The sequence below is a fragment of the Neovison vison genome, chromosome X, assembly GCF_020171115.1.
Source record: "Neovison vison isolate M4711 chromosome X, ASM_NN_V1, whole genome shotgun sequence".
Taxonomy (NCBI): Eukaryota; Metazoa; Chordata; class Mammalia; order Carnivora; family Mustelidae; genus Neogale; species Neogale vison.
The window spans coordinates 121,252,317-121,324,405 of NC_058105.1; positions in this window are offsets into that span (position 1 = coordinate 121,252,317).

Genomic DNA, 72,089 nt, shown 5'->3' on the forward strand with positions numbered 1-72,089 from the left:
GGAATGAAAGGAAGATAAAGAGGGCTGGGTATGGGGATACATTTTTTAGTAGGCTGGTCAGGAAAAACTCCCCTGTGAAAGTAACATGTCAACAAACTCCCAAAGGAGCTGAGGGAGAAGGCAGGGGATTATCTTGGGGGGGGTTGTGTTCCAGGCAGAACAATAGCAAGGCTTCCCTTTCAAGGCCTTGAGTTGGGAAGATGCCTGGTTTGTTTAAGGAATGGGAAGGAGACCAACCTGGCTGAGTTGATTCCAGGGGGAGAGCTATAGTAGAGATTGTCAGAGAGGCAATGTAAGATTCAACCTAAAACACTTTGTATGCCATCACAAAGACTTGGGCTTTTTTCTTTTTAAGATTTTATTTATTTATTTGAGAGAGAGACAGTGAGAGAGAGCATGAGCAAGGAGAAGGTCACAGGGAGAAGCAGACTCCCCATGGAGCTGGGAGCCCAATGCGGGACTCGATCCCGGAACTCCAGGATCATGACCTGAGCCGAAGGCAGTCGTCCAACCAACTGAGCCACCCAGGCATCCCAAGACTTAGGCTTTTATTATGAGAGTGGTAGGACGCCAGTGGAAGGATTCTAATGAGGGAATAACATGACTTGACTTCTATTTTAACAAGACGAATCTAGCTTCTGTGTTGAGAATATATTATGGTAATACAGCAGGAAGGCAACAATCTGAACAGAGAATATAGTGAGAACAATGGTGAAATAAGTAGTGGGACTCTGTATTTGTTGACAGAGGGCAACTGGTTCTGCCATCAATGGTCAGGGAAGCTCCTCTCTCTACAGTCAGTCTGGAAATGTGCGAGATGAGAGAGAAGTCAAAGATGACTTCCCAGATTTTAGTCTGAGCACCTGGAAAAATGAATTCCCTATTATTGAAACAAGAAAAACTTGAGGAGGTGTAGGTTTCCAGGAGAAATCATGAAATACTATAGAAATATAATATAATATACATAATATCATATACATGATTACAGAAATCATGCAAATATTATACATGGTTGTATGTATAATATTTATAGCCATGGAAATAATCTAGGAGATTAAATGAGGATTTTATGTAGAAAAAGAACAAATCCAAGGACCGAGATCTGGGGAAGCAAAATATTCAGCAGTCAAGGAGACAAGAAGAAACCAGTAAAAGAGACAATGAGTGGACGTTGAGATTGGAGGAAAACCAGAAGTATGTGGTTGTCCTAGAAACCAAGTAAAAGAAAGCTTCAAGGAGAAAGTTGTGATTAACCTTCTGGCAACTTCCATCTGGGGCCTCACAATACTATGGATGTATGGAAACATACAACAAGTAGTTAGATCTCTGTTCTGTGTAAATTTGTATTTGTTAAGACTTTGCTATGTGTATTTGCGACAACGTGGATGGAACTAGAGGGTATTATGCTTAGCGAAATAAGTCAATCAGAGAAAGACATGTGCTTTCCCTGATATGAGGAAGTAGAGATGCAACGTGGGTGGGGGGGCTTGGGGGTAGAAAAAGAATAAATGAAACAAGAGGGGATCAGGAGGGAGACAAACCATAAGAGACTCTTAATCTCACTAAACAAACTGAGGGTTGCAGCGGGGAGGGGAGTCAGGAGAGGGTGGTGGGGTTATGGACATTGGGGAAGGTATGTGCTATGGTGAATGCTGTGAAGTGTGTAAACCTGGCGATTCACAGACCTGTACCTTGGGGCTAATAATACATTATATGTTTATTATAAAAAAATAAAAAATGTAAATTTAAAAAAAGCCACAAGCAAAACTCTACTAAACTTATATTATTAAATATATTTAATAGAATTTGCTAGAAATCTTCTTAGAGTCATTAGTTTATTTAAGTGGCCAACTAACTATCTCTTAGTTGTACACACCATTTGTTCTGAGGTATTTTGTTTTTCCCAGATACGTGTCTAAGAAAATCTGTTTGTGCATATATATGTTACATAAGTGCGTGTGTGTGTCTGTGTAATTTATTTTGAATTAGCTTTTTAAATTATGTTTCTTTAATAAAAATAGCTTTTGTAGTGAAAAAAAGACTTTGCTATGTGTATATATTGCATAAAATAGGTCAATTACTCATTTCCTATAGAGATACTATAAAAAAGTAAAATAAATTACTATGGTAATAGGGTTATTTCATAGATTATTATTATCGCTCTGCCATGGTAAAAGATTTTGATCATTTGTCTTCAACAGGTGGTTCTACAACAAACTTTGTGTTGTTCTCCTAATTATATCTTGAAGCAAAATACAAGGAAAAAATAGAAATGGAATGTATTAATTGGATACACAGGCTATTGTATGGTAACTAAAACACTCAGTGGCTTAACCAAGGTATATTTCTCTCTCATTAAAAATCCAACATGGTTGGCCAAAGAGGGTCTTGTCATCTGACTTAGGGACACATCATGGGGGATAGCCCACCATCTTGTAGTTGCATCTGGCCTCCAAGGGTACAGAAGCCAGAGAAGAGAAGACTGAACAATTGAGCGGTTGCCTTTAAGGACATGATTTGGGAAAGGCTTAGATAGCTTCCACCAACAACCCAGTGGACAGAACCCAGTTTTGAGGTCTCAGCTTTGAGGAAGCCAGGGAAATGAGTCTTCCTGTCTGCCCAGGAAGAGGAAAATACAACAGTTTGTTGAGCAGATAGATAGCCTTGTCTCTGCTACAGGAATGGAGAGTAAGGAAAAGAAAGACATCGATAAAATAAGTTTCTTTATAAGATTTCTAATTGCTTTGGTTTAGAACTGAGTCTTGTTTCTTTCTTTCTAGTGAATTCCCTTTCCTCTTTTCGAGAACTTGAGGAAAACTTTTACTTTCTTTTCCAACCGTGTGACTTGAAGAGACTTAAGAATTCTGACATCATTTACACACACCTGAGTTCCTTGAGCAGAAGTATTTTTATATGAAATATATTGGCTTATGTAAATTATTTATGGTTTCTCTTTCGTATCTTTGGACACAATCAGATACAGCCCAGGAAACTGCAACGTAATGAGATAGACTGAGAAAGGCAGATGCTCAGAATAAATGAGATCTGTCATCTGGGGCACAAAAGGTGCTGGGAAGGTAGGCAGGGGCTGAGAGGCAGAGTGTGAAAGCCTGTATGTGCTGATAATGGGCAAAATACATAAATGGCACCCAGCCAAGCATGAGGCACTTAGCAGTCCGGCATGGAGTGCATTTTAACAGGAAGGCTGGCGAAGATTCCACAAACAGCCCAAGCTCAGATTGTAAGCCGATAGAACAAAGGTCAACAAGCAAGCCAACAGCCCAGCTATAAGACCACTCAAAGATAGTTCTCTGGTCTCCAGAAAAGGCAAGGTCCCAGCCCCAGGAAGACCTTTGAAATAAGGTGAGGGGGAGGGGAAACAAAATGGTTTGAATTAGAAAAGCAGGTTATCGCCACAGGACATAACTTAAAAGTTCACAGCATTGGCTACACATTAAAATTATCTGGGGAACTTACCAGCAGACACCCTGGACCAGTTAAGTCAGTCCTCAGTGGATGGGACCTTGTCCATCACCAGAGATTGTTCTAGCTCCCCAGGTGTTTCCATTGTTAAATGGAGGCTGGGAACAAATGAGCAGCAGGTGGGAAGTTATACATCTGAAACTTTGTAGCTCATGTCAGGACTGGTTAAGAGACCAGAGGTCTGGGGTGCCTGGGTGGCTCAGTGGGTTAAAGCCTCTACCTTCGGCTCAGGTCATGATCTCAGGGTCCTGGGATCCAGCCCCGAATCGGGCTCTCTGCTCAGCAGGGAGCCTGCTTCCCCTCTGTCTCTACCTGCTGCTCTGCCTACTTGTGATCTCTCTCTCTCTGCCAAATAAATAAATAAAATCTTTTAAAAAAAGAGAGAGAGAGAGAGAGAGAGAGACCAGAGGTCTGGAAATCCACAGAATAAAAAATGTCTCTTGGACTGCTTACTTAGCTGGGCAAATATACATGTATGTAAAACAGACAATATTCACAGAAACTGGAATCTTATTTGGCAGCTGTTCTATGGTCTGATAATGCCTACAGAATCATTTTAATGGGGAAAATACATTAGGAAGTTATAATGGTTTCTTTCCACTTTTGACTTGAATTTTAAAATATCTCAACTACCGAAAATACTTGAAGATCTTGTTATTCAAAAGGGGGGCTAGATAGCTAAGGGTTTCTAAAAGAGGGGATCTTGTTGGTAATTGAGGCACTCAGCATAAGTAAGCCTGGAACTATGACGCTTCAGCCGCGCTCATTTCTTAATAATGACATCCAGGCATCCTCCCCACTGCAGTCACAGCCACTGTTCCCCCGTTTTACCCAAGGCATCAGTCTTAGCGCCTGCAACAGTCCAAGAAGACAAGGGGAAACAGTAGTACCCTCTTAATGTTTCCATCTCCTCCTTTCCCTTGCTAATGCCACGACGGTTACCACAAACACTTTGCCAGGAAAGTACAACACCGTCCAAAACACTCTTGGGTTTTTGCGGGCTCTACATGTGAGACTGTAAATAAAAATAGTGAGAATTTTACAAATGTGGCCTCAGGAAATGAAATGGCTCTTGGGTCTTGCACTGTCATATGGGTGTCCTGTCACTCGCTTTCACTGGTATCCTGAAAGAAATTAATCTATGTATAGAAGTCAAGGCTATTCTATCCATGACAAATTTTCAATGGTGGCCATCTAGTAGTTGTCTCTTAAGCCTGGGCACAATCTCAAATGAATGATGATTAAGATTTCTATGGTAACTGCTTCCTTTCTTTCTTCATTCACGTGTTTATTTATTCCATCAACAAATATTTTTCAACTGTCACTGCATGTCAGACACACAAAGATGAATAGGACACCAGTGTCTTGTGATAGATCCCGTTACTTCAAAACCAACAAATGCATAAGAGCCCTATTTGTATATATACACTTGCTTCCTACTTTTTAAAAATTAATGTATGGAAATCTGAACTTATGAAAGATAAATGAGGATATGATGTTTCTGGCTTCCAAAAAATTTTGTGAAATAATTCACCTCCCAGTTCTTTCAAATTGTGAATCCCTTATGGCATTTAAGAACTATTATTGATTGATCACTTGATTAAGGGATTACAAGGAGTCTAAAGCAGCAGTTCTCAACTCTGGTTGCACATTCGAATCACTTAGGAAGCTTTTAAAACATCCTAATGCCAAGGTCCCATTTCAAACCAATTGAATAACAATCTCTGGAAAGTTGGAATTGAGCATCTATGTTTTTTTTCGTTTTTTAAAGATTTTATTTATTTATTTGACAGACAGAGATCACAAGTAGATAGAGAGGCAGGCAGAGAGAGAGGAAGGGATGCAGGCTCCCTGCTGAGCAGAGAGCCTGATGTAGGGCTCGATCCCAGGACCTTAGGATCATGACCTGAGCTGAAGGCAGAGGCTTTAACCCACTGAGCCACCCAGGCGCCCAGAGCATCTGCATTTTTAAAGCATTCCAGGATTAATCTAAATGTGCATTCAGAGTTGAGAATCACTGCACTGGAGCAAGAGAAGGCCAAATCCTACTGGCCACTTGTTTCTGTTAATAAAGTTTTATCAAAACACAGCCATTTCCATGTATGTCTCCATCTGATTTCACACAACAAAGGCAGAGTTGAGTAGTGTGATGAGCCCACATTGCTGAAAATGTTTACTATCTGAGATAGCTCCTTACAGAAAAAGCTTGTGGTCCCCTGGGCTGAAGAAAGGAGAGACATATAGGGGTGCCTGGGTGGAGGCATTCGTTAAGCATCTGCCTTCAGCTCAAGTCATGATCCCAGGGTCCTGAGCAGGCTCCCTGCTCAGCGGGGATCCTGCTTCTCCCTCTTCCACTCCCCCTGCTTATGTTCCCTCTTTTGCTATCTCTCTCTCTGTCAAAAAAATAAATAAAATCTTTTTAAAAAAGGGGGGGGGAGAGACATGGAAAACACAAAATGTCCAGCAACCAAGTAACTGCAGCTTTCCTACCCCCCTCTTCCGAATATAGATAAAGCAGCTATTGAAATCATTCTGAAAGTTGGTGAAAGGAAGTTATTCTATTGAATAAAATTTGATTCACATGTGACTTATCAGAAGCACACTCTTCCAGGGCACACCAGCTTCAAAGCCACCGTCCCCTTTTTAGCTCCGTAGTGCCAGCCTGGGCCTCTGCCAAGGATATGGTTGCTTCCCAGACACTTTGTTAGGCTCTGCCAACAGGGGCCACTAGAGGAGCATTTCGAGCCTGGAAGAGGAAGCAGGGAATCCCTCCTTCCTGTTTGCTTTCCTTTCTGTCAGCATCATCCCAGCAATGCTTCTTTATCCCGGAGGTGGCTGTTCATCCCAGTAGCACCTGTTGGTTCTGCCTTGAAATTTTCCTGACACTCTCAGAACCAGCCCCATCGTGCACCCTGGGAGCGAACACTCACTGTAGAAGTACTTTTCCTAGAGATCTAGGTCCCAGCTCCATGTGCCCCTTCTTGGAGCTCAGAGACAGCAACACCAGACAGGTATTGCAATCTCCCCAAAGGCCTGAGTCCCACTTCTGGGGGCCCCCTCCTTCAAGCATCTAAGCTTTGGTAATGTCAACCTCTTCTCTTCCTCCTTCTTCTTGTCCCCGTCTTCCACCTCCTTTCTCCCCTTCCACTTCCTTCCCTTTTTTTGCTGAGTCATAGAGGTTGTACTTCCCACTGTTGCCACCTCCATATGTGTTTCCTTTTTGCCTTTTTAGTTTTCCAATGCCTGGGAATATTATTTATATGAAATTCTCTCTGTTAATATTACTGGTGCTGTTTCTATCGCCTGTATGAGAAAGAGCTATTGTCTATTAAGGACTTAGGAATCATAAATTATCATTGTACCCTATATTCCATAAAGATTGATGGATTCATACTGTTGTGTGGGAAATAGAATGCTAAATTTGAAGATATTATGCACTCTCTAATATAATCTACCTACATATCATTAATAATGTCTTATTTATGCACTACATTAAAAGAATGAGCTTTGTCACTGTATATAATATGGATCATGACTTCTGAGGAAATGCTTCCTCTACTCTTGCTGGGAATTAACGAATAAGAATTCACTGCATGTTTATAATAGTATACACTGTGAAGATGCGATTTGGTGACTCTAGGGGACATTCCACCCTAGCTCGGTCATGCCCAAAAGATGAGGCTCAGACAGAGCATGGGTAAATCAGATAACTTCTATCCATTCACTGAGCCCAGGATATAACAGGTCATTTCATCCTTGGAAGTAAGCTGAAAATTGGAGTTTGTTAAGATGGAGTTAGAGCCAGAAAAGGGCCAGGTGAACCAGAGACAACCTCATCTAGGGATTCTGTTTGGTGCATGATTTGTTCTCTAACATTCATCTTCCCTTTTTTTTTTTTAAAGATTTGTTTATTTATTTGAGAGAGAGAGAACCCACATGCATACCTGTTCATAGGGGGAGGGGCAGAATGAAAGAGAGTCTGGAGGACAATGAGACTCCCCTCTGAGCATAGAACCTGGTGCAGGGCTCAGTCTCATGACCCTGAGATCAGGACCTGAGCCAAAACCCAGAGTCAGATGCTTAACCCATTGTGCCTTCTAGGTGCTGCTCTAACACTAATCTTCTAAGCTGACTTACATGGGCTAGTTTGTTTTCATTTCTTAGTTAAGTTTCCTTTTAGAAAATAGCTACTTTACTACCACTGGCTACAAAAAAAAAAAAAAAGGGAACAACTAAATACGAGATTTGTAGAATAGAAAAGAGTACAGCAAATGAAAGCCCACAGCCCAAATCTGGCTTGCTACCTGTTTATGTAAATAAAACTTTATTGGCCATGTGATGTGATGAGCACTGGATGTTATACGCAACTGAACAATTATTGAACGCTACCTCTGAAAATGACAGTGTACTATATGTTGGCTAATGGAATCTAAATTAAAAATAAATAAAGTTTATTGGAGGACAGCCACACCCATTCATTTACATAATGTCTATTGCTGCTTTCACTAACATAGCAGAATTGAATGTCTGCATGCTCCACAAAGCCAAAAATCTTGGCTCCCTGGCCTCTTACAGAAGAAGTTTGCTGACCTCGATGGAGAAGAGAAGCAGGTGTTAGTCATTACAGTGTGGCATGGTGCCCATTAGGTCATCAGCCACTGGGCCCAAGGAACATTCTGGTTCTCAAGCTTTCCCTGGCAGCCATGTGCCCTGATTAGAATGCCCTATAGCTCCTCAGCACCTATCTACTACCCCCTACTCAGCTTCTGATCCTGTGTTCCTTCCTCTGTGTCCTTCAGACTCCCCTGGCTAAGTGTGGTTGGGGTCAGCACTATCTCCTCTACTGTCCATTTGTCTCCACCTGGATCCTAGGTTCTTTTAGAAATGGGAAGGAAAGGACTAGGATCCATCCATCCCTGAAAATGTACTAGGTGAGGGCCTTCCCCAGAGCAGCTAATTAATGATAGTTTCATTGATCACCACTATCCAGAGGGACCGACAAGAGCTGTCCCAGGCACCCATGCTCTTGTTGGCTTTAGAAAAGAGCCCTTTAGCTGTCATCCCCTGCTACTGTGTGCAACCTCTGTGTCAGAAACAGACTTTACGTCACCATCCCCAACACAGGTTTGGTCATTTTTAGGTAAAACACTGGACTATACAAAAATGAACACTAGTAAAGAAGGTCATTCATCTTTGTAACCATCATACCCCTACGTAACTCCTGGTTATATGAAGCATAAAGGTATATATGCTAAGGGAAATAAAATGACTGATAGATGATTATAGATAAATAAAAATAGATGAAATTATTAAGGTGCTAAAACTGCCAAAAGACTGCTTTCATTCTCCCAAATGATTCTTGTTTTATTAAAATTTTCTCCTTAGTAACACAGTATAATCTATCTTAAGTGCTATGATTCTAGATGGTTTTCATGCTGAGAGTTAAAATCAAGCACAACATTAAAAAAATGGACTTAGTAAAACTTCATTTTCTCAGAGATTCAGGAAAACAAACAACACAGGGGAAAGAAGGAAAAAATACAATTTAGGCAGTAGAGTCTCGAAATGTCAAGCAATGACCTTACTAAATGATAAACAAGAGTGATTCGTCCGAGTGCTTAGCCCTGCGACCCAAGCAGCCCCGGCACCATGCCACTCCAGTGATGCTTTGCATGTTGTCTTTCATTTTTTCCCTTCCGTAACCTGCTAAGATTTGTTTTCTTCAAAAGCTTATCAACCATCTCTTGAGTCCAACTACCTGGAGTGAACTGATTGCCAGACGTTCAAAGCCTTAAGGCTCTTGTGAGAGCAAATCAAGGCAGGGGCCTTGACAATTCTTTTTTCTACAGGCTCAACTAAATACCAGAGTGACAGAAAAATGAGAGAAGGGGAGCTGAAGGTACTGGTAGTAATTTTTTAAATAAGATGTTCTTTGTCTTAAAACTTGTATTTAGCCAGCAATTCAAATAATATTCCAAACCGGTTGTGTGTGTGCACACAGATACATTTATATAAACATCTCTCAGATGTGCAAAAGGGAGCTATGGGGCCAAGCTTATTGACAGTAGTGTTTGGTATCCTGTATACAATGATATAAGGAAATCCAAGATGACTCCAAAATTTCTCTCTAAATGCCTGAAATTCCGAAATTAATAATCTAGTCCCTTTTTGTCATGAGAAGTCCATCAGGAGGTCACTTCTCTGAAGTCAGGCACTGTACAATGCCTCGTTCACCAGTGTATTTGCAGTCAATGGCATGGTGCCTGGCACGAAAAGACTCAACTGTTTATTGTATTAAGTGAATGGAAAGCACTGCTCTCTGTGCACAAATGGCGTGGCGATGTCAACCCACAAGGATCTTAGCCCTTTGTGATGAGTGAGTTTTCCAGATTACCTTTATTCCTATGAGAGCCAGGTCATCATTAAAAGCCAGGAAAGCTAATGAGTGCAGAGCTGCCAAGGAGACCTACACACCTGTCCTCCTCCTTGCATTGAGAAAAATGATAACATTATCTCCTTCTGGAGATTTTTCAGAGTAAGTATAGGTGACGAAGCCCAAAGATGATGAACTGGCCCAAGAGACATACTGGTGACAGTCCCAAAGATGGGAAAAGGCAGCAAGCCGCTAAAGACACCCACAAATGGTGACAGATACTTAAAATGAGAAGCTCCAAATAGTTCCTTCTAGTCTCGCAGCTCAGTGAGCTAGAAGACCATGAGACCAGGATGGGAAGGCGGCATCCCAAGGTTCTGCACACATTTTGCTCACTATTAGAGAACTACCCACTTTTATAATCAGCATTCCTTCAGGGGATGGCTTTGTCACACAAAATGGTCTTCAATCTCAGGGACTAAGGCAAGGCTTCCGATACATTTAATCTAGCTAAAACGCAGGCACCATTTTTCACAAAGGAGATATGAAAGATAAATATATCTGTGTCATTTTACCTTTGGAGGCTCTGGCTTCGGCACAGAAAGTTAGCACAAGTTCTCAGCTTCTGGTCCTCAACCTTGACTGCACATTGGAATCACCCAGGTCCTACCCCTGGGGTTTCTGTGTGTGGGGGGGGTTGATGGGGTTGTGAAGGAAAGGGAGCAGCCCATGCGTTTTAGCAATGGCAAGGTTGGCTACAGAGCCAATTACCTACCACAGAATCACAGAAGGTATCTAAAATAGATTTGTGTCAGATGGCATGTTCTGAATTTTATCATGTACAATTTCTTGGAAGAAGCAATACTTTTCATATTTCCTTTTTCCTCTGACTTTTGCAAGTATGATCCTGTTCCTGAATGTATGCTTTCTTCCCTTAATTAAAAAGAAAAAAAGAAGAAGAAGAAATCTCCCACAGCAATTGGGTTCCCTTTCATTAATCTATGTTTTGGGAAAGTGAGCCTTTTCCTTTCCATTGTGTCAAGGGTAATTGACAGCTGCCAATATATCAACCAGAGAAGAGTCCACCATATCACTCCTCTCCGAGTCTGTCTCATCCAAATTTTGACATGCTTCATGGGCCATTGGCTGAGATGGTGACCTCTCACCCAGATCACTCTTTGGGAGAGACACTGAATAAGGGGGGCACGGTCTCGCTATTTGGGGATTTCCGAGGGAAGACCAACAGTGAAGTGCTGGTAAACAAATGACGAATGTCATCACAAAAAAATATTCCTTGTTAATGCTATCAACAATCATTCTTCCCAAGGACATACAAAAGCAAGAGACTGGTCCCAACCCAACCTCAACAGGCAAAACTATGGGTGCTGCAGAGGGGTGAGGACAGAAGGGAGTGTCAGGCCAGCCCAGACTTCTTCCAACCATCTGCCAAGAGGTGACCTTTGCTGGCAAACGGGGCACTTGTCCTGCTGCCAAGTGTAGACACACTCAGAGGAGGTCTCTGCTGCATGAACCCATTCTTCGTGACCATCCAAACAGCTTTCCTTTTGCATGTGTGGGGTGAGAGAAAGAAGCTTTCCTATATTGTTATAAGGTTGCTCTTTTCCCTGCTGTAGTTTTCACTTCTGTGAGTATGAGTTCTAGGGCTCACTTTGTGATCTGTTCATCTTGGTGCCTTTCCTGTGAGCCTAGGGAGGAGCTTTTAGGCTGGGAAGACTGGGTCTAAAACAGAAAAATAAACAAGAGAATTGGCCCTGCCTTTTGTGAGATGAAGCGTGTCTTCCAGAACGAACAGCACTGAGGTAGTGGCAAAGGGTTACCTGCCACGTCCTATGTGCTATTTCTGGTGGATGACGTCACAGCTTCTCAACCCATGTGCCTCACTTCCTCCACGACACACTATGATTTTAAAGAAAACTGCTAGGGTGGGTCTAAACTTAACTTACTGAACATGCTGAACCTGCATTAGCTTCCCGGGCTTCTGGAAACCCAGGTGATGGAGTCACATCTCTTTGTGTAGCCATCAAGAAAGGGATGGCTTCCTGCCATGTGCACGAAGGTCATCACCCATAACCTGGCAAGGTGACTTATGTTGATCTTGCTCGCATGTGAGATAAAGACCTTTTTGTTTTGTTTTGTTTTGTTTTTTAAGTTGGAGGGTTTTATTTACTTGGCATTCGGGGTCTGTCGCTTCAGAAAATGAGTCATGAAGAGTAAGGAAGGTGGGGGGTCTTTAAGCTGCGGCAAGCATCTGCGCAGGGTCAAATCTGTCATACCTGAGCAGGGGGAATTTTCTAGATCATGAATCAGAGCAAGGTGCTGGTGTACGCTAGGTTCCAGGGCAGAGTGGCGGCGCCCCGCGTGGCAGCCTGTCAGTACCGCTGAGCATCACCGCCGGCATTCACGCAGGAGAGTCCCCAGGACAGCGAGAGGATGCGAAAAATGAGAAGAAAGTGGCACAAATAAGAAATACACAGAAGAGAGACTCTAATTAAAGTAGAGTAACTGAAGAGGGGACTTGCGTTGCATTCGGATATTTTTAGAAGGACCAAGCTAGCATTTCAACCCTGAGAACACCCACTGCTCTCAGCAACATATTAAAAATCTCGAGGTGCTTTCTCAAGATTGGACATTGGCCAATTCTTGCCTGCTCCTGCTTAGAATAGGAACAGGATGTGCTGTGGCTGCTGTTTGAAATCTTGTGGGGGTTTTTTCTTTTTCTTTTTTTTTACCCCCATCCTTTCCTTAGTGCCCAAGTTGGGATTTATGACATCACAGATACTGTCTAGGTAGGCTTCCGTTTTGTTATTTTTTCCCCATTTGTTCTCATTTTTGTTTCTAGGCCACCAAAAACAGAATTCAGCCCACTAATGTGATGAAAAATACGTAAGTATGTTGTCTGGGAAGAATCCAAATATGATTATACTAGTTCTTCATGGAGAACATTTGATGGAGGAATAGAAGCTGTAATTAAGTGTTCTTCCCACTTATAGCAATTTAATTAAAAAAACTAAAGTTATCGATTTTTAAAAACTATTAAAAGGCGTCCATGCTGCTGATTCCGGGCTGTTGCTGGCAGACCATTCACTCATGGAGTATAATTTTCCATTTCCTCCAGTACAATGAAAGCCTTTATTAAATGCTTTCTTGCTGTGGACAGATTGGTTTATAGTTGAAGCAAGCAGGGATTTATAATCCCTTGCTGCTGTTTGCTTACCCTTCAATTCAGATCCTGCCAACACCACAGAGATTAATCTTTTTAGCTTTGAAAGGACGTTGGATTCGGGTTGATTTCTATTTCACAGGCTGAAGTAGGCTCAACACAAGAGATTGTGCCAACCAAGTGGAGTTTGGAAGGGCTGAACAATTTTGGTCAGCTCAAGATTAGATGTACATCAAGCCAGATGAGCATGGAAGAGGGGAGGTCTGAGTGTCCTTACAGCATGGCAGTTGGCTTTCTCCAGAGCATGTGACCCAAGAGAAAAGTCAGGGAGGAAACAGCAATGCCATTTATGACCTAGTCTCAGAAAGCATGCGTCACTTCTGCCATGTACCCTTTGTAAGAAAGAGGTCACTAGGTTAGCCCATACTCAGGGGGATGGGTAGTAAATTTCCCTCTCTGGAAGAGAGATTACCAAAGAATTTGTAGACATATTTTAAGACCAACACACCTCGCTTTTCCTTCTGTCTGCCATCCTCCTTCTATAAATATTTCAGTATCTCACTCCTCCACTTTATTTTGGCCTCAGCTTAAATGTTACCTCTATACAGAGGTCCTTCTTGATACCCCTCTTCCATCAAAAGTGCTATCTGAGTCCTGTCATCACTTTACATTATTCTATCTATTCATCTATCCATAATTGGCTTCCTCCACTCAAAAGGAAGCTCTTTGGGGACAGGAGGTTTTGTGTCTTATTCATTACTGTATCTCCAGTGTCCAGAATACAGCTAATAACTCAATAAATACTCATTGTTTTTTAAGAGAGAGAGAAAAATATGCAAGCATGGGGGAGGGGCAGAGGGAGGGAGAGAGAAAGAGAGAGAGAATCTTAAGCAGGCTCCACGCACAGCAAGGAGCCCATCACAGGGCTCAATCTCATGACCCTTAGATCATGACCTGAGCCAAAACCAAGTGTCAGATGCTTAACTGACTGAGCCATCTAGGCATCCCAAATACTATTGAGCAGATAGACTCATTCATTTGCTCATTCAGCAAACATTTACTGAAGATCAATTATTTGCAAAAAGACACCACGTCATAAGGAAAGGGGTTTATACTGGAAGATAGGATGAAAAGATTGTTAAAATAAGTTCTCAAGCTTCTACATGTTTGAGTAATGTTTTCCAAAATGAGTTGCCAGAGTATTAATATGTATTGCCAAAAAAAACAACAATAATAAGTGTTCTATAGTTAATGACAAACACTGGTTTAAGCAAAGTTAAACATTTTTTTATTACTGCACAATTTCTCAAAGCTTAAAGTATGCTAATGTGCCATGCAAATCCCAAAAGAGGAAGTATAATATACTGGCCTTCCAAAAAATATCTGATTATGAAGTTTTCTCTCATCAAACATACATGCAAGAGTTAGCCTTGAAAGGATGAGATGATTTTTGAGACAAAAGAGGTGACTGAACTAGAAATACAAATTTGGAGCCAGTGAAGACACCATGACCTAGAAGAAGGGGAATTAGCAAGTTTGCCTGAATCTTCTATATATTCTGCAGAACAAAAGAGACAAGTTCGTCTACTCAGAGTGAGGGAGACAGAAGTGATACTGAGGCTTTGAAAGGTGGAGAAGATGTCTGCAAAAGCAAGAAAGGAAACACAAATAAGAGAATAGCCGAGCCATTGCAAGGGTCAGGCCAAGGCCACAGAAGATAGATTCAAAGTGGTCTCAGCCAATACATTTCCAAGACCTTCTCTACACCAATGATCACTGCATGCGAGTGGAAAAAGCAAATACAAATGGAACCCAGGCACTTGAAGTGACCTGACTTAGTCCATATAAGTTCAAGGGGAAAAGAAATTCTAGAGATCAAGAAGGGAGTATCAAAAGGGTGCACCCAGGGGCGGCTGGGTGGCTCAGTGGGCTAAAGCCTCTGCCTTCGGTTCAGGTCATGATCCCGAATCCCACATCGGGCTCTCTGCTCAGCAGGGAGCCTACTTCCTCTTCTCTCTCTGCCTACTTGTGATCTCTGTCTGTCAAATAAATAAATAAATAAATAAAATCTTTTTTAAAAGTTTCTTTTCAGCGTAACAGTATTCATTGTTTTTGCACCACACCCAGTGCTCCATGCAACCTGTGCCCTAATACCTACCACCTGGTTCCCCCAACCTCCCACCCCCCGCCTCTTCAAAACCCTCAGATTGTTTTTCAGAGTCCATAGTCTCTCATGGTTCACCTCCCCTTCCAATTTCCCTCAACTCCCTTCTCCTCTCCATCTCCCCTTGTCCTCCATGCTATTTGTTATGCTCCACAAATAAGTGAAACCATATGATAATAGACTCTCTCTGCTTGACTTATTTCACTCAGCATAATCTCTTCCAGTCCTGTCCATGCTGCTACAAAAGTTGGGTGTTCATCCTTTCTGATGGAGGCATAATACTCCGTAGTGTATATGGACCACATCTTCCTTATCCATTCGCCCAATGAAGGGCATCTTGGTTCTTTCCATAGTTTGGCGACCATGACCATTGCTGCTATACACATTGGGGTACAGATGGCCCTTCTTTTCACGACATCTGTGTCTTTAGGGTAAATACCCAGGAGTGCAATTGCAGGGTCATAGGGAAGCTCTATTTTTAATTTCTTGAGGAATCTCCACACTGTTTCCCGAAGTGGCTGCACCAACTTGCATTCCCACCAACAGTGTAAGAGGGTTCCCCTTTCTCCACATCCTCTCCAACACACATTGTTTCCTGACTTGCTAATTTTGGCCATTCTAACTGGTGTAAGGTGGTATCTCAATGTGGTTTTAATTTGAACATTTTTTCATGTGTCTGAAAGCCATTTGTATGTCTTCATTGGAGAACTGTCTGTTCATATCTTCTGCCCATTTTTTATATGATTGTCTGTTTTGTGTGTGTTGAGTTTGAGGAGTTCTTTATAGATCCTGGATATCAACCTTTTGTCTGTACTGTCATTTGCAAATATCTTCTCCCATTCCGTGGGTTGCCTCTTTGTTTTGTTGACTGTTTCCTTTGCTGTGCAGAAGCTTTTGATCTTGATGAAATCCCAAAAGTTCATCTTTGCTTTTGTTTCCTTTGCCTTTGGAGACATATCTTGAAAGAAGCTGCTGTGGCTGATATCGAAGAGATTACTGCCTATGTTCTCCTCTAGGATTCTGATGGGTTCCTGTCTCACGTTGAGGTCTTTTATCCATTTTGAGTTTATCTTTGTGTACAGTGTAAGAGAATGGTCGAGTTTCATTCTTCTACATATAGCTGTCCAGTTTTCCCAGCACCATTTATTGAAGAGATTGTCTTTTTTACACTGTATATTTTTTCCTGTTTTGTCAAAAATTATTTGACTATAGAGTTGAGGGTCCATATCTGGGAAAAAAAGGGTGCACCCAGAGTGAAAAGTGGTAAAGGACAAGCAAATTCCAGACCAGTCAGGAAAAATTAAGAAAGGGGAGAGAACAAATGCCAGCATGACATTGGGGAATAGGTGAGAGAGAGTTAGAGGTAGGGCTGATAAAGACATCAGGCCCTGAGGTGAGGTGAGCTGTGGCCTCACATGGACAGTTCTGATTGATGGTGAGATTCAGACGGGAAATACACTTGGAAATGACTGTAATAGAAGGCAAGTGAAGGTGCTGAGAGGAGAAGTTTGCACATTTCCTTGGCTACCCAAGGAAATGTGCAACTCCTTCACCCATCTAGTCTCTTCCGATATCCTTCAAGGGCAGGAACCCTGTCTCCTCATCTTTGAGTCCTTGGCTCAGAGCTTGTGCCTGGAACACAGTGGGGCCATCAGACTATGGGTAAGCAGCTAACAACGCAGATGTTAAAGCTGTCAGGTGAGTTGACAGGACCTTGGTGGGAGCAAGCACAGGGCCACATGCAAGTGGGTCTGATGAAGTGGGCCCAACCCGATCCATGTTGGGAAGCCTTCATTTAGGGAGCCTTGTTGAAACGCTCAGACTCATTTTCATGTCACAGCATTCTGGACGCTGGTGTCTTGGCTTAGCTGACTGGATTCCTGACCACAGCTCCTAGCCCAACCCTCTATCTCTACCTTGCTTGTCCCAAATTCTGTCCTCCTTTCCATGGAAACCTCCATAATTTACTGGGGACCCAGAGCCTCAAGAGCTCCTTGTGGTCTGGTTTTGTGGGCGCCCCGAGTCCTGACCTAGCCTAACAGCTCCTCTGTCCTGGGAACACTGGCCAGAGAAAAGGCTGAATCAGAGAATGGTTCCTGCTAAAGAGTACAGATTTGGAAAACCCTGAATGAGAGCATCACCCACAGAATAGATGAAAGTCCCGTATCCTCAGGATTCCTGACCATAAGCGAAACGACGTGCCTTTAGGAAACCAAACAAGCACTTCTCAGACTTCAGTGGCTGTGAGAATTGTGGGAATGCCCTACCCTCAGATTCAGATTCAATAGGTTTTGGAAGCGCCTGGCCATCTGACTTTCAACAAGCCCTCTCGGTGACTGTCATGAGGGTAGTCTCAGGTATTTGGAGAAATACCACCAAAGCTTTGTGCTGGTGAATTTCAGTACTGAAGGGACTTAAGGACGGCAGTCTGGTCCAGAAGAAAGGACGTGCCATAAACTCAGCATAGCACAAAGACACTGGGTTTTTGTTGTTGTTGTTTCCCCCTGGCTGGTATATTTTTTGGAGGATGTTTGGTGAGCTGAGACCAAGGAGGCAAACGCAGAACCCCAGCCACGCCTCAGGGTGTCTGCCCTTGAGCTTGCCACCGCGCTGCCCCCCCACCCCTCTGCTGACCGCCAGTGAGGCCTCAGAGAGGTGTTCTGGGAAGGGTGGCAGGTGGCCTAGGGGGTTTTCTTCATCGATGACCCAGGGCAGGTGAAGAGAAGCTTTCTATCCTCCAGCACGTGGCCACTCCAAAGAAGACCAGCCCCTAGCACTTGTAAAGCATATTCAGCATCAGAGTGAAGGAACTAGATAAATGCCAAGTGATAGTCAGAGGGAGCCTTACTGCAAACACCCACTGAAAATTACCCACAGTGCTATTGACATAAGATGATACGTCAAAAGCAGAAGTCTCCAGCTCTTTCCCAAGGAGTCTGCTTTGCTCTTCTCAGGGCTCTGGCTGTGAAACAGGACAGAAAGCACCTCTGGCCACATTTGCCGGCTGTGAAGAAGCCACACCAGGACCCCGTCCGGCGCTTGCATCATCTTTTTTTCCCAGAAGCTCATGAGGCACCTTGGCTGACCCTCGCCATCACCTCCTAAAAAGACAAAAGCGCTGTCACCCGCTTAGCCACGAGCAAGGGCACGATCAGTTCTTTGATTTTCTTTCAAGCCCGTTTATCTATGTGCCAGGGAGAGGAATTAGCATCCATGTCACGTGCAGAACTCATCCACTTTCGGTCCCTCTCACCGTGAGCAAACCCCTCCGGGTCCCTGCATCCATTCACAAAGTCACAAAGTTTCCAGCATCCTTGAAGTTGGCCCTAGTTCTCCGGCAACCAAAACCTCGAAGATGCTAATGGGCCTTTTTTGACGGCTGCGATATTTCTTTGTGCACACAGAGCATAAGAAAAGAGGGAAGCCCTTCTCAGGAGAGAAGGTTTGACAGTGTAGTCAAAAGCATTCCTGGTCTCAGACGCGAAAACCCAGAAGGAGCTGGAGCCGTCCACGAGAGCCTCCTCCTTGGTCTACGAGGCAGGCAGTAATTGATTTGACCTGCTTTATGGGGACAATCTCCCGGGCATGACTGAGTGCTAATTGCCACTAATGAGGCAGCGTTCGAAACTGGCTGTGGTCTTGAGCTCCCTGTCCTCTTTCCTCCGAGCGCCATCCCTGCCACTGGATTACATGCGAACCTTCCAGCAAGCCCTCACCCATAACGAGCTCCACTTCCCCAGCTGCAGAGGGGTGTTGTGTTCAGAAGGGCAAATTCCAGTGCCTTTCAAAAGGGCAATCTGGCTGAATGAGCAGTGTCTAAAGATGCACCCAGGCAATGCCGCTCTTGAGGAAATGAACTCTAATGTTACAGGATCACTGGAAATTACTTTTGTGATGACTTTTCCTGGTTTGGCCCATTTCCCAACATCCATCTCCCTCATCCGCAGGAAAACCCGCAAGCCCCAATCTGTGAAAGGTTGGTTTCTTGCAAACGGTTACTTTGGAGGCTCTTAAGTTTTACATCAGTACCTTTGTGTCCCAAAAATAGCCTGTTGGGTCGCAATTTAAATTATAAACAATTGTCAAATTAATTTTCGTTTCAGAAAAGCAATCAAGGCAGGCCCCCTAGATTAGCTGTGTAACAAAAGACAGCTTCGAGAAGACAACTACCTGGGACAGGGGTCCACAAACCCTTTTGGTAAAGGACCACGTAGTAAATATTTTCATCTTTGTGGGCCATACGGTGTATGCCACTATTCAACTAGTCAACTCGGCCATTGCTGTATAAAAGCAGCGGTACAATATTGTATTGTATGGTCACGGCTGTGTTCTAATAAAACTTTATTTGCAGGGGCACCTGGGTGGCTCAGTGGGTTAAGCCTCTGCCTTCGGCTCAGGTCATGATCCCAGGGTCCTGGGATCAAGCCCCACATCGGGCTCTCTGCTCGGCAGGGAGGGGAGTCTGCTTCCCTCTCTCTCTCTGCCTGCCTCTCTGCCTACTTGTGATCTATCTCTCTCTCTCTCTCTGTCAAATAAATAAATAAATAAATAACGTCTTTAAAAAAAAAAACTTTATTTACAAAAATAAGTGTCCAGTTGTACTTGGCCCATAGGCCATCATTTGCCAACTCCAGACCTAGAGTGAGGTTTCCAAAAATACTTCAAATTTGGATGTATCCAAAGTTCCTATAACCACAAAATGGCCCCAAAGGCCTGAATTTCCCTATAATTATTCATTTTAATCAGTTATATTCCTCTATGAGAGCCATGATTTGTATTTCTGAGCTGCAGTTTCCTCACTTGTGAAATAAGGGGCTCGAGCCAACTATTCCTAGATTCTCTTCCAGTCTAACACATATAACTCCTTCCAATTCTATAATTGCAAAGTTCTGACTGTGTATATTAACCTTCCAAGCTATTGCAGAATTGACCACACTGACATTTCCCTTTCCTCAATTCTGATTGTTAACCAACCACAAAAAAAAATACCCAAAGAATCTTCCAAGAGCCAAGACCAGGATGGATAAATGCGGATGTGCATAAGACCATGTCCTCTACCACAAGGATCTCACAAATCACCCCCAACTCCAAACTAAGAATTCATTCCCACATACTCTTGGCCAACATACACATTCTTGTCTCCCAGCGGCTCTCCCCCTTGATCCCTACAAGACTAATTCCGTATTGTGCAACATCTTTCAACTGTCCTACCTTTTTCTATAGATAATGATTCAGCACATTCGTTGTATATTTCTACAGCTAGAGTTGTTTTTGAATGTGTTGTTTTTGTATCTTGTGCTTTGGCAAAACAGTTTAAAGCCTTCTTCTAAGTATCTGTGGATGTGGGTACACTATACGCACAACCTAGTTGGAAACAAAGGAACATTGAGATGCAGGTATGTGATTGTGTTACTATAGAACGGGAAGAAATCATGGTTAAGAACCGAGTGATTTGGGTAATATTCCTGCTTATAGTTTAGTAAAAGGAACTGTGTGATGGGAGAAGGTTGTATACTTTGGGTTACTTTAAATTTCTAGGTTAGTCTTGCTGTTCAGCTATCTATACTGATAAAGTTCTACCATTAGGGTACAGTAAGTTTGTCTGGGAACCACAGGCTTCTTACTATTATTACTACCACAGCTTACCCCTAGTATGTCTGCCTTGTATTAGGCAAGGATAAATGCCTGGTATGACAGGTCGGGAGCTTTCTTTAGCACCACTGGTGATACAAATGGGGAAGAGTGTGGTGGGATTTATGAAGAAAAAAAAGAGAGAGAACTTTTTGAAACATCAAGGATGGAAAATCAATAAGAGAACTCAAGAAACTAGAAAATAAATGATAGACTAGACACAAGAAAACAAAAGGAAAAACCTGACAATGATAGCACAGAAATTCAGAAAATAGCAACAATAGAAAGATTCAACAAAACAAAAACCTAGCTTTAATAAAGAAATTAATAACAAATAAGCTCCTAGCAAGACTGGTAAATGAATAAAGAGAGGGTACACTAATAAATACTATTATAGCCACATAACTAAAGATATAATAGAAATTTATAAAAATCATAAAGAATTCAATGAATACCTTCATGCCAATAAATACAAAAATGTAGATGCAATGGAAATTTTCTAGAACAGTATTAAGCTACTATAGCAGACTACTAGTATTAATCAATATCTGTGTTCTTCTTTCTTACTGGGTACACAGCTAGACTATTTCCCAGGTTCGGTTGTGATTACATGTGGATAGTCACTGAGTTTGAGTTCTGGTCAATGGATTGGCCTATAAAAATTTCCCAGACAGTGCATATATATGTATTATAGTTCCATGTGTTACATGTATATGTTATGTACACATAGTATATATGTTACATATATATATATATCTTTATACTCGATGTTCTTTCTCTCTTTCTCTCTCTCTCTCTCTCTCTCTATATATATATATATGTATATATATATATACACACACACATTTATACTGTTTCAGATACCTGAGGGAAGAGGAAAGTATCAAACTCATTTTATAAAATTAATATGAACTTAATATCAAAACCAGCCAAAACGAGTATAAGAAAAAGCAATTAGAGATGCACATGTTTTTTTTAAAAGAATTCTAAATAAAATATTAGCAAATAAAATCCAATCGTGGTTTTTAAAATTAATACATCAAATTTAGTAGCATTTGTTTACATTCAGAATGCAAAATTGGTAAGATGTAAAACTACAATCTACTACATTAAAAAGCTACATGAGAAAACTTATTTGGCTATCTCAGTGGAAACAAAAAGAAAACACTTCAACATCCATTCAACATAAAATTCTTAGAAAACTTGAAAGAAAGAAGACGTTCATTAACACCAAAATCAACATCTTCTTAAAAAGCCTGTATTACCGGGCGCCTGGGTGGCTCAGTGGGTTAAAGCCTCTGCCTTCAGCTCAGGTCATGATCTCAGGGTCCTGGGATCAAGCCCCAAATCGGACTCTCTGCTCAAGCAGGGAGTCTGCTTCTTCCTCTCTCTGCCTGCCTCTCTGCCTACCTGTGATCTCTGTCTGTCAAATAAATAAATAAAAATCTTTTTTAAAAAAAAAAGAAAGAAAAAAATTAAAAAAAAAAAAAGCCTATATTACAGGGGCGCCTGGGTGGCTCAGTGGGTTAAAGCCTCTGCCTTCAGCTCAGGTCATGATCCCAATGTCCTGGGATCGAGCCCCACATTGGGCTCTCTGCTCAGCGGGGAGTCTGCTTCCCCTCTTTCTCTCTGCCTGCTTCTGCCTACTTGTGATCTCATCTGTCAAGTAAATAAATAAAAATCTTAAAAAAGAAAAAAAAAGGCCTATATTACATATCTTTAAAAAGTCTATATTACATCATATTTATTGGTAAAATCTTAAGAGTTACCCAGTAAAGTCAAGGAAAAGACTAGCTACCCTGTTCCCCTTTCTATCACTGAATATTTAACGGGGGGGGGGGCTACCCAATGAAATAATACTAGAAAAAGAGAATAAAGGAGGTGTGAGAATGAGAAACAAAGAGATAACTGATCCTAATTTGTAGATTATATAACCATCTTGAAAAATCCAGAATAACCAACAAACCATTATGAGAACTGGTAAAAGAATTCAGCAAGATTGCTGGAACAAGATCACCCCACCAAAATCAACATACCTCCTACACATTAGCCAGGTCCAATTAGAATGCATATAAATGTTTCAATCAATAACAACAAAATACTGAAAGATGCCTAGGAATACACTTAGCAATGCATGTGTGAGTCCCTTTTGGTTGAGTTTATGAAATGTCATAGAATGGCATAAAGGACCTGAAAAAATGACAAGATTAATATAATATATAAACCAATTATTCCTAAATCAGTCTGAAAAATGGAAGTCCTCAAAAGAGTATGTAGTGCACAGAAAGAATCAACAAGTAATAACTAGTATTTCTAGATTTTATTGCTTATCAATTCTTTTAAAAATTGTATTATTGTGGTAAGAATGTTTAACATGAAATTTACCCTCTCTTAACAAATTTTTAAGTGTACAATACATAGTTTGGTAGCTATAGGTACAACGTTGTACAGCAGATCTCTAGAGTTTTCTCATCTTGCTTAAATAAAACTTTATGCCCATTTATAGTAACTCCTCTCCCCCCCACGCCCAGCTCCTAGAAACCACCATTCTACTGATCTGATTCTATGAATTTGACCATCTTAAACACCTTGTATGAGTAGAATCATGCAGTATTTGTTTTTCTGTGTCTGGCTTATTTCACTTAGGAAAATGTCCTCAATGTTTATCCATGTTGTTGCATATTGCAGAATTTCCTTCTTTTTGAAGGCTGCATAGTATTTCATTATATGTATAAACCACATTTTCTTTATCCACTCCTCTGTCAATGCACATCTGGTTCATTTCTACATTTTAGCTACCATGAATAGTGCTGCAGGGAACATAGGAATGAAAATATATATTTGAGATCCTGATTTCAATTCTTTTGGATGAATACCCAGAAGTAGGATTGCTAGATCATATGGCAGTACTATTTCTAATTTTTTGAGGAACCTTTACACTATTTTCCATAGCAGCTGCATCATTTTGCATTCCCACCAAGAGTGTACAAGAGTTCCATCTCTCTACATCCTTGCCAACTCTTGTTGCCTTTTTTTTTTTTTTTGATAAGTCCTCCTAACAGGTGTGAGATGGTATCTCATTGAGGTCTTGATTTGCATTTCTATGATGATTAGTAAGGTTGAACATTTTTTAATATACCTTTTTGGCCATTTGTATGTCTTCTTTGGAAAAAATGTCTATCCAAATCCTTAGCTCATTTTTTTAACTGAATTACTAGGGTTTTTTTTTTAATTCAGTTATCCAATGTATAGTATATCATTAGTTTTTTATATAATGTTCAACAATTCATTGTGTATTTTTTAAATATTGAGTTGTAGGATTTCTTTGTATTTTGAGAATTAACCCCTTGTCAGATATATAGTTTGCAAATATTTTCTCCCATCTTCTGGGTTGACTCTTCATTTTGTTGATTGTTTCCTTCACTGTGCAGAAGCTTTTTTAATTTTATGTAGTCCCACTGTTTTTGTTTTATTTTTGTTGCCCATGCTTTTGGTGTCATATCCATGAAATTATTGACAAGGCCAATGTTATGAAGGTTTTCCCCACTGTTTTCTTCTAGGAGTTTTACATTTCAGATCTTATGTCCAAGTCTTCAAACCATTTTGAGTTGATTGCTGCGTATGGTGTAACATAAGGGTCCAATTATATTCTTTTGCATGTGTGATATCCAGTTTTCCCAACATCATTCATTGAAAAGGCTGTCCTTTCACCGTTGTGCATTCTTGACACTCTTGTCAAAGATCAGGTGACTGTTGCATATCAATTCTTTTGATTTTATTTTTTTATTTGCTTTTTTAAGATGCTTTTAGGTATTCATTTGAGAGAGACAGTGAGTGAGAGCACAGCAGAGGGGGAGGGTAAGAGGCAGAGGGAGAAGCAGACTCCCCACTGAGCAAGGTACCCTTCATGGAGGTGGATCCCAGGACCCCAGAATGATGATCTGAGCAGAAGGCAGACGCTTAACTGACTGAGGCACTCAGGTGCCCCGCTGCGTTTCAACTCTTGACCAGCTATCATTAACAGTTAATCTTGTAGAGAGCAAACGTGACCTTTGCTATTCCTTTTGCAACTCTTACCATACATATCCCATTACTTGGTTGATTCTCTCAGACTCTGCCACTTCACGTGCAGACTCCGTGGCTAATTCATCTTTTATTTCCTGTGGTATCTAGTTCGTTGCCTGTAAGTGCTGAATAAATAGTTATTGAATGAACAAAGGCTGAAATTGGCCAAAATCATAAACGTTTGAAATATTATTGCAATATGCAGTTTATTTCCTTTACGTACAAGGCTGACACTTTGAATTAAAGCATTAAATTCAGTCTGAGTTCCAGTTTTATCATAAATAGCTCTTCAATTTGAAGCAGGTCACCTCTGAGTTACAGTTTCTCCAACATTAATATAAGGGGATTGAACTCGATGCTATGGAAGGTCTCCTCCACCTCCAACATCTTATGAATAATACTAGGGTAGATTTATGCTAACTCACTTTCGAGTTCTCAGTCAATCCTTCCTGTGATTATCAAGATATATTTGGGGAAGTAAGGGTAGGAAGCAAGGTATATTCTGTGACCAAGAATGAAAGAAAGCTATCTTAAGACCTGCAAATTCATGATGTATGATAATCATTAAGATTGTTCCTAAATAGTTCTAACTCTCTCTTCTTCTGAGTACGTGGTAGTTTTAAATTCACTGCCCACCCGAAGTTAGGTGTGGCCTCACGATTAGCTTTGGCCAGTGAATGTGAGCAACAATGACATATGTAACTTTTTCTAGTGGAACCTTTGAGAGTAAGTGTGTGCTTTGTTATGTTTTCTATCCCAATATACCACAATAACATTTGACATTCCAGATTGACATCGGTCCCAGGTTGACAATGAATCAAAGCAAAATTCCCAGCTGTCAGTGAACATGCAACAAAAGCAAGAAACAAACCTTCATTGTTTTATTCCTCTGATTTTGGGCGAGAATTTTTGCCACAGCAAAACCCAACCCTTTCCAAGTTAACACTCTATTAGTACCAAGCTCGGATTTTGATTTAGTAGTTGTCAGTTTCCTGTCATAATACACTGATTATCCTGATTAACTATGGATATCTTATAAGTATTTTATCACTATGAGTGATGTAAAGGTCTTTTAGCACAAGGATATAATCTGTGTAGTTCCCCATTGTATCTCCAGAGTTTGGAATGGTTTTCTTCTCCGCTATAAATTAGAGAGAATGCACAGTTATCTCTGTAATAAAGTCATGCTTGGTTTCTTACATTCCAATATGTGCTTCTGAGTGGGGGAAAAAGGAAGGGAGATAAGGCTACTGACCTTAAAATTGGATATAACCCTGAGTTCACTGATCTGAACATATGGAAAAAAAGGTTGAACACAGCTGAGACACTCTGTCCAGACAGACTACAAGCCAGCCGTTATAACAGATTCAGCACTTTGAGAGCCAACATCATATCTCAGACAGTAGGGGTACTTTAAAAGCATAAGATTTTAATGTGCCCCTTGTTTCAATTATCTTTGGGTGTCTTATTTACATTTATATAAAGGATTGACTGTCCTATGCTAAACATATGACAATGGAAATTGTTACCATGCAAATAGTCTCTTTTTGGAATATGAAGAGGAAAGATAAATATTTGGGAGCCTGATATGAATAGGTGTTTTCAAATATGTCACCTTTTATAAACTTTTTAACTGATGTAAAATATGCATAGAAAACAGTGCTTAATTCATGAGAGTACAACACAATGAATTTTCGTAAACTGAATACATGTGTTTAATCAGCAGCCAGATCAAGAAACAGAACATGGCCTGGGCACTTGGCTGGCTCAGTCAGTAGAGCATATGACTCTCGATCTCAGGGTTGTGAGTTTAAGCCCCGTGTTGGACCTAGAGTTGAAGGAAGAGTAAGAAAGAAAGAAGGGAGGGAAGGAAGGAAGGAAAGAAGGAGAGAGGGAGAAAGAAAGGGAAAGGAAGAAAGGAGAGAGGTAGCAAAGGAAGGAGGGAAAAGAGAAAGGAAGAAAGGAGACAAGGAGGGAGGGAAGAAAGGAAGGTAGGGAAGGAGGGAGGGAGGGAGGGAGGGAGGAAGGAAGGAGAAAAGATGACTAGAACCCTTAAGGTTCCCCCTCTGTCTTGGGACCATTTTTAATCCTTTTATCCCAAAGGTAACCACTGTCATGATTTCTAATAGAACACATAGATTTTGACTGTGTTTTGAAGTTTATGTAAATGGAACCAGAAAATCTGTACTTGTCTGTGTCTGTCTTTTTCCTTCAACGCTATACGGGTGAGACTCATCCATATCATTGCACGTAGTGGTAGTTTGTTCATTTTCATCGCACAAAGTGTTCCATGTGTGAAGATACTACAGTGTATTTATCTGTTCTAAATAGGCAATCTAATGGGCATTTGGGTAGTTTGCAGTTTGAGGCTATTATGGATGGGGGTGCTATGAACATTCTGGTACACATATTTTGAGCTCATATGATTACATCCTTTAGGTATATATCTAGGAATGCTGTCTCAGGGCTGAAAGGAATGCATGTGCTCAGTTTTTAAAAATACTGACATCTTCTCAAGGCGGTCATGTGATCAACTGCAAAAATGGTCACAATTTCCATTCCATATCCCATAATCCGTATCCCTTTACGATGTGACTTTGTAGCTCCTCCCATCAAGAGTTGGAGTCTGTCTTCCCCGTCTTTGAATATGGGCTGGGCTTGTGACTTGCTCTGGCTGGCTCTCTAGGAGCCCTACTCAGTCTCCATGTAAACAGGCTCGAGCTAGCATGCTGAGAGATGAGAAGCATGTGGCTGGGTCAACTCTCTCATCCCAGCCAACAGCCAGCCAGCCACTAGACACGTGAGTGAGACCATCCTAGACCAGCGAAGCCCGAACAGGGTCAACAGAACCACTCAGCTAAACTTAGACCTTCATTATTCATGAGGAAACTCGGGTTCAGAGAGGCCAGGTGAGTGGGGGTGGAACCAAGAATCAAATACTGCCTATTCCCAAAGCCCCTTTTCTCCCGTATCATACTGTTTATAAAGTTTAAAAAGTACATAAATAAATGGAAAATTTAGAACTTCCAACTTCCATAGGATCACAAACCTCCTTGAGCACAAAGTCATGTTGCTCTGTAGTGAACACTGGGAAGTGCTCTCACTTGAGCTGAAATATCTGCTTCTAGCTCAGAAGCTGGTTAGCCAGTGGTCCAAAATTTAGTAATACATCCCCTGAAAGACAACTTCGGGTGTTGCACTTTGGAATTTTATTTATAGATACTTAATCCATGTTCTTCACCCCAATAGAAGTTTTCACATGTAGGGTGAATTGATTTTATTATATTTGATATTTACATATCTCTTGGCCTTTAACCTTTATCTTTTATCACACTTCTGAGTATAAAGAACTTTCTCTGAGGTGATACCCATACCATGTACATAAGATAGAGGATGTGAAAAGGCTCAAGCCAGAAGAACCAGCCTTGGGCATGCCTGGTGGGTTTTCAGCCTTGCATAGTAGGAGGTCAAAAGTATGCCATCCTTGAGATCAAGCGACATGTGGCACAAAATGGCCGTGCAAATTTTAAATGTTTGTGCAGAAGAATTGGCAGTGGGTTGACAGAGGCCACAAAGAGAGTGCTGGGGTCATCCTGCCATTCCCAGACATTTATGTGCTGGTGGTGACATCCTTTCCAAATGGAGACTAGACATATAGGAGCTTCGGTTGAAAGGAGTCCTGAGTTGAAATTCCAGCAAAGATCACTTTGCTTCTTTGAAGTGCTGTTTACTCATATATAATGCATCCCTTGGTGGGTAATAAGCATCAGGAGATACAGAGATCACTTAGCAAGGATCTGACAACAGAGCAGACACTTATAAATGATAACTATTCATATTATTACCTTATTGTTATTGTTGATTTTTCCCACCATGGCAATCGACATTCCAAAGCACTTTCTTTTTCCCCTCATGGCCCTAACAAAGTTAATCTGGAAGAAACCCCCAAAAACATGGCTGGCTGCTCATCTTAACAAGTCAGCAAATGTCTCTATTCTGAGCACTGCAAAAATGCAAAATAAATGTAAGATGTGGTCTTCCTTTTCTAGTAAGAAGTTTAAAATAACTACCCCAATGACTTATAAAAGGCAGAAGACAGATGAACAAATGATTCCATGGAGGTTTGAAAGGAGGAAAGATGGAATCTGGATGGAAAGCTGAGGCCAGGAAAAAAGTGATGTCATTGGTGAAAAGTAATTCCAAGCAGAAACAGTAGAATGGGTCAAATTGGGAGTTGGAAAAGGGAAAGGCATACTCAGAAAACAGTTACTTTGGGGCACCTGGGTGGCTCAGTCATTTAAAGTGCCCACTTTGGTTTGGGCTCAGGTCATGATCTCATGGGTCATGAGATCAGCCCCACATTGGGCTCCATGCTCAGCAGGGAGTCTGACGATTAGCTTGAAACGAGAAAAGTCAAGTATGGACTCAGAAGTTAGAAGTGTTAATGACTAGGTGAACAGTGGGCCACCAACACAAGCCAGAAAGTCAGGCAGGCTCAGCTTGCTTGGGAAAAGGATGAAGAGGTTGTTGTGGCCAAACTGAGGTTAGGACCACCTTGGCAGAGCTGTTCTTATAGGCAGCTGAGGATTCAGAATTTGTATCAGGGAGGAGTTGTATGCTAGAGAGAAGAGTTGGTTGTGATCCAGAATGAAGCTCAAATGATCTTACATGGTGGAAATTAAAAATTCTGAGTCATCTAGGGAAGTGGGAAAAGAGGAAGTAAAGTTTTAATAGGCCTGTAGCAATTTATAGCACTAAAATAAAAACACTATATATTTCTGTGAGTTGTCTAGGAAAAACACATTGGTGATTGGCAATGAGAAAAATTATTCTGGGAATCAGTCCAGGACCACAAGGCCTTCTTGCTTGTTGCTTCAGGCTCTAAACTTCTTTCCTAATTTTGGGGTAGCTCCCAGTTCCTGCCTAGTTCTTCTCTCCAGCCCTGGCTTCAAAGTCTGGCTCAATTTTCCAGATTTTTCTCCTTCATAGAGTTTCAAAAAGAAGTTGACATTCTCCTTTTTTTTCTTTTTGTCATCCAAGTATTGCTATTATAGTATAGAAATAAACAAGAAGTAACAAACAGTAAGTTGTAGACTTAACATGAAATCTTTAAAAAAATGCTGATATTCATTATCCCTAGGCTTCATGCAAATAACAGGCAATAGTGTTCTGAAGCCAATGTGTACTGGCTTGTGAGAGCCAATTATTAAATATTTAGAAATTTCACAATCCAATAACCAAACATTAGCTATTAAAAATTAAGTTACACAAATTTGCAATGAAATTATCAAAAACAAAGGTAATACTCAACATCATCACTTCCCAATTATTTTACTATTATCTATATGCTTGAAGTCCTTTATGTCTAATACATCTTCATGGTGAAAATACTATATAATGGTGTGCTATGTGTGCCTCACTCCCCTATTCTGCATACAATGGCATCATATTGGTAGCTTTAAATAGGCCGTTATGAGAGAATTTACTACAAATCAGACCTTTTTCATTTTCCCTTGGGGACCCAATTTTTCAATACCTAACAGTACACCAGTGCCATGAGGTATGTGTAGTGTCATAAAAGCAAATATAATGAGTTAAGGCACTAGGATGGAGCCCCAGTTCCATTCCTTGCTGATAGAATAATCAACCCCTGAATAAGACACAGTATGTCTCTTGAGTCCCTATGAGAGAGTATATCAATACCCTTCTCCCAAGACGCTGTGCATTGAAAACCCTACTCACATAGTTGCATGGGAACCCATCTCCATCTCCCATCTAGGGAACTGGCTTGCCCAACTGTGTCCAGGTGGGACAGTTGACCAAGCTGTGCCTAATGCAGTCCAAGTCCATTTGGGTTGTAACTACTATGTGATTTGGTGGATATTTGATCCTTCTAAGGTCAGTACTTAACCTTCTCCCTGGTAACATATGAGACCAGTCAGGAATGGTGTCATACCCTGACTGTAGAGAAGGACAATGGCCTAGATTAGATCAGCAATGTTAAAGCATAGCCAACACTCTCTCATTTTCCTCCTCACCCCAGGAGAGAGCATCCTTAAAACGTCATTCAAACACTATAATATCAAAAACATTTTAAGATACAATTTCACAAATATACACTCTAACAAGGGAAGAAGCATGGGCTTGTTTATATGTATGTTTTTCAGGGACCATCCTGGAATGCATAAGATAGATTCATTTTTTTAACTCCTGTTAGTAGAGTTATGAACTACAAGAAGCCTTTAGGATGGAACCTTTAAAAAAAGACAAAAAACAGATATGTATTAAGAGTACAGAAAATGATTTGCATCCTACGTGATGACATTTTGTCAAACCATCTGTAAAATTTATTTTGATGGGTTTCAGAGCCCATGTTTTCAGCCTGAAAAGTAAGTTCAAGTGATTTGTGTCAGCTTGTATGATTGGATGGTTGGCCTAGTTAATTCTACCACCTGTCTCAGTCATCAGTTCTTATTAGCTCTCATTTGATGAGGAAAACAATCTCTGGAATTCTATCTTCCTTTCCAAATACCAAAGGATGTTTCATTTTTACTTAGATTTCAGTATATCTTTCTGTTACTTGAAGACTTGTACATTCAGATTCTCCATTGTTTGTTCATATCATCCATTATCATGTGTGTAATAAAACCAATGTCTTATTATTAAAAAACAAAGTAAATGTTGTGAATGTTGAACATGTTCTACAACTCCCAAACATTGAGGTCACATTTAAGAATGCATATCTTGAGGTTAGCATTTTGCTAATTTCAGATTCCTAAGAATTTTTATGTTACTATGTTGACTGTCCAGTTCCTATATTACAGGATGGAAACCAAACAATGGATAAGAGTTGAAGCAAGGAATATAACTGGGTCAGTTTCAATGCCACAAAAAATTGAAAACTGAAGGTCAATTTATCATATGCTACCTTCCAGAATAGTCCCAGATGACAAATGTCCCAGAATCCCAGGATGAGCTGTAACCACCCAAAGCAAAGGTAAGAGATCCTAAGAACTAATATATCTACATAAAATTCCAGGGAGAGTTTCGAAAGTACATATGTACAGAAATGAACGCAGAGATTGTGAAATCACTGCATTAGATAGAATATAGATAACCATGACTATAGACCAAATCGTAGAGTCCTGATACTTTGGACAGTAGGGCTATGTTTAAAACTAAAAACCTAACATTACTTTTAGCATGTACATCAACCAGATAATCTAGGATAATGGCCAAATACTTGGATTCTTCTTTGGAAGATCAACAAGCATATAAATGCATGACTTCTTGAGCAGACATGTGGGAGATCTTTAAAGTGGCCTTCTCACCGTCTCTCAGTATGGCATCTCTTGCATTCATATTTTCAAGAGACACGAGTGCCCTATATATGTGAAGCATTGGTAATAATGTAGTAGAAAAGAATAAGGTCTCTCCCCTGGGGAGTTGCATGTACTCTGGGAGAAAAGGCACTTAAACTAGTAATTATCGCATAGAGTATAAAAATGGAGATGGACTAAAAGTCCTACAGGAGTATCTATCTACGTTTAAATTCAAATTTCAATTAGACTTGAGTGCGTTTTTTAATCAACATTAGACGGATTTTTTAAATACCTCTAAACTAAGATTTAAAATTCAAGTTGCCTTTTCAAACTGCTTTTGAGACTTTGAAAACTGAAAATGCTATGAATCACAGGGGTGCAAGGAAGTAAGGAGAAAGGCATCTGGGTAGACAGATGGGACCTGAGGGGGGAAAGACTAGGCTGCGGGGGTCTTTGGAGCCAACCCTTCTCCCAACCGTGCCCTCATTTCCCTCTTTAAGCAGCAGATCAACTGGTTTTGGGCTTTGTTCCAACAAAAGCAAAGTTAGGAGGTTTTTGACCGAACTCTGCATGTTCATCAACAGAGATCAGCACCGTCCAAGTCAATGGAGACCTTCTAGTTAGCTCAGAATCCAGATTAAATCCACTGATATCATTAAATACAGACTTAACTTTACCCGGTGACTGTCAGTTAATAGTTGTTTTCCTAGGAGCTCTTAGAAAGTTATTCCACTTTTGAAATGATTCCTTTTTGTTTTCGCCTCAAAAAGCACTAAAGAAGTACACTCAAGAAATAATACACCAACATTACCATTTCAGAAAAAGACATGTTCCACAATTTACTTGAAACGATAATTTCCTATTCAGGGAAAATCATATGGAACGTATTTGAACTGTGTGACTTATTGGAATAAACCCAAATGCTTTGCTTTGAGTTCATACAGCCAGCAACAGAAATTGTTCATAGATCTTCAAGCTTTTGGGTACATGAAATATTTCCACATGTTTCAAGCCCCTCTTATAAATGAACCTTTATTTTGACCTATAAATGGTTTTCTGTGCTATAATATTTATTTATTTTTTTTTAAAGATTTTATTTATTTATTTGACAGAGAGAAATCACAAGCAGACAGAGAGAAATCACAAGTAGATGGAGAGGCAGGCAGAGAGAGAGAGGGAAGCAGGCTCCCTGCCGAGCAGAGAGCCCGATGAGGGACTCGATCCCAGGACCCTGAGACCATGACCCGAGCCGAAGGCAGCGGCTCAACCCACTGAGCCACCCAGGTGCCCATATTTAAAAGGCCAGTGTAAGTGCAAAATAATCATAGTCTCCCAAAAGGTTGAAAAAATAGGGGATAAAATAAGGCTGAAAGAAAAAGACTTGTCATAAAGAATGATTCCCTGATACCTCTTCTCCACCAACCGTAGCCCCTCTCAAGACTTTTCTGCTGCCTTTGTCAAGTGTAATTAGCTTTTCTTATATTTCATGTCAAACAGTATTCTTTTATTTTCAGGTTGTTGTTTCTTATTCATAAAAGCATATTTTCATTGTTCAGTTGAATATTTTTCACCTGTAAAAAATTAATGAGGGTCTTGGGTTGGGAGGGGATGCAGGATTATCTTTCCCAGAAATTGTGTTAAACACTGAGGAAAAAGTCATGGAGTGTTTTATTATTTAATGACTTCTCACTTCACAGTCAGGTTTTCAGGTGTAATTTAAAGTCAAAAAGTGAGGGCTAAGGATTTTTATTGAGGAATTACTATGGTTTTTTAAAAAGCTTTTATTTAAATTCCAGTTGAGAGGTGCCTGGGTGGCTCAGTTGGTTAAGCATCTGCCTTCAGCTCAAGTCACAATCCTGGGGTCCTGGGATCGAGCCCCACATTGGGTTCCTTACTCAATGGGGAGCCTGCTCCTCCCTCTGCCTGCAGCTCCCCCTGTTTGTGCTCTCTGTCTCTCAACCTTTCTCTTTCTCTGACAAATAAAGAAATGAAATCTTATAAATAAATAAATTCCAATTAGTTAACATACAGTGTTGTATTGGTTTCAGGTGTACAATATGGTGATTCCGCACTTCCTTAATCACCAGCGCTCATCACAACAGGAGCCCTCCTTCAACCCCACCCCCTGTTTCACTCATCCCCCCATCCACCTCCCCTCTGGTAAGCAGCAGTTTGTTCTCTAAAGTTCAAAGTCTATTTCTTGGTTTGCCTCTCTCTCACTTTCCCTTTGCTTCCTTAAATTCCCCCATATGAATGAAATCCTATTTGTCTCTCTCTGCCTTGTTTCACTTAGCATCATACTCTCTAGTTCCATCCATATTGTTGCAAATGGCAAGATTTCATTCCTTTTTGTGGCTGAGTAATAGTCCTCTGCGTGTGTGTGTGTGTGTGTGTGTGTGTGACATCTATTTTTCCCCTCAGATCAAGGGCTATGGTTATAGGGTTAGGGTTAAGGGCAGGATGAGGGTGAGGGTGACGGTCAGGGTCAGGGTATGTGCCGGGCATCCTGAAATTCACAGACTTCTCCAGAGACTAAAACCCTAGACTTCCGCTGGGTGAGAATAGACATGGCAGGTGAGGGAAGGAGGCCATTGGGGACCCTAAATACTCCTTAAATGGATATTCAGTAGTGCCTTCTGTTTTTATTTCTACCTTCACACTCATTTTCAGAAATTTTACAAATTCTTAAATGTTTAGGGTCTTCTCCATAATAACTAGGTTGCTTCTCAGGTTTTCTTACCATGTGTTCATCTTTCTCACATCTAGGGTTAGGATTGGGGTTAGAGTTAGGGTGAGAAATAGGATTAGGGTATGTCCCTCTTATCCTACAGTTCAGAGACCTTTCCAGAGGGTTTGGTTTAGGGTTAGGTTTACGTGTTAGGGGTTTGGGGTCGGGGTAGGTGTAGGATTAGGATATGGAGGAACTACTGTGTTTTAGAAATTGTGTTAAACACTGAGGAAAAAGTCATGGAACAGACCCTTGCTGTTCCTGCCTTCTTGAGGTTTGCAGCTAATCTGGGAAAATGGTTGAAATCATTTTTTATTTACCAGAGGTTTGGCTCTACCTGTCTGGAGTTGATGGGGGGAATCCTTTCACAGTGTATACATAGATCAAGTCATCATGTTGTGCGATCTAAATATCTTACAATTTTTTTGTCAGTTATACCTCAGAGAGAGAGAGAGCGCTAACTAGCTAGGTAGTTTCTGGTTTCTGTGTTGAAAGCTTGCTGCCTTCAGAGGGATCAGGTGTATTTCTCCAAGGTCAGGGATCATTGGGTCTCCACTCTCATAAACCATAAGTAAGGGGAGACCCAGTTTAGACCCTCAAGAAAATTTGCAACCCCACAAATATCCCACCAGAAATCCTTGTGTTATACTCCTAGACACCCAAGTTTAGATGGAACATAGATAACAGGACCTGGCAGGGTGTCACCAAAGGAGTAGGGAATTTGGAGCCAGAAAATCTGGTTAAGTTCTGCCTTTACCATTTATCAGTTAAGAACTTCAGATAAGTCACTGTGCTTTTCTGACTTAGCTTTCTTAGCTAGAAAATGGAGACAATAATATCTACCACAAGGATTTGTCATGAAGTTCAAACAAAATGTGTATGAAAGGATTTTGTAAACTGTGACTTTCCTAGCTCTTGCTAATTATCCTTAGCATCATTCATTCACTCACTCATTCACTCATTCATTTATCTGCCAGCAATCATGTATTGAGAACCCAGTATCTGTTCTAACTACCATCAATAATAAATAGCTTTTGTCCTTTCGGATCAGCTTCTTAACTCTTCCTCGAGAGTCCATGATTAGCTGAGCATCCTGCTCCAGAATCTATAGCCATGAACTTCCTTTGTTCATGACCTCCTAACCAAGACATTCACCAGACCTCTACCTTCAAGAAACTTTGACTTTATAAAAAGAGACAGTTTTCCAAAACTGAATGTACAAAACTCTAGAAATATAGGAAAATTCGAGTCACTTTTTCTACACATTTTTCCTTCCAGTATATTACTCATACATGCCCAGCAGAAGCTAAATTTATCTACCTCTCCCAGCTAAGCCATCTGTTGCATGTAAACATCAATGATGCATGCATCTAGTTAATTATGGTTCTCAAAAAATCTGACAACCAAGGGACATTAACTGTTAGGTGTTGATGCTGACATTACAGTGGAAAATGAAAAGATCTTTGTGTTGAAATGGATCTGTAATAGGCTTACCAATAAAGACAGAAAATTTGGACATAGAAGAAAAATATAGGTCTCATGAAAGGAGGCATGAATGTCAACACAAAGGGATAAGGAATGAAGCTTTAAAATTTTAAAGTATCATTCATGTAATAGGAGAAAATTATCCTAAAGCCATTCAAAGGCAGATAAGGGGAAGCAAAATAAAATTTTTCAAAATCCAAATTCACATGCGTAGTCCTGCCTTCATGAGCCTCTCAGACCAAATGCATATCCATAAAGAACATATGTGTATGGAAAAATCTCCAATGAGGAACAATTCTATCAAATATGTTTTCATAGGAATCATCCTGTCAACAAACATTCATTTAATGTAAATCATGTCTTGGCCTAAATTACCATTTCAATAGAAATAAGTGACAAGTTAGAGTAATGGTGAAGTCGGTATTATCCCTAAATTAAGGGTATCATCAACTTACCTATAAGTTTTAGTGAAATTCCTTTTTCTCTTTTTTACAATACCAAATGAGAGCACTTCTCTCTGCTATACTAGAAAAGGATTCAAAATAGGGAATATTAAATCAATTTTCATAGAATATCATCCATGCTTGAACAAGTCCTGATAAAATGAATATGTAATACTCATTTACCCTAATTCTTAGAATAGACACATGGCAACTGGTGTCAAATGACAAGTTAGAAAACATTATACCACACTACATCCCAAAATGCAAAACCCAACCAAAGTCATGGCCTCAGTATCTTAATATTGAAAGCAATGAACCCCACTCTTTATTCCCACCAAAGTTTAGTCTGAGGAATTTGGATAATTCTAATCTGTTCTCAACTGTTGGTGTGACTATGCCCCACATGAAGATTGCAGACCCAAAAGACTTAACGAAGTCATTTGTTCTCAATATACAGTAAATTAAAAATTGCAGGGGCGCCTGGGTGGCTCAGTGGGTTAAACCGCTGCCTTCGGCTCGGGGCATGATCTCAGGGTCCTGGGATCGAGTGCCGCATCGGGCTCTCTGCTCAGCGGGGAGCCTGCTTCCTCCTCTCTCTCTCTCTGCCTGCCTCTCTGCCTACTTGTGATCTCTGTCTGTCAAATAAATAAATAAAATCTTTTTTTTTTAATTGCATATTTTTTTTTCCTACTTTACAACCCACATTCTCAGCCCCAAAAGAAAAATCTTGTCTCCATGAGGAATTCACCAGATTCCAGTCTACACTCTTGACTGTGGGCACATTTGTCATTCCAGATCAGCAATGGCCCTTGAAGTCAAGACCTCCAGACCATCTTCAACAATTCAGTGACTCAGGAAAGCTTTTAAATATTTGTAGTGTTATCTTCACTATGAAATTAAAAATCTGTATATATATTTTATTGGTTTAGTTTTGTTCTAAAAGTTCACAGGAGATTCTAAATGCATGTTTAAAATGTATTATAAATCTTTTTGCCAAGCACAGAAATAATGGTAACACTTCAGTATTTCGGTTCATCTAGGACACTATGAATTTTAAGTTACCATTGGGTCAATAATTGCTTTTAGGGAGAAAAATAGACTATCATATTGATTGTATATAATTTTTCAAAACCATAAAACGTTAGTGGGGGGCATATGCCTTAGTATTAAGGCAATGTCCTAATTCATCTGTCTTATAAATAAGAACTGTAAGAATTTGCATTTGCAGAGCACATAGGTGGCTCAGTCGATTAAGTGTCTGCCTTCAGCTCAGGTCATGATCTCAGGGTCCTGGGATTGAGCCCCATGTTGGGCTCCCTGCTCAGTGGGGAGTCTGCTTCTCCCTCTCCTTCTGCCACTTCTGCTGCTTGTACTGTCTCTCTCTCTCTCTGTCAAATAGATAAATAAAATCTTTTAAAAAAGAATTTGCATTTGCTAAGAGAAGGGCATACCTACTAATGCTTATAAATATTAAGGTTTGTGGGTACCATACAAAAATTTTGAAAACCTGCACTTCACTGATCCAGATTCCAGACACATTACAGTGAATCAAATGATGTTAGAAGAATATATGTACCTTTGTTTTTTCTTTGTTTACACAACAATCTGTACAGTCTACATGTGAGAATAGGTAGGGAAGTCTCTATAAACCTAACCAAGAACACATCATTCCATTTCTTTGGCTGACTAGACACAAGACTTTTAGGTTTCATTTATCTTAGTAGTTTGGGAGTAGTAAGACCAACACACACAAAGTTCCTCTTGGTGAATTAGACCAGACCTGACTGTACCTTCAGACACTTGAGTCAACAGCCTACAACCAATCAGCTGACTTGGCACAGAAGTAGATGAAGATGATGAGGAAGTGATACTTTACAGAAATAAAGATGAAGTAAAGAGATGATGCTGAATGGATTGGTGGCTGGGACCATATCTATAGACCCCTTTCTAGAAACTTCATGTTTAAACTGGTTTTTTCGAGCTTCCAAAAAGGAAAGAGTAAGTCATTGCCCTCTGAAGCATTGATAAGAATCTCTTGCCTGGGCACACTGAGTATGGAGTTAGGTTGTTTCTTACTGGCTGTATTTGTTTCCTACTGATATTCTAACAAATCACCACAAATGTAGTTGCTTAAAAGAACACAAATTTATTATCTCACGGTTTGGGGGTTCAGAAAACCCAGTGGGTTAAAATAAGGGGTCAATAGGGCTACATTTCTTTTGGAGGTTCTAGGGGAATGTGTGTTTTCTGTGCTTTTTCCAGTACCTGCGGGTTACTTGTATTCCTTAGATAATGGCCCATTCCTCACATTACTGCAAACTCTTCTTCATTGCTAAATTTCTTTCTCCTTCTCTGCTTCTGTAATCACATCTCTTTCCCTATCTCTGACTCCAATGTCTCTCTCGTTCCCTTCTCAGAACTGTTAGGATTCCATTGGGTCCATGCAGATAATCCATGATAATCTTCCCAACTCAAGGCCCTTAAATTAATCACATCTACAAAGTCCCTTTTGTCTCATAAGATAGCATGGGACTTATAGGCTCCAGAGATTAGGACAGGGACCTCTTTGGGGGCCATCATTCTGTCTACCATACTTGCTTTCTTCTTCATTCCTTTTAAAATGGGGGCTCTCAAGTGATGTTCTGTGGCCCCTTGGCCAACCTCAAGACTCTGAACTCCAGTAGAATTTCTGTGACACTGCTATTTGCAATAAGGCCAAGTCTGGACCTCAAAGCGTGGTCCTCCATGTATGGAAAAGCAGATCAGCACTACCTAGGACTTGTTAGAAATACAAATTTCTGGGCAAAAGTCAAAGTTCTGGGAATGTGGCCCAGTGATCATGTGGTGATCCGTGCTTAAGTCTGGGAACGCTTGGTCAAGACTTACATTTGTATATGTATTATTTATGTTAGCCTTTATTGTTTTAAATAGGTGTTAGTCACATCTTCTTAGTTCCGGCAAGCTTTACTGGCTATAGCAAGGATGCAAGTATTGGGTGAGTAGGCATTGAGCTCTTCTGCTAGAGCAATGCAATCAAAAGACACTATGATCTTATGGGAAAGCCATTTCATATTGCATCCAGTGTCTTTTTTAAAATATATTATTACATTTAAATTTTTCCCAAAAATTCTATTGAGAAACAATTGTTGTACCCCACTGTGTATGTTTAAGGCATAGAACATGAGGGTTTGATTTACATATATTGTGAAATGACTACCACAATAGCTTTAGCTAACCTTCAGCTTCTCATATAGCTACAATAAAAAGGAAAAAAAGGAAGAAAGGAAAAGGGGGAAATTTTTCTCCTTGTAATGAGAACTCTTAGGATTTACTCTCTTAACAACTTTCCTGTATATCATAAAGCAGTGTTGGCTGTGGTCATCATGCCACATATTACATCCCCAGAATTTATTTATCTTATAACTGGACGTTTGTGCCTTTTGACCTCCACCTTCCTCCAATGCCACCCTCCCAATTTCCTTTTAATGACTCTTTTCCGTAAAGGTTTTCCTTGGAGAGACTGTTATGTGTCCAAAATTCTTAAGATGTTACTCAGTTTGTACTCTCATTATATTTCTCCTCTCAATCTTATAAAATAGATGCTCCCTCTTTTAAATACGAACAGATTGGGGCCAAGAGAGACAGGTTTCACCGAAGTTTGTTTACTCGTGGTGTACCCAGCTACTAGTTCTGAATATTTCTGAATGAAGCGAAAAGAGGAGAAATGAGAAAGGGAGGCCCTGAAGGTCACAAAAGTACTAAGTGGAAGAGACAGAATTTAAAGCCACATCCATCTGATTTCAAGCCCAGATTCATTCCATTGTGCAACATTCCATCCAGCGCCTGTGGACTTGTGCGTGTGTTTGTGTGTGTGTGTGTGTGAGCACGCACACGCACGCCCGTATATAGCCATACGAATATCATGCCCTATACTGTTAATGGATGATTACTATAAACAATGGCTAAGTTAAGCTAGCAGTCATGAATTATAACCGGTTAGCAGTTTTTAGTTTGAGTCTTACCAATATATCCATTGCGTTACCAGGCAATCAGACACATAGACCCCATATAATAAAAATAGCAATTAGGCATCAGTAATTACAAATCCATCTTTTGATAAATAAAAATAAATATATCTTTATCTTTTCTGTTTATTTTGTGTGTGACACATAAAAAGACTGAATGTGTCTTCAGGGAGGAATATCTATGGTGAGTTTTCCTTTTCCCATAAAAATGGATGCAAATCATTTATTCATTGGTCATACTCTCCTTTACTTGTGCCAAAACATGTACATTTCATAATAAAGTTATTTAATATTATTGACACTTTTAGAAAAGTTGATTCCACTCTAATATTTTATCACAAGTAAATTACATGGAATTTTCCATGGAATGTATACACATGGTCATCAGTTATTTATTGATTATGATACATACATTTTATTGGAGTTTCATGCCCCCGGTGCAGGGATTCATAACTCGAGGTCCACCAACTAAAGAATCCATGGACGAATTTAAGGCACCCATAAATTTAATACCATCAAATTCTATGCATTTTCTCTTACACATTTGAAAACATTGATTCTGAGAAGGGGATTTCACTAGACTGTTCAAGAAGTCCATGATACTAGAAAAACCAGTCTGACTTAAAAAACTCTATTTTATAATAGACACTGTATAATCAATGCTGCATGCACACTTAACCTTATTTATTTCATTCAATTTAATAAATGATCAGATCAACAAAGAATTAATGAACATAATTCTTCAGGTACAGTTCTACATGACCAAGACAATTTTATCCTAGCGCTCAAGAAATTGACTATTTTTTCTCTCAAGAAGTTTACAGTTTATTCAGAAAGAGATTATTTTTTAAAATTAAAAACATCTTAATACAACTGCTATGTTAAATGGTAAAAATAAATTTTAAGAAAGATCTTCAAACCGATGGTCTTATACAGATTCTCTCACTAGGATTCGAGCCCAATATCCTTTAGTGGCATGAAAGAAGTGATTGGCTGTGGGCCAGATTTATGCACTTATATTTCTGGTGGAAAATTCATTAACACTAACCATTCTTTAATAGCACTGCACCTGCAACTCTTTCCTGTAAGTGTTTAGTAGAGGTATGCAACTAGGCAATACTTGATTACGTCTGACACTTCAGGCATTAGTCTTGCTAGGAACATTGCTTAAAATTGGAAGGGGAGGTGAATCACGAGAGACTCTGGACTCTGAAAAACAATCTGAGGGGGGGTGGGAAGTTGGGGTACCAGGTGGTGGGTATTATAGAGGGCACGGATTGCATGGAGCACTGGGTGTGGTGAAAAAATAATGAATAATGTTTTTCTGAAAATAAATAAATTGAAAAAATTAAAAAAAAATTCATAACCAGCAGTAATGGTGAGATGCTACAGAATATGATGGATGTGTGAATTTGGAGACTCTTAATTTTTATAAGTGATTAAATACTCTAACATGAGCTTCAAGATTTAGAATCATTTCACTGTAATTATGCTCTTTATATAAACCATAAATTTCCAATTGATGAATGTAATAATGGCATATGTACATATACATACATATATATACATATATAAATACATATAATTTATTTTCTTATTCAATATGTCATTCAAATATCATATATTTAATACAACATATACTTTAATGTAATAATATGTACTCATTCAAGTAGTTATTGAGTAAAAATATAGTATTGAATATCAACTCTCCTTTACTGCTAAGCACTATGGAGGATATACAGGAATGGCTAGGGAACTCTTTAACTTTTCAGTGAACTTACCCACACATCCAAACACACAATCAAACACAACCCCAGTGCCAAAATAATAGTTCCAGTCACAAAAGGTTCTTTGGAAATTCAGAAAATTTAAAGTTTGCTGTGATATGGGAAGCCCGGGGAAAGGTTTGGTGGAAGGGGGAGCTCAACCAGGTGTTGAAGATTGTCATAAGTATCATTTTCTTTTCCTTTTTCACACCTGTGATCAGAAACATACTAGCAGTCAGGATGAGTAAATGACAGGAGAGGTAACAATGGGATAAAAGAGAGTGATTTTTTTAAAAAATTGGCCCTCGGGATAAATAAGATTCAGAACAGTGGGGGATGACACATATGTAGAAATCCAGGTAGAAGGCAGGTGAAGCAACCAAGGCAAAGCATCCTGACGAGAACCCTGGGTAATGGCTTTGGTTTGAGTAGATGGCATAGGAAGCAAGAAGCAGACCCTGCTGTAAGAAAATTAAATAAACTAGGCGTGATGGTATTTATTCATTTCTTCACTTACTAATTCATGTAATGACTATTTACTGCATGTCTGCCATGTGCCAGATAGTATTCTGAGCACTGGGTGTAGAGTAGCCACCAAGACAATGTCTTTGCCCTTGTGAAGTTCACGTTCTAGTCTCCCATTATTTGAGGGGTTTTTTTTTAATCATTAAAACTCAACTTAAAAAATAACGATGTCCAGGACTCAGACCTATGGATTCTATCCCAGCTGAGTTGCAGTGAAGCATAGATATTCACATCTGCTCAAGGCTCCCTTGGTGAGTCCAGTGGGTAACTAGGGCTGAGAGCCACTGTGCCGTGATCAGTCAAGATAGGAGACATTCTGCTTCAGAAACAAATAGCATTCAAATCTCAGTGGCTTGAAAGTAAATGTGTTTATTTCTGCTTCATGTTACATATGGATTGCAAGACTGAAGGTCTACTCTGCTCAGCCTATTCACCGTAACGGAGAGATTCCCACCCCAGATGCTGCTGCTTGCTGTCCAAGAGGGAAGGCTCTTGCTCCAGAGATTAAATGCTCCTCGGGTCTGAAAGTGGCACACATCACCTCTAGTCATAATACCCTGGCCAGAACTAGTCACATGAGACCACCCATCTATAAGGCGGCCGGGAAAGGCATACCTATCGTGTGCCCAGATAGTAGAAGAAGCCATCAGTGATTGGTGACCAGCATTAAATATAATCATTAAGAAGCGCCATTAAGATTAACTGTTGTTGACCAGTATTCATGATAACCATGTGCACCGCCACGGAGGATAACAATTTTTGGCCAACCTTTAGAATAACAAAAAGGATAAGCATTATGTTGACCAGTATTAAAGTTAAGTACCATTGGCCAGTGTTTTCAGGATAAGCATTATGTTAACCAGCATTAGGATAACCATATGAACCCACATTAATGGAAACCACCAAGAATAAGGATTCTCTTGACCAGCATTAAGGATAACCATACAGGACCGATCCTTCAGGCCGGACAACTCAGGTCTTGGGTTTGCGGTCTCCAAGTAGCTTATGCTGACCAGTCACCCTCCCCATGTTTGCTATGTTTTGAACCACAAATGTTCCTTGCCTACATTCCACACCCAGAAGTGGTGAGGAAACTCTCTTTTGTATTTCCATGACATTGTGAGTTCAGTTCTACCAGAAGATGTGCCACAATGATTTGAAATAATCAATTAACATTGCCGAAAACAGGAACTATGACTTACCTTGGACTTCCTAGCATGTAGCATGGGCTCTGGTGTATAGGACATATTCAAGAAACATTGTGGAATTGATCCAAATTAGTCCCCTTCTCTAAATAAGACCTAAAATCCTGGGACAAGCCCTAGCAGCCAGCTTTCACACTGCTCCATCTGCCCTCAACTCATTCCTTCCACAGGTTAAGCCTTTCTGCCCTGCACACAGTGTGTCCAAATGGCCACGCTGACAAGCCTTTTCCATTTAATTGTCTCGATTCGATTTTCGACAGAGGTAAACAGGGTGCTGCCTCTGCCAACATATAGCTGGGAGTTTGCTCAGATTTACTCACTGAACTAAGCCTCTGCTGTCAATGCTCAGGAGACTCACAACAAAAAGCAGCAGAAACACCGTTCTTACTATGAAATACAATGCTGGAAACTTATTAATCGTAAACACTAATGATTTGCTCCCTTGCCCCAACGAGTACTATTTCTTTACAAGATAGGGCACCAGCAAAACCCCTCACATAGATGCACAGTGGGGCTCCACAGTATTTTCAGATTCTGCCTCTGTTGTGCTGTTCTGTTGTGCCTCTGCACTTCTGTCTGGACCTGTGTGTGTCTTTGCCTCTGTCTCTCTCTGCCTCTCTGTTTCTGTGTGTCTCTCCTTGCCCCCGCTCTCCCTCCCACTCGGTGACTCTCTCCACTACCCCTCTTCCCAGTACTTCATTAACTGGATGACTGCGTGAATACCACTTTAAGGATGTATTATAGCCTTCATTTCTACCTAGATAATAGACTAAAAACCAGAGAAATTGCTCTCGATGGAAAAAACTCATTTATCACCAATAAACAGCAGCTGCTGATGCTTGATAACAAGGCTGTTCCTCGGCACACTGTAGAAGTCACACAAGGCTGTGCTCACATCCAAGCATGTTACTTACGCTGAAAATGCTTGATAAACAGAAGCGGGGATATCAGTTGAGAAGGACGTTAAATGAGCAAAGATGGCATCTTTTTAAACGGCAGAAATAAAAGTAGATATCTCACCTCTGAGACACCAGTGGCAGAGCTCTATTCAGATTAAACGGTTATTAAGCATCTGTAATCTCACAAACAAAAATCAGGCGGAGGGATAAATTTGGATGGTCTAAATGGGCCGGTTCCCTTCCAGCTGTGTATTTCCGACATTCGAAATCCCTGTTGTATCTAACAGGGAAGTCCGTGCTTAAGGACCCGATAGATTAAATGACTGAACGCTGGATTTATGTTCATGTAACATCTATTTTATATTAATAGAAATTCATGTTTAGAGCTGTCCCAGTACGGTGCCCTTTTGAGAGCTTTTTCAAAACAATCTACAATCTCTGCTTTCATGTTTAGTTTTGTGCTGGAGGCTGCCACTTGCCACCCCCAGCCCTGGTAATGGTGTCATCTTAAATTGGATGTCTTTGGAGAGCACCGTTAACTCCTTCGATCTTTGGTTAAGTCCTTCGATAAGTGTAGAGTAAACACACTACACTGGCCACCACAACCCCGTCCTCCAATCCAATGGTCTCTTTTCTCTCCGGAGCTCTTCCAGGGCCACCTCGTTTTTACCCCACCCTGTCCCCAAGGCGAGAGAGTTGATCCCAGCTTGGTAGCAAGAGCTCCTAGAGGTGAGACTTAAGGGCAGTCGGCGCCCATGTTCCCTGACTCGAGAAGGAAGCTGGTATACCGGGGAAAAGGGAAAGCCAAGGAGACACGGTAAAAGACAAAAAAATGAGTTCCAGATTAGTGGAGATTATCAGCATCGTACACGTATCCCTCTGAGACTCTGTTTACCCGTTTCTGTGCAGTCCCCCTGCACCTTCCGCGGGCTTCTGCTTCTAATGGTCTCCACCTGTGACCTTCAGGGAGCGGCCTTGGGATTCCTAGAGCTTCTCTGTGCCTTGCTGCTAATGTTCCACACCTGTGACTGTCTCGGAGCTGCCTTCCTTTTGGCTACTGGAGCTTCTTATCCCTACTCTCGGAGCCAACGGTGCCTGGGGTTACGGTTCCCCAGGGTGGGGGATGGAGGTTTTAAACATCAAAGGCCGACTGGTGTGGGCGTCTGAAAATCAAGCTCCCTTGTTTCCAGTTGTAGCAAACTCGGACTTACAACTGATACATCGGAGCGACCCTGCGGAATTAAGTTGAAGTCGGAACCAGGTCTGGAATAGCGTCCTTGTTTGGCTTCTACAACCTCCTGTCCTGCTTCTCCCACTCCCTTCCTGGCTTCTCCGGAGAGCACAGGACACAGAAATGAAGACGGCGTTCAGGTGAGTCACTGGCCCCAGTTTATGCCTGGGACTGTTCAGTTTCCCATTTCCTCTTCATAAACTGGCTCGGGTAGGGGTTCTGTGACTTGCAACCAGAGTGGACCTGATTAGCTCAACACGCGAGACACCCAGTTGGACGGGATATGGTGTGATCCCCATGTGATTTTATAGACTCTGTTAAGATGAACAGAACCGTTTATGTGCTTGACTAAACAAATGGTTCGGCAGCTCTTTACATTTCAGAGTTGATTAGTCGACTTAGTGAAAATGATCAGATCGATTTGGAAATTGTCTCAAGTCCAGAGCAAAATTAAAACCACGAAATCAATAAATAGTGTTTAGTAAGAGTTTATGGCACACAGAAGGACAGTTCACGAACTGGGAGGCTCCAAAAATAAGAACTTGTATGAAGCTCAGGGGCATGAAGTTATACGATGGCTTATAAAGTGAAAATGAGGAAGTTATTTAATCTCTACAATGAGTGGTTATTATGGCGGGGTTTCCAGATGGCAGGGGATTGGTTAAAGGTGATTATCTCATAGCATTTTTAGGAAGATGACTTTATTTTATGATTGTCAGAGGCATATACAAGAAATAAGCTAAGTGAAGTTTCGTTTGTGTTCATGAAATAAGCTATATTTGGTTTTGCTTATGTGGCTTAAATGGTTTTGTGTGCTCAGGGAATTCTCAAGTCCGGTCTCCATTTTATATTTAATTTTAACAGCATTGAGGTATAGTCACATCTACCACTTAACAGCCTTTGAGACAGCACAGTAGAGAAGAGTTGGCTCTGTCGATCTGAGTAGTTTTACAGAAACTGGTGTAGCAGAATACTGAGCAGGATATTAATAACATTTCCAATCTTATTATGATTATAGACAACATGTGATTTGCGATGAATTTTAAAGGCCCAGGAGAAGTTTACTGATGCTAATTATAAAAAACATTTTGACAGCCACCATCTGGAGCAAGGCTTAAGTGAATATAAGCTGCTAAAAATGAGTTTAATATGATAACCAGTTTATTGGGCAGGTTACAGAAATATCTCTCTACAAACTATTCATCAGGGATTGAGATCATTTGCTCAAACTTTTCTAACATTTCCCTCCCAGTTTGAAAGGAGAAAGCACAAGCACCAAAGACCCGGACTTAAATGAGTTATAGATTTGGGACTAATTGGTGCCTGATGAAAGCTATTCAAGCGTGGCCATGTTATAAAGGAGAAGCCAAAATGGGGTCCTGGCAGGAAGGCCCATAATTACTATGACAAAGAAACAGCAATCTCAGTGCTAAATTAAAAATGGAAGGGTTTTTTTTTTACATTTTCCTTGAGAAAGGATGTTCCATGAGACTGTCTTCTACTCATATAAATAATCTGTGAAATAGTTATTAAATATTAAATTTAATATTGGGCAAAGCAACTGGTATGTCATTCTCACTTAGTGGTTAACCACTAATTAATCCACTCACTTCAAAATAACCAAGTGACAGCATAGGTACAATGTCAGTTCACAAACTCAAGCTGTACGGTGGTGCCTTTAGGATAGGCAGACTCGACTTTCTTCACAATTTATAACAGAAGTGGGACAGAGGTCCGGCAGGGAGCATGGCCATCTTTCTAATGTGTTTTATTCAGAAATAACTGTCCTGCTAGAGCAGATTTGAGGTATTAAGGCAATGTCTTCTCTATGTTTCATTTGCAAATGAGGTACCTTCCCCTAGGCCTTGTCAGTTCTTCATGTCAGTTTCACAAATATTTCCCAAAGAAGGAAAGCACACTCAGTGGTGCCCATGCATTTCCATCATTTGGATTGTGCTTTTGTTTATGATCTAGACTGCTGTTGTTCCTCCTTCCCTCCCTTCCTCCCTACCTTGTTTGTTCCTTTGACAACTGGTCGCCCACAGTTTGCAGGCACCGTGAACATTAGAGTAGCTAAGGTGGGTCTCTCTCCCTTGTGAAGCTCGCAGGCTAGCTAGCATCAGAGAGGAACAACACGTAACTGCCGCCAATATGATGTGACAAACGCTAGACTAGACCTAGATATCAGATCCTAGGAAATGGAAAGTGGCTGGCAGATGAAGCGGCAGGCATCAAGGAAAAGAGAATGTAAAACACTTGTTATTTGAATTTTGTCCTACATGAAAAGCAGAATTTTTCCAAGGACAAAGGGAAAATGAACTCGGTCATGTCAAGGGAAACCTCACAAGCAGAGTAATAAAGGTGTGAAGCCCAGTAAGCAAAAACTGAGAAATTCTGAGTTGGTTTCTCCAAGATAGAGAAGTATACAGGGCCCCGGAGTCTGGCTAGTCAGCACAGGAAGAGCAGAGCAGGAGGGGCCTGTTTGCAAGCTAAAGTACGTTGGGTTTCGTGCTCCCATGGTGCACTGCAGTAGAACAGTCTGTTAATCCGGAAAGTTCTTCTGCTGCAGTGGGGGACCTGGAAATCATTCAGGGAAACAGAGTAAATTCAATCCTAGCATTGACTGGCAATGTGGTGGAGGAAATAGTTTGCATGGTTTTGTAATATTTATTTTTTTTAAGATTTTATTTACTCAGAGAGAGAGAGAGAGGAGAGAGCACACAAGGAGGGGGAGGGGAGAGGAAGAGGGAGAAGCAGGCTCCCCACCAAGCAGGAAGCTCCATCCCAGGACCCTGGGATCATGACCTCAGCCAAAGTCAGACACTTAACCCACTGAGCCACCCAGGTGCCCAGTATGCCTTTGTAGTATTTAAGCTCCTGGGTTACACTCCACATATGTGACACTTCTGAGCTTAGATGTCGGACCATCCCCAGACACCACCAGCGGGTGAGGATAGGACTCCTGACATAAAGACATAGAAGCAGTCTTGGTCTGGAATGATTTGCGGCTAGACTGACAAGACCTCACTGCGTAAAAATGTCTACTATCTGTAACTGGATGGGATAGAGAAAAACAAGTTCAGACACACCTCAGCATATCCAGAAGAATGGCAGTTCTCTGGAAAAGTTGTAAAAATAAGACAAAAACAGGAAGCTTCAAAATTTAGAAATTGCTACCTACTCTTCAGTATGTTAATATCCTAAATTCCCTATATCTGAAAACATCTTCAGAATTCAACTAAGAGTGATCAGGGGCTTTCTACAGGCAAACGCTGGTGAAGCACTTCCTGTTGTAACCTTGGTTCTCAAGAGAGCATGCTAGAATCTACTGGAAGCCATGGGCTAAAACTACATCCTCCTAAACAGTTAATTTAACTTGATGAAAAATATCTAAGATATTTCTATTAAAAAATTATAATGAATAGGGACGCCCAGGTGGCTCAGTTGTTAAGCATCTGTCTTCGGCTCAGGTCATGATCCCAGGGTCCTGCATCAGGCTCCTTGCTCAGTGGGGAGTCTGCTTCTCCCTCTGCCTGCTGCTCCTCCTGCTTGTGTTCGCTGTCTGTGTTTGACAAATAAATAAAACCTTTAAAAATGTAATGCATATAATGTGGATTCATGTGTAGAATTCACTTGAAACTTTATGGTAAACAAAAGATTTCAAAAGAGCTTTGAGGGGCATCTGAGTGACATGGTTGGTTATGTATCAGACACTTGATCTCTGCTCAGGTCATGATCTCAGAGTTGTGAGATCGATTCCTGTATCCGGATCCATGCTGGGCATAGGGACTGTTTGGGATTTTCTCTCTCTCTCTCTCCCTCCCTCTCTACCCCTCTCCCCACCCCACCCCCTCCTTCTCTCCTGACTCTGGGAAAAAAAAAAAAGATTCTTTCTCGCTTTCTCCCTCTGCCCCTCCCCTCCCTTCTGGGGAAAAAAAAAAAAAAAGCTTTAAATTTTCTATGGGTCCTTTACACTCTCTCTGCCATTTGGGGAAGCTCAGCGGAGAAATTTGAGAAGTATTTCCTGTATTCACTTCTAACAAATGTGTGATGTTCCCTACTTTACACTTGTCGAGGTCAGGGTTCGCAGAAGTTTTTAATTTGTCCCAAATATTACAGCTCCCCTATTTGGAATATTTCCACTGATGCTTAAATCTCAGTTTGAATAGAAATAAACATAAGACAAGCAGAGAAGGGCAAAACGTAACTTTTCAGAGTGTATTATTATATTTTAGCACTGACATTTCAAACTGTCATCTAGTTGTTCTGTTTCTGTCTAAACAATAAAAAATAAAAACATTTAACTAAGTGTGCCATATGTACGACAAAAGGAAAACTTGCAAAGCTCCTCACCGTGAACCATTTCTGTGTTTACAATTTCTCCTAAACTTTGAGTTATCTTTGGAAAGGCAGCCCGTAGCTGCTGCCATCCAGAATGCCAATTTTTCATGCCCCGATCTTACCCAGGGAGATCAAGCGATGAGCCCAGGCACACACAACTGACATGAGTTCACCTAATTTAAGAAAAGGCTTCGGGAATGATTGACATAACAAGGTAAACCTTCCAAGGAGCTGTGGCCACAGATGGAGCCTAAGATGTAAGAATTCCTTGAAAGAAACTTACCATCTCAAGATCTGGGGCCTTTTCATCTTTGTAACGCAGATAGGAGGCGATACTATTGATATAAAATACTGTTATTTTTCAGCAAGATGTATAGAGTTGTTGACCCATGGGTTTGCTCAGCAGCGCATGCAAGATACTGTCTTCTGGCATTCGGCATCCGTAGCCACCCACAGTATCTAAAAGCCTGGAAATCTAAAACTTACATTTACCACACTCCTTTGACACTAGTCTTCCAGATGTGATACGGGATCTGCCAACTGTGGATACTCATGGGAGATCTGGAAAGGGGGAACGAGATACAGGCCGTTCTTTTGCGTGTTCTCTGGGCATAAAAATCAGGCTCAGCAGGTACGATGCTGAATTTCATAGTTGCTGTGGTAGTTTCCTGGCTGCATCGCGAACATGTTGGTGTATGACCTTAAAGTCAGTCTAGAGAGAGTGTCCTGATTCAGATCCCTCTCACCCTTCCAGTAGTTCTAACAACCGATTCCCTGTAGGAAATTCCTTTCTGCTTGAAATTCCTAAGGAGTTTTCTTCTAGGGAACAGGATGGGAAGCATATCTACAGTTTCACTCTGAGTTGTTAGCAAAAATGAGACTTAAAAAGCCAAACACATGGATATGAAGCTCTAGAGATAGATGGGCATTCCCTCCTTATTTTCTGTCATATTTTTTAGCTAAGGATGGTGTGGGACTTACGTAGGATGTTAGCAGAATGGCTCCAACTGACTGCTGTTCTCTGCGTGGGTTTAGCAGACCTGGGCACCATGTGAACCCTGAGTACAATTTAGTCATCCCGAATGGGGACACTTGGGACCATAAGTGATAGGATATGCTCATGGGAAGCCCTTTCTGGTGGTGGGTATTTCGCATCGCCACAATATATGAATGTGTTTTCTGGAATTGAGTACTTACCGTCGTGATTCTATTCATTGTATCTCCAAGCAAATTCTCAACTCTGGCTGTATGTTAGTATCACTCAAGGGTCTTCAAAAATCAGTTAAGCATAATTCACAGAACACTTTCATAGTGAACAGAGAAAGCCCAGTAGAAAGGCATGTAGAATGTGCCAGCGACAACTTCAGTACTCATGAACATTGAAAGAAGGGGGACAGCAGTGGGGCTTGGAGTGGTTCGGAAAGGGATGATCAGGGAGAAGTGACTTGGGCTAAACCCGGAGCAGTGAGTCGAAAACGCACCAATGAAAGAAAAAGAAAAGAGGAATCCAGGCAGTAGCCCTAGCCCCACAAAGAAGGAACAAAGCAGATGTGAGGATGTCGTGTTGATGCACACAGTTGAGAGTCAACCTGGCACGAGATGGGTAGGAAGGCTGGAAAGTACGACGTGGGGCATTGGATGAGAAAAAGTGGGTCAGATTATAGAGGGTCTCAGAAGCCAGGCAGAGGAGCATAAGCTGGTATCACCATGCCACTGGCAGGTCAGTGAAAGGAATGTCCTTGGTCTTCTGTCAAGAGGACAGATGGTGCCATCTTTGGGAAACTGATATTCCCGAATTGAAAAGTATTTGAGCTTGCTAATGGAAGCTTGGCTCTGGCCCTAGCAAATCTCTTATCTTGGAATGGGGGAAGATGGGACAGTAACTTGCAGTTCAAGCAGCCTCACAGTTGGATATCAGCTGTTACTACTGATCGTCACAATTCTCAGGACAGGAAGAATGTGTTGGGGGGCTTGGTCTTTTTTCACCATATGACCTCACGTTAGTTTAGCTGACGCATGCAGCGAACACCCGCAGTGCTCCAACTACATCCCTGGTGACCCCTTTTACTGTGCCCATGCCACCTCCTCCAGTTACTGTGACCTTTGTTCCTAATACCTGCACCTGTGAATCTCTTTGGAGGTCACCCCCCAGGCAACTGGAGATGTATTCTATGCTGTGGAGTCCCCAAGGTTAATGCTCTCCACACACCCTGCTCCCTCTTTTCCCAGGAGCCCTGAACAAATGACCGATAGATGCCAGAGGATGAACACTTAGCTTTTTTCCTCCAAGATGAGACAAAATCTGGAGCATAACTTATACCCCGGATCTCCTCTGCAGCGTCAGACTGAAGCTAACTTTTGGGGTCATTTGCCTAAGAGTGCAAGCTTTTGTTGGCATCCTTTCTTCCCTGCCCTGCTTCTCCTACTCCCTGACCAGTTTTCCTTAGGAGCATGTCCTTAATTTACCATGTGTACAAGAATCCTTGCCTCGGGGTCTTTTCCAAAGAACTCAGCCCAGAACAGCATATGCTGCCATTTGCAAAGTGTTCTTAGACGGGCCACCTTGGCTCTTACTCTTTGTGGGTTTTTATGGTCCTTTCTTCCACAACCAATTTATTATTATTATTATTATTATTATCTTTATTATGTTAGTCACCATACAGTACATCATTAGTTTTTGATGCAGTGTTCCAGGATTCATTGTTTACGCATAACACCCAGTACTCCATGCAATACGTGCCCTCCTTAATACCCACTACCGGGCCACATCAGATTTTTTTTTAAGATTTTGTGTATTTACTTGAGAGAGAGCATGAGTTGGGGGGCAGAGGGAGAGAGAGAAGCAGACTCCTCGCTAAGTAAGGAGCTGGACGTGGGACTTGATCCCAGGACCCCCAGATCATGACCTGAGTCGAATTCCAATGTTTAACCAACTGAGCCCCTTCATCAGATTTTTAATGGATAATTTTTAAAAACAAGTACCAGGATAAAGTTGAGAATCAGACTTGGGAGTTTGTCCAATGAGTCAAAGCATTTACTCTCCATTTTGATCAAGTCCGAAGTTGTGAATCAGTACATCAAATTCAAGCCTGAAATCTGGTGTTATTGGATGCAAAAAGGACTACTTTAGTAAGAATCACAACTTAGCAAAGACTTCTCCATTCATATCTCATTCCTGGCTTTAGTACAAATGATCTGTCTTATGCTTCAGAACCAAATGCACTACTGTAATAGTTCAGAAGCTTGACCACAGTTATCTATTAGTAAAACAATTTTTTGCAAATTCAGTTGATCTGTCACCTAGTTTTTTATGCCATCCTAAAAAATGTCTCCTCCATTCTTTAATCAACTCAAAAACATTGTGTAAATCGTTTTCTTTTTGCTACACCAGACAGAACTGTCTACATTTTCTCTCACAACCATATGCAGATGCACACACACACACACACACACGCACGCACACATTCTTCTCTGAACAGAAGTCTCTTGGTGAATACTATACTTCACATTGAAGTACCTAGCCTCATGCCTGGCATGTAACAGGAAATGTATTTTTTGATCTTGCCATATTAGCAACACTGCTTTTCTCCCTGCATCTCATTTGCAGTTACAAACTCAGGGACTAGGGCAGGCAAATACTACATTCTTTAGGCAGAGACTGGGATGCATTGGGAATCCCTCTTGGATAGAAAGGAGTTCACTCCTTTTCCCCTGGGGAGGAGGTGTGGAAGAAAAAGGAGAAGAGGAAGGAAAGCCTGAGAACGTGTGCCTTGGCCTCCCTGCAGTGGGGAAGTATGTTACGTGGTCTGTGAAGTTGAACATGAGTGGTTTAGGGGGTGCACTACTAACTGGGAACTCCTGAGATGGCAGGCATGCCAGGAGGAAGGATCCTTTACAGAACAGTCCTGATGGGACCCTCCTGTGTTACTCCCAACTTCCCATATGTGGACTAAATCTGGAAGTTTCCACGCGTCCCAGGGAAGGACCAGAATGAAGCTGAGAGTCTACAGGGGATCTTGCCATGGAAGGTACCTGTGGAGGGGGACGTAGCCTAGCGTCTGAGGGCTACAGGGAAGGCCACACAGGGAATGCATGAACAGAGGAGTGAGTCAAACCTTGAAGGGTGCAGAAAGCCAGAGAGAGTCAAGGTGGTACTCAGGAGGGAGGAGCAATGGCTGGCATAAGAAGAAGATAGACCACAAAATCTGTAAGCTGTGGACTTGAGCAGTGGGTGTCAAAGGGCAGCCCGAGCTGGAAGAACAGGAAGCGCATCACAGACGATACCGCAGCCCCCATCCAGAAAGTAGACCACCCCGACCAAGGAAACCCCCCCCTTCCCTCCATGACTCCCTGTGTTCGAAGAGCTGCACCCTTCCCCATCTAACCACAACTGGGGAAGAAGGGAAGCAGGAAGTCGGCCTTCACAGGGAGCTGAAATTGAATTGACTGAACTGCCCATATTATGAACTGAATCCTACAGAACAGATTATTTAAACCAGAGGAGAGAGAAAATCCGTTAGCTTTTCCTATCCGTTATCTATGGCCATGCGTAATTGTCTTGCTGCTGCGATAGATCATCAAGAAGTAATGGCTTAAACAGTGCAAATTTATCATCTTACTGTTCTGGAAGTCACAAGTCTGACACAGGTCTCAGCAGGCCAAAATCAAGGTGGCAGCTGGGCTGCATTCCTTTCTGGAGGCTCCAGGAGAGAATCCACTTCCTTGCCTTTTCTGGTTTCGAGAGGCCACCCCGATCCTTTGGTCCATGCCCCCTTTCCTCCTTCAAAGTCAGCGTCTCTCTGAAAATTCTGCCAGAGCCCCATTTCCCACTGACTGACCAGGAAAGACCTTTTAAGGCTTCGAAGGATTAAACTGGGCCCACCCAGATCATGTGGAATAACCTCTACATCTCAAGATCTCTAATATAACCGTATCTACCAAGTCTCCTCAATCGTGTAAAGTCACATTTTCACAGGTTCCAGGCATTAGAGTCAACGTCTTTGGGCCGCCATTATTCTGCCTGGCACAGGCCACCGTGATGCGGAGACCACAGGGGGCAGGCATGAACACTCCAGACCCCTCAAGGCCTCTGCTCAGAATGAGCCCATGGCCACTCAGGCAAAGAGCCCGCATCCAGGAAGAAGAAATCCAGCCATTTCCACCCCCTACCCCATCTCCCATCCCTACCCCCACACCACTCCTCCCAGTAAGCCAACAGTGGTGCTAAAAACCAACTCCTGCCATCCTGTGCTTGCAGATCTCTAAACTGAAACTGTGCGCTAGGGTACGGAGCTGCAGTGATTATCAGTTAAATAAGATTTATTTTAATTCTGGGGTGAACAGGAAGGTGATTACATGAACCTATCAGAGCTAAGGAAAATACAAAGTAAATGAGAATAACACAACCAAATCATCTTTGTTTATTCGGCCACCTTTGTGAAAGGGACCATGTTTTCTGCTTAACTGTCACCACAATTCCGTGGCTTCCCAGCTGGGTCTTGACCATTGGTAAACGTAGCATTTCCTACATATCCACGAATTCAAAAAGAAGAGAATCTGCCTAGGCAAATCCTGGACTTGGGGCGGGGGGAAGCAAAATAAGATACTAGCAGCAGTATAAATATAGCTATTTGGAAAAATAATGAAAATCCAAACACTTTTACCAAGCTGTATTTTTCAAGTCCTGTTTTGATCAGTTTGTCTTCTTAGTTCACAGCAGAGCTGCTTTCGGCGAGCATATGTATTCGTTTCTGAAAGGGAACTTTGAAAGTTATGTAACAAACTTTTTGAGATTATATTAATTTTCTCCCGAAATATACTCATTTGGAACAATGAGCCCAGATGTTTTTTTTCCGAAGGAGATCAAGGCAAGTTCAGAAACAGACAGCATGTGCATCTATCTGAAAGCCAATTTTGATTCTTTGACTGAAATGAGGAAGGTCACGCCAACCCCACGCCCATGACCACAATCAGTCATTTTAGCGTTCCTTGCAAGCGATCAGGCGATGTTTTCCTCAGTCCCTCCCTGTTCCTGATTTTCAGAGCTTTTCACTGCATCCACTCCTGGGGGTGTCACGCCCACATCCCGCCTCAGTCCTGCTCCTGGGCTTCTCATGACCCAGGCATCCTCCAATGGATTCCATCAGTTCTAGGGAGGGCAGAGTGACCCTGGGCTGCTGACATCGTGAAGAATTCCGTGTATGGCCAGGCTGATCCCAGGCATCGGGGGAGCCCTCCTGAGTCACAGGTTCCCGTCTCTCTCTCCCATAGCAAGTCAGGTCAGCACGTTACAAATAGACTAGGAGCCAATGGGCAAAAGCTGACCCTCCCTCCCATGTGCCCCTCCTGGGTCTTCTCCTTTGACCCTCTTCATGCCCTCTTTCCTGGCTACACTCACCTTTCCGTCTCAGGGCCTTTGTACTGGCTGTCCCCTCTGCCCAAAATCCTCATTAATTCAGTTCACGAATCTATCTTAGGTGTGTCAGGCACTGTTCTAGTTGGTATGAACTAAACATCTGGAGACCCCTGACCGAATGAAGTATAGACTCTCTCTCAGAATGTTTCATGGCTCCTTTCTGAGTCTTCCCTGGTTTTCCTAGCTAAAGATATGCTCACCTTTGGTCACCCAAGGCTGTGACTCCCCCTCTTTTCCCTTCGTTCTTACTGTGTGTCACATTGCCAGTCTCGTCATTTTAGAATGTGATCTCCACTTCTGTCTCGCTCTCAACTGGTGCCAGCAACTCTACAGGCAGTTGGAGAGAGAGAGAGAGAGAGGAGGTGCATAGCATGCTTCACTAGACTCTGTGACTGGTGCATCAGAACTCAGCCTCCGCTCAGATGGATTTTTCCTGGAATGCATCTATTGGAATAAATTTTCATTTATTATAGCTAGCTGTTGAAATTATGCCTAGCAGTAGTAGAACTACATGACCAAAGTCCTAGAATCAGTTTTAGCGATGGCTGTTCTAAAGCTTGTTTACTGGGGCACCTGGCTGACTCAGACAGTTAAGCAGCCAAGTCTTGACTTTGGCTGAGGCTGTGATCTTGGGGTCCTGGGATGGAGCCCTGCATCGGGCCCCAAGTTCAGTGGGGAGTCTGCTTGAGATTTTCCCTCTCCCTCTGCCCTTTCCCTCTGTTCACATTCTCTCTCTCTCTCTCTCTCTCTTTCAAATAAAAAAAAATCTTTTAAAAAAACAAAGTAAAACTTACTTTTCAATATAACAAAGTGATTCTGGATAAGATGAGAAAAATCCAGTTCTTAAAAAATATTTTTTAAGGCTGTGATTGTCTACTACACATACTGTATTAAAATGCCCAGTTATCTCAGCAGGGATGGGCAAAACTTGTTGGGGTAGGTTAACGTTAGGGACAAGGACGTTGATGGTCGAAAAGACTGGAGGTGGTGAGATCTGGGATTATGGCGAGATTCCCTGGCCTTGTGGAGTGAAGCTACAGTAAATACCACTTTGGTGACATCTCCATTCTCTTCCACCCACTTCACTTTGCTGGTGGGGTGGCACAAGTGTAGAATTGAGCTCCCCCAGGAAGCAGCACGAAAGCCAGGAAAGGCACTTCTGGAACACAGATAAGCTGTCATTCTTGAAAGTTGAAAGGAAGACTGATTCCCATTCCCAGGGTATGGCAAATGCTGGAATGCCTTCCGCTGTACGTAATTCTTTGCGTATGTGGAGACTTCCTCCTTCCCAACTGCACGCAAAGAAGCTTCTGATATAGCAGCGGCAGTGTGTGCTTGGTCTTCTCTTCAAAGCAGAGGGGGTCTACGTCCAACTGCTTGACTCTCAACAACACCATGAAACAAAAACAGCCCAGAGGAAGATCCTGGACGCTTGGGCCAAAGCAACAATAATAACAGAAGGTCTCAATTGTTCTTTGTTCAAGGTAATAGAACTGCGGACCTTGGACCAAAAAACCAATACTAAAGCTCTTAAAATTATCATGAACTTGGGCTTATATGAATAGAAGGCATACATTCTTGCAAAGAGGAGGTATCAGGGCTAGGAGCCAATTAGTACAAATTTAAAAATCATCAGAAATACTCTTATTTTGGGTCATCTGGGTGGCGCAGTTGGTTAAGCATCTGACTCTTGGTCTGGGCTCAGGTCATGATCTCAGGGTCATGAAATCGAGCCCCAAGTCTGGGGTCTACGCTCAGCATGAGTCTGCTTACGACATTCTCTCCCTCTGTCCCTCCTCCCCAACACACACACACACACACACACACACACACACACACGCATGCTCTCTCTTCTCTCTCTCTCTCTCTCTCTCTCTCTCAAATAAATAAATAAATAAATCTTTGATTTAAAAAAAAAGGAAAGGAAATACTCTTGTTTTGCATCCCAGCCTGGTAAAGCAGGGCATTATCGGTTTCATAAATATTTAAAGCACAGTTTTGAAATGAACCCGTACCTTCCCTTGAAGTAGGATTGTTTGTACCCATATAAAGGACACTCTTAGAAACACTTTACTGTATCAAAAGTGTCAGCGAATTTATTTAGAACCAAGTCTGAAAGTCCTATCGACATTGAAAAACTGCCTGTTAATCTGCTTTGTCTCTGTAAGAGAGTAAAACTTTTTTTCTTACACAAGCCTGAAGGTTATGCATTAAAGACAATATAGACAGGAAATAGATCAATGGTTGCCAGGGGTGAGAGGCACAGATGGGGATGGGGATGCCTCTAAGTGAGCATAGAACTACATGTGCACACATGTACCCATGTGTGCATGCAAATGAGTGCACGCTGAAACTGGCAAAATCTGAATAATGTCTGTAGACTATATTCATGCCAGTCTCATGGTTTTCATATTACACTGTAAGGCAGAGAAGAGGTTACCATTCTGAGAAGGTGGACAAAGGGCACATAGAACTTCTTTGTACTTGTTTTCAACGTCCCGGGAATCTTCATCTGCATCTCACACACCTGTTCAAGAGCACCAGCAGAAGAACAGCAACATCGCCTTCTCCTCCAACCTCAACTCTTTCATAATTCGGTATCATTGGCCAAATCTCAGCCAAAATACTTTTTATAGGGAATTCTCGGGAATGTTGTTCTCAGGCATCTAGCTACTGGAGTTTGGGTAGAGAGTAGGAATTTAGAAAGGTGATTCAGGCCAACAGCACTCCAGTAAGTGAAGGATATAATTTTAAATTCGTGGGTTTATTCTGAAGACATGGTTCGAGATTCCTTCTAATTTGAAACCAAAGTTCATTGCCTGTTTCTATGTATTAAAACCCAATCGTTGGTTGCCTGGGTGGCTCAGTGAGTTAAGACTCTGCCTTCATTTCGGCTCAGGTCATGATCTCATGGTCCTGGGATCGATCCCTGCATCGGGCTCCCTGCTCAAACCCCTTCCTGCCCTTCTGCCTACTTGTGATCTCTGTCTGTCAAATAAATAAATAAAATCTTTAAAAAAAAAAACAATCCTTGATGATACTAAGATTAGCAACATTCATTCCACTAATCCTAAGGAATTGGTAACTTAAGATCACAATTTGATTTCTTGTTAATAGTCACCTATTTTTCCCTCTGCAGATTTCCCTCTATGTGTATGTGGAATTGGGAGGGGGGAGGTATACTGTGCACTTAAAGTTTGTGATAGTCTGTCCAACATTTCATAGCAGGAGAGTTTTCCCTTTATCAAGATCATTGTATTGCTAGAACCATAATTGTGTGTACTTTCTCTTGTGAGTTCATCTGTTTTGGTGAAGCCATGGAGTTGTGGGGAGGGGGAATCCTGTAGTGCTGTGGATTTTGGACAGACTTTTCCCCCCACTTAAATAATGGTTTTACTCATTTCATTTAAATCTTGCTATTTTAACTGCTCAGCTTGAGGTCTCTGTACCATGAAGATAATATCCATTCAGAACCCATTCTTTGTGATTTTTTTCACTTAGATATAATTGGCATGTTGTGTAAATTTAAGGTATACAACATGTTCATTTGATACATCTACCAATTACCACCACAGTGTTAGCTAAGATTCAGGCCCGCCCATTCACATAATTATCAGTTCTTTTTTCATGATAGGAACAGTTAAAATCTAGTCTTTTAGCTACATTTAAATTTATAATACATGTTATTGTCCACAATCACTATATGGTGCATTCAACCGCTAGGACTTTTTTTATCGACTGGTTATAATTGTACCATTGAAAAACATCTCCCCAATTCCTCCACCAGTCTGCTTTCTTTTTTTATGAGTCTGGCATTTTTAGATTCTATACATAAGCAATACCATGCAATAATTGTCTTCCTCTGTCTGACTTACCTCACTTAGCATAATTCTCTCAAAGTCCATCCATGTTTTTGCAAATGGCAGGATTTCCTTCTTTCTCGTGGCTGAATAATGTTCCATTGTGTGTGTGTGTCTGTACACACACAGCATTCTTCTTTAACAATTCATCCATTAATAAACACTTAGGTTGTTTCCCTATCTTGACTACTGTGAGTAATGCCACAATAAACAGGGGAGCACAGATATCTTGTCAATATCCTGTTTGCATTTCCTTTGCATATATACCCAGAAGTAGAATTGCTGCATTAAAAGGTAGTTCTAGTTTTAATTTTTCAGGGATCCTCCATACTGTTTTCTGCAGTGGCTGAACCAATTTGCATTCTCAGCAACAATGCACAAGGGTCCCCTTTTCTCCGCATCCTCGCCAGCGCTCGTTATCTTGTCTTCTTGAGGATAGTTCATTCTAACAGGTGTGAGGTGATATTTCATTGTGGTTTGGTTTGCATTTCCCTGATGATTAGTGGTGTTTGCCGTATGTTCATGTACCTGTTGGCTTTTTGGATATCTTCTTTGAAAAAAAATGACAGAATTCAGTTCATGGGCCCATTTTTTAAAATTATGTTATGTTAGTCACCATACTTCATCATTAGTTTTGATGTAGTGTTCCATGATTCACTGTCTGCAGATAACACCCAGTGCTCCGTGCAATCTGTGCCCCCCTTAATACCCATTACCGGGCTGCCCCATCCCCACACCCCCTTCCCCTCTGAAGCCCTCAGTCTGTTTCCCCGAGTCCACAGTCTCTCATGGTTCATCTCCCCCGCTGATCTCCCCCCGCTTCATTTTCCCCTTCCTTCTCCTAATGTCCTCCATGCTATTCCTTATGTTCCACAAATAAGTGAAACCACATGATAATTGTCTTTCTCTGTTTGCCATATTTCACTTAGCCCATTTTTTAACTGGATTGTTTGGGTTTTTTTCTTATTGAGTCCTATGGGTTCTTTACATGTTTTGTATATTAACTCCTTATCCAATATATGGTTTGCAAATATTTTCTCACATTCCATAGATTATGTTTTCATTTTATTGATCATTTCTTTTGCTGTACGGAAGCTTTTTAGTGTGATATAGTCCCACTTACTTACTTTTACTTTTGTTTTTTGTGCTTTCGCTGTCATATTTCCAAAAATCACTTCCAAGTGCCAAGGAGCTTCTTCCTATGTTTTCTTCTAGGAGTTTTATGACACTGACCTCATGTTTAAGTCTTTAATCCCATTTTGGGTTATTTTTGTGAGTTGTGTAAGATAGGGGTCTAATTCTATTTTTTTGCATGTGAATATTTAGTTTTCCAACACCAGTGAAGAGCCTATCTTTTTCACATTGTATATTCCTGGTTCCCTTGTCTAATATTAGTTGACTAGATATGTATGGGTTTATTTCTGTGCTCTTGATTCTGCTCCATTGGTTCATGTGTCTTTTTTATGCCCATACCATATTGTTTTGATATCAATAGCTTGATAATAAAGTTGGAAACCAGGAAGTGTAATGCATCCAACTTTGTTCTTCATGCTCAAGATCACCTCAGCTGTTCTGGGTCTTTTGTGGTTCCATATAAATGTTAAGACGCTTTATCTATTTTTGTGAAAAATGTCATTGCAATTTTGACAGGGATGGCCTTGACTCTATAGATGGCTCTGGGTAGGATCTTCATAAGGTTCCTATTCTCACAGACAACTCTTACATTTACCACATCCCCCAGCAGATAGTAGCATTCTTTGTATCTTCCTCAAGGACGAGAAATGACTCACTTTGCATTATTGAAACAGCCTCTTAAGCTTCTGAACTTTCTTTCTGGAGTTCATTTGTAACTTCCTTACATGTGCAGCTAGAAGCCCACATCTTCTGTCCCTGTGTGGGCAACCCCACCTCTAGGTCCCTGGACCTGATCATCCCATGAGCCTCTACTGCATCAGCTTCTGCCTTGTGCTCTGGGGGTGGTTTCTCCTCATTGCTAGTATCAGGGGAGTTTCTTTCTTTTCTTTCCAGTCTAGCTGTGTTGAAAAAGACTGCTGCTTTTTTGTCTGGCATCTCTGCCTATTTGCTTTTCCTTATCAGCTCAGCCTGCCATATTGCTGGAAGCTTTGAGGCATTTTTCATGTTATCTAATATCATCTGTAAAGGGCAAGGGGCTACAGCCTTTCAAGTGTTCTCTTTAGTATATCCTTGTAAATATAAAAAAAATGCAATGGAAAAGATAAGGCACATAAAAGGAACCATGACATTGAAAATAGCAGAAATGGTTTTTTAAAGAAGATGTTGGCTCAATTTTATATATTTTAGTTTAGTTTAAGAAAGAAAATACATCTTCAAAACATTGACCATTCAGTCAATCAGAGGAAGCATGGAAATAGGGTGCGTGTTGAAGTCCATAATGTATTTTGATGAAGTGCTTTGTGACCTTTCTGCACATGACTTACTCATTATGGGCTAATAAGCTCAAGCGAGGGCATAGCTTATTAAGGAGCACAACTTGCAAGCATTTGCTAGAACAACCCGCTCTCAACTTGGAGGGAGTTGGTAGGGGGTAGATTTTCATCATTTATCCTCATAATACAGATGAAGACCACGAGGACAAAACGATGTAGGCAGACAGCAAAAAGCAAAGAGAGAACACGGTTTCCACCTTGATGTGCCGAGATGCTGAGCTAAATGCACAAAATAATTTTTGGAGACTGAAGGAGAACACAGGGTGTTCTTTGTATAATTGGCTTCAATGTTCCCTATGCCAATATTCTACCAAATCTGTCTGGTAAATTCTAAGTTCTCTTACATTGAGGTATAATTTGTATACAATGTCAGCACACACCACATTGGATATGTCTTGACAAATGTATACATCCAGGTGACCATCAGCCAAATCCAGGCAATTCCATTGCCTCAGTGATGTCCATTCCCAGTTAATCCTCCCTCCCAGTCAGGGGCAACCACTGTTCTGATTTCTAACACAAAAGCTTAATTTTGCCTGACATAGAATATCATATAAATGGCTTCATATAATTTATAAACTTCTTGCCTGGCTTCTATGAATCCAAATAATATTTTTAAGAGTCATCTATGTTTTTGTATATATCCATTGTGGGGGGGGCAGTTTGTTTTGTGTGTGTTGTGTTTTGTTGCTGAAAAATTGTCATTGTAAGAATAGACTGTAATTGGTTTATCCTCATTCCTCTATTAAAAGTGCAAAAAAGAAATTCCAGGCTGGGATGTGAGAACATCTCAACATACCAAGATGATATAAAAGGCTTGGGCTTAAAGAAGCAGAGGGAAATTATCCTTGGAGAGTATTATTAGTGGAGTCCTATGGTGTTCCCTCCCCTCTCCTCCCACACTAGGGTAAGGGAGAGGGATGTTTCCTAGCTCACGTCAAGCCTAGTGAGACCGGCTAAGAGGGCTGCACAGAAGGCTCGGAAGCTATTCACATCCCAGCCTGTGTAAATGGTGACCCCACCACCATATCATTGGGCGATCAAAGACACGGTGGCTCAGGCCAGGAAAGAGGCTGATGGAAGCAACCCATGGCATCAGAGTACAGGGCAGCACTGAGGGCCATGCCCCCCTACCTGTTGTAGGACAGAGTCACTCTGCCCGTCCTTTGGACAAGATTGGGGCTCTGAAAATGGGAGGTAAATTGGTTTTATTTTAAGAGGAAAATTGCCTAAGAAGTCTTCCTGATACGGATCAAAGTGATCTGAGCCGAAAGAGGCTGGCAATGTTTTTTTGGATAAAGAAGTTGCAGAGAATATTCCTCAGCAGCCAGTCGGAGGGGATACAGCACTCAAGAGCATCAGATGTTCTCACTGGGAAATCTCTGAAAAACTCTGAAGTGCACCAAGTCAGCTCTAACTGCTTGCCAAGACTGGTGAGTCCGAACAGGAAATCATAGTGATATCGTCACTTAAGACCTTTTCTGCCCCCTAGTTCCATTCCTTCTGCTAGAGGGTTCCAAGACTAAGGCCAGCCAACTGAGAAGGAAAGAGGAGGAAGTGGAGCTGGTCGAGGTTGAATCCTGAAACCTCCCAAGCCGTATCTCTACTTCTCCCAGCCCAGCCCAACCCACAACATTTAGATCTCAGGTAGGCCAGAGGAAAATTAGAGTTTAGAATAGAAATATCAGTGATCAAAATAAGACTATTCTTATGACTGGAGGGCTGTTATTATATGAGATTACCTGGAAACATTATAGCACCGGCTCTGAGATTTCCCTTCAAAGGAAAACAGTCCCCTGAGCAAATGGAAAACAGAATGAAGTTGTTTTGTGTGCATACCCAATTGAGATCTATGAGAAATTTAATTAAATAGTTAAAATCCACTGTTAAAGCATTTGATAACAGGAATACTGCCTGTGTTTTTCTAAGACTTATTTTAATGTTTTCAAGAAACCATCTAAACTTAGGGCTACAATTAATTAAAGACGAGGTCCAGAGGACATCATTAGGTTGCCGACTCGGTCACATAAGAATAGATTTACAGTCTCAGCAGACATGAACCACAGATGTTTGCTCACTTAAAGAAGGGTGAGATTTTTGCCCAGCAAATTTTTGTTGATATCTTGATTACCCATTATATTTTATTCCAGACTAAAATTTCACATTTTAAAAAAAAGAACATTTATATTTTCAAAAAAGGCAAGGTATGAGGAACTGTAATTCAAAACTGCCAAACTATTAAGTACGAACTTTGTTTTTTAGAAAAAGATTTTATTTTTATTTTATTAAGTAAGCTTTATGCCCGATGTGGGGCTTGAACCCACAACCCTGAGATCAAGAGTCACATGTTCTGGGGTGCCTGGATGGCTCAGTTGGTCAAGCATCTGTCTTTGGCTCAGGTCATGATTCTGGGTTCCTGGAACTGAGCCCTATGTCAAGTTCCCTGCTTAGTGGGGAGCCTCCTTCTCCCTCTCCCTCTGCTCCTCCCCTCCCCCCACCACTTGTGCTTTCTCTCTCTCTTTCAAATAAAATTTTTTTAAAAAGTCATGTCTTTTCCATTGGTCTATGTGTCTGTTTTTGTGCCAGTAGCATGTTGTCTTGGTGACCACAGCTTCATAATATAGCTTGAAATCGGGCAGCGTGATGCCTCCAGATTTTTTTTTTTCATTTTCAACATTTCCTTGGTGGTTCCTAGTCTTTTCTGGTTCTGTACAAATTTTAGGATTCTTTGTCCCAGCACTTTGAAAAATGCTGTTGGTATTTTGATCAGGATAGCATTGAAAGTATAGATTGCTCTGCACAACACATTTTAACAATGTTTATTCTTCTGATCCATGAGCATGAAAAGTTTTTCCATCTTTTTGTGTCTTCTTCAATTTTTTCATGAGTGTTTTGTAGTTCCTAGAATATAGATCCTTTACCTCTTTGGTTAGGTTTACTCCAAGGCATCTTATGGGTTTTGGTGCTATTGCAAATGGAATCGATTCTCTAATTTCTTTCTAGGGTTACATTGTTAGTGTATAAGAAAGCAACTGATTTCTGTGCATTGAATAGAGGGCCCAGATATGGACCCCCAACTCTATGGTCAAATAATCATTGATAAAGCAGGAAAAAATACCCAGTGGAAAAAAGACAGTCTATTCAATAAATGGTGCTGGGAAAATTGGACAGCTATATACAGAAGAATGAAACTCGATCATTCCCATATACCATTCACAATGATAAACTCAGAATGGATGAAAGACCTCAACATGAGACAGGAATCCATCAAAATCCTAGAGAAGCACATAGGTAGTAACCTATTTGACATCAGCCACAGCAACTTCTTTCAAGACATGTCTCCAAAGGCAAGGGAAACAAAAGCAAAAATGAACCTTTGATACTTCATCAAGATCAAAATCTTCTGCACAGCAACAACAAAACAAGAGGCAACCCAAGGAATGGGAGAAGATATTTGCAAATTACACTACAGACAAAGGGCTGATATCCAAGGTCTATAAAGAACTTCTCAAACTCAACACCCAAAAAAACAAATAATCAAGTCAAAAAATGGGCTGAAGACATGAACAGACACTTCTCCAGTGAAGACATACAAATGGCTAATAGACGCATAAAAAAATGTTCATCATCATTAGCCATCAGGGAAATTCAAATCAAAGCCACCTTACACCAGTTGGAATGGCAGAAAATTGGCAAGGCAAGAAACAACAAGTGTTGGAGAGGTTGTAGAGAAAGGGGAACCCTCTTATACTGTTAATGGGATTGCAAGCTGGTGCAGCCACTTTGGAAAACCGTGTGGAGGTTCCTCAAAAAATTAAAAATAGAGCTTCCCTATGACGCAGCAATTGCACTACTGGATATTTACCCCAAAGATACAGATGTAGTGAAAAGAAGGGGCACGTGCACCCCAATGCTCATAGTGGCAATGTCCACAATAGTCAAACTATGGAAAGAGGCAAGGTGCCTTTCACCAGGTGAGTGGATAAAGAAAGGTAGTCCATATACACAATGGAGTATTACTCAGCCATCAGAAAGGAGGAATACCCAACTTTGGCATCAGCAGGAATGGGACTGGAGGAGATTATGCTAAGCGAAATAAGTCAAGCAGGGAAAGTCAACTATCGTATGGTCTCATTTATTCATGGCACATAGGGAATATCATGGAGGACATTAGGAGATGGAAGGGAAAAATGAAGGGAGAAATCAGAGGGGGAGAGGAACCACGAGAAACTATGGACTCTGGGAAACAAACTGAGGGTTTTAGAAGGGAGGGGTTGTGGGGAGATGAGTGAGCCTGGTGATGGGTGTTAAGGAGGGTATGGATTGCATGGAGCGCTGGGTGTTGTATGTAAACAATGAATCATGGAACATTACATCAAAGACTAATGATGTACTGCATGGTATCTAACATAATACAATAAAAATAAATAAAAATAAAAAGTCACATCTTCTACCGACTGAGCAAGCCAGGCGCCCCTCAGTACAAACTTTCAAAGGGGTTTTTTCATTTATTCTTTGATTAGTGGCTATAAAATCAATTAAGTTGTACTACAAATATGATTTAAGTGTCATGATAACCAAAATCACTAAGTTAGGGGCATCTGGGTGGCTCAGTGGGTTAAGCCTTTGTCTTTGGCTTGGGTCATGATCTCAGGGTCCTGGGATCGAGCCCTGCATCGGGCTCTCTGCTCAGTGGGGAGCCTGCCTTCCTCTCTCTCTCTGCCTGCCGCTCTGCCTACTTGTGATTTCTCTCTCTTTCTCTCTGCCAGATAAATTAATAAAATCTCTAAAAAAAAAAATCACTAGGTTGATCATTGTTCTACCTCATTATTTGGACATAGCCAGAATAAGAATTGCATTAAAGAAAATACCAAGCCTCTGCTCCTAAGATGTAACAAGTTAATGGCAGAGGTTGGGTAGTTAACTAGAGAGATTTCACTGCTGAGTTATCTACCATAACTGTGTACAAATGTCTTTCTCATCAGTAAAGATGGAGAATTCTGCTTGCCACCTGCTTCTTCATGAAAAGATACTTCTCCCAATAAAAGAGACATTGTAACCGCAAAGCACTGTGAGAGTAATTGGACGTTTCTAGAAATTCCAGGGCTTCAGCAATGTTTTCCTTCAAACTCTGCTCAAAATGTTCTTTAGAAGAAGAAATGGATATAGAAGGCCGTTAATAATTTGCTCTGAAAAATAAAGTTAATGAGAGGAAGCCTGAAATGAAATATTTGGACGCCAGATGTCATGTCTCATGCATTCTACTACAGTGTTCATTAACCCCTTTATTTGTAACATACGACATTTGGTAAGGAATGTGCCCAAAATTATGCCCTTGGAAATTCACAAGAATATAAACATCATTCAGGAAGTAATGCCACTGGTTATGAAATAAATAACAGTGTGAACTTTAGGAAAATCTGTAAGTAGACAGTAGAGCCCAGAACCACTTCCTTCTCTTTCCAATTTCTCAAGCAAACTCACCCTACCAGAGGTCCCCAGTTCCTTTAGGAGTATGCTTCTTGGAAAACCATGACCTGACTACCAACAACGGTGCCTCCTCTAGGGACAATCTATGAATTTTCATCAGTCAGAGACCCAAGGTACCCTCCAAGTCAAAGAATTCTCAACTCTTTGATAAATCCATCTTCTAGTACCAATGGTGGTAACCCCCACTGTTATGAATCACCTGCTTCAAGCATTTCTTGATTTTCCTTTGGAAACCAGAATTTTCAAGTGGTACCACAGGTGGATACTGATGACTTTATTGCTCTTTATTCATCTTCTACCTCACGAGCACTAAGTACTTTTCATGCTCATTTCTAAAATTCCAAACGCGGGACGCCTGGGTGGCTCAGTTGGTTAAGCAGCTGCCTTCGGCTCAGGTCATGATCCCAGCATCCTGGGATTGAGTCCCACATTGGGCTCCTTGCTCCGCAGGGAGCCTGCTTCTCCCTCTGACTCTGCCTGCCACTCTGTCTGCCTGTGCTTGCTCTCTCTCCCTCTCTCTCCCTGACAAATAAATAAATAAAATCTTTAAAATAAAATAAAATTCCAAACACCTCCTCTAACATTCACATCATGACCATCTAAATTGGAACAATTTTGAGAGTGAAATGGGGAGATATGAATAATTATGCTGGAACAGTACATATAAACTGTACCTGTCTGAGGCAAACCAGGATACATGGTCATGGTCCCTGTAACCTGCATATAAAACAAAAAGAAAAGACTGAGAAATTGCGGGGAGCAATAAAAGTTTCAGTCATCCCTGTTGTAACTCACTAAGCCAACAACAGAATTCCTTGGCATTTGTTGAAGTTTGGTGTTAAATAAAAGGAATCTGTTAACAAAACAGTGAGACCTAATGTTTAGATATTTTTAGCTGACTTGGAAACAAAATTAGGCCAAACGGATAGACTTTTTTGGGTTAAAAAATATCTAGTGACTTTCATTTCAGAAATTCCACTTCTAAGAAATTTGTTCACTGAAACAGTTACGGATATGTGCATATACTTGGCTACAAAAAGTTCATCCTGCCATACTTAAAGAAAGGGGTAGAAAAACTAATTTCCAAAAATAGTAAATTGGATTATATAAATTGTTATATCATACAACAAAATTCTATGTCATTGTTAAAAACAAGACTATAGTTTAAATATTTAGCAGCATGAGAAGTTCTTACTATAGAAACACTTCTGAAGCAAGTATGTACTGTGTTGGATTCTGTTTTATTTATTCTAAATTTTTGAACTATTTATTGAAATATGTCTTATTTTCATAAAAATAAATTTGTCTCCAAGTTAAAAAAAAAAAAAGAATGATTACTAGTAAAATGCCAACTAGAGGATGGGGTTATGGCTGATTTAAAATCTTCCTTTTTTTTTTTTAAAGATTTTATTTATTTATTTGACAGAGAGAGAAAGATCGCAAGTAGGCAGAGGGGCAGGGGGAGGAAGCAGGCTCCCTGCTGAGCAGAGAGCCCGATGCGGGCCTCGATCCCAGGACCCTGAGACCATGGACCTGAGCTGAAGGCAGAGGCCCAACCTACTGAGCCACCCAGGAGTCCTAAAATCGTCCTTTGAAAAAAATAAAATAAATTCTTCCTTTGACTTGTCCATACTTTGTAAGTGAAAATATTTTGTAAATACATAATAAAATTATAATGATGTTTTAACATTGTGTAGCATAAATTACAAATGTCAGCAGACCCAAGGCTGACATTCTGCCTCTGACCAGTGGACAAGCTGTGGACATGTAGGGTAAAGAAATTCCACTCCACCTCCATCTTATAACAACAGTCATTCATGAAGTTGGCTCCATTCTCAAAAACAGCAGCTCAAAGGTTGATGGAACTATCCAGGTGCTCATTCTGATACTCGAGCTAACTCCTGGGGTCAGGGAGCTGACATGTGTTGTCCTAAGTGGCCAAATCATGGAGTGGTTTATGACACACTGACAACCGAAGATTTTAAATCTTCCTCGTGTTCTGGGAAAACAGTTCTCAGGGTTCACCCTGAGACCATCCCTATAATAAATAGGACTCAGACAGATTAAAGATTTGGACAATTAATGGCGTCCTTTCAGGAAGAGATGTTAAATGGTGTCAGACACACAATTTCTCCTATAGTTTGATTACACTTGCTAATTGGTTTTAAGAAATAAAGGGGTAGGGGATGAGTGGCTCAGTCAGTTAAGCATCTGCCTTCGGCTCCAGGTCATGATCCCAAGGTCCTGCGCTCAACCCCTGTGTCCAGCTCCCCGCTCAGTGGATAGCCTGCTTCTCCCTGTCCCTCTTCCCTTCCCCCTGCTTCTGCTTTCTCTCTCCTTCTTATTCTGTCAAATAAATAAAATCATTTTTTTAAAAAAAGAAAAGAAATAAAGGGGTAAGCCCTTGGTCACTGGAGTGATTTAACCATATTATATAGTCTGCTGAAAAACTGAATTATCCTATTTTTAAATTCTGAAATAAGTTGCAAAATTCTTGTAAAGATATAGAATGCAAAATGAAGTAGCCTGTTCTCAGAAACTAGAAGATACTTTTTGGAGAAGGCTCACGACTAAGGAAGTTAATGACAGTGTTTTGCTCAGGGATAACTGTCATCACTTGCAGGCAAGGAGAATTTATTTCACACTGAATGGAGTAATTACTTCCCCTCTCCACACCTCACTCCCTACTCTGAGGGTGGCTTTTTGAAAGAGAAGGAAATGCAGGTAGGTCAGTATAGGGTACTTTTATATAAGTATGCATTTAAATCAAGGCCTGTTCTTTTTTAAAGACCTAACTACATTTATTCTTTATTCTTTTTAAGTTTTTATTTTAATTCCAGTTAGCTAACACACAGTGTAATATTAGTTTCAGATATACAATATAGTGATTCAGTGATTCTATACATTACTCAGTGCTCATCACACTAAGTGTACTCGTTAATCATGTATTTTACCCAACCCCTCACCAATGTCCCCTCTGGTAACCATC